Source organism: Gossypium raimondii, chromosome 1 (genome assembly GCF_025698545.1).
Source record: "Gossypium raimondii isolate GPD5lz chromosome 1, ASM2569854v1, whole genome shotgun sequence".
Lineage (NCBI taxonomy): Eukaryota > Viridiplantae > Streptophyta > Magnoliopsida > Malvales > Malvaceae > Gossypium > Gossypium raimondii.
In genome coordinates this window covers 40,788,245-40,860,333 of record NC_068565.1, presented here as the reverse complement: position 1 = coordinate 40,860,333, position 72,089 = coordinate 40,788,245, and the positions used below count along the sequence as shown (strand labels likewise).

General features: G+C 32.7%; 3 protein-coding genes and 1 long non-coding RNA gene across 4 annotated transcripts; 3 read left to right on the top strand and 1 right to left on the bottom strand.

Moving 5' to 3' along the window:
* Window positions 1-19,898: 19,898 nt before the first annotated feature.
* LOC105785842 (probable pectate lyase 5) lies at window positions 19,899-21,750 on the top strand. The gene is made up of 4 exons (XM_012612006.2): window positions 19,899-20,064; window positions 20,184-20,933; window positions 21,026-21,164; window positions 21,241-21,750. The coding sequence occupies exons 1-4, from the start codon at window positions 19,955-19,957 to the stop codon at window positions 21,460-21,462; spliced, it is 1,221 nt and encodes a 406-aa protein (XP_012467460.1). The 5' UTR covers window positions 19,899-19,954; the 3' UTR covers window positions 21,463-21,750.
* A 5,065-nt stretch (window positions 21,751-26,815) lies between these two features.
* Window positions 26,816-33,905, top strand: LOC105785843 (uncharacterized). The gene is made up of 4 exons (XR_001131225.2): window positions 26,816-27,044; window positions 27,123-27,826; window positions 27,937-28,059; window positions 33,222-33,905. It is a non-coding gene; the product is annotated as an uncharacterized LOC105785843 (long non-coding RNA).
* A 7,085-nt stretch (window positions 33,906-40,990) lies between these two features.
* On the top strand, window positions 40,991-42,253 carry LOC128034058 (uncharacterized). Its single transcript, XM_052622675.1, has 3 exons — window positions 40,991-41,235; window positions 41,296-41,552; window positions 42,114-42,253. The coding sequence occupies exons 1-3, from the start codon at window positions 40,991-40,993 to the stop codon at window positions 42,251-42,253; spliced, it is 642 nt and encodes a 213-aa protein (XP_052478635.1).
* A 7,345-nt stretch (window positions 42,254-49,598) lies between these two features.
* Window positions 49,599-54,072, bottom strand: LOC105785840 (T-complex protein 1 subunit epsilon). The gene is made up of 9 exons (XM_012612005.2): window positions 53,779-54,072; window positions 53,024-53,342; window positions 51,957-52,305; window positions 51,652-51,784; window positions 51,475-51,527; window positions 51,082-51,184; window positions 50,290-50,456; window positions 50,084-50,197; window positions 49,599-49,985 (listed from the first exon to the last, which is right to left on the bottom strand). The coding sequence occupies exons 1-9, from the start codon at window positions 53,975-53,977 to the stop codon at window positions 49,815-49,817; spliced, it is 1,608 nt and encodes a 535-aa protein (XP_012467459.1). The 5' UTR covers window positions 53,978-54,072; the 3' UTR covers window positions 49,599-49,814.
* Window positions 54,073-72,089: the final 18,017 nt, after the last annotated feature.

Below are 72,089 nucleotides of genomic sequence, written 5' to 3'. Positions count from 1 at the left end.
GAAATTTTTGCTTACTTTTAGGTAGTCTCCTTAGTGAAATCTACATGACAACGTCTACCTTGGGGTAGGTCCATTTCATGCCATCACAAGAGACCATTGATGGATGCCACAGGTATTGTTTAGGGACGTTCTCCCACTCAATATTTTAAAAACATGCAAGGTTTTTAATTTTCGATTTCAATCATGTATTATCAATATATGCATGAGAAGTACATGTGGCATTCTTTCCTAAACTATATGGCATTCTTATCTCATGTATACATCACATGCTATGGAAATTTTATAATATTCACATTCATTCATTCACAAGAGTCAATCAAACAATTTTGATTCTCCACAGTTTTTCTTTTAGGGAAAAACTGAAGAAGTGAATGTGACTCGTGCACCAGGTAGGATCCCAAGAAAGGGACGTAAGTCATATTTGACCACTTAATAATCAAGTCTTTCCTTGCCAAATCCAATCCTAAACATGCACCTTTCCATTTCCACACTTCTCGTAGAAATCGAATAAACTAAAGTAGTGAATAGAACAACACATGTATTTTCTCATTATCACACTTCTTATCTTTAATAGATCAATAGTGGATCATCTCATACATATATATCACAATTATATCATAAATAATTATTAAACAGATATATAAAGAGATGCGTAATAAAATAAAATTGTCAGTGAAGGTTTCCATGGTTCTATTTCTAGAAAATAAATGAAAAAAATTACATAGCTTTTCATCACAAGGCATTCCTTATGTCTTTGATCGCCATCGTTCCATCTTTTCCTCGTCATGGACTCCTTTTTGGAAAATTTACATATATGTCCTATGTCCGTTTTCAGCTCACAAGAATTCTATAAATAAAAAATAACTCTACATGGAGATTATAGCCCACAGTCTATTTTCTAATAACTACAACATTGGACGAAATAATAATTATATAGCAAAAATATATAATAATGCATTCATTCACATGCATTCCCCTAAACATGTGAATAATTACAAGAATACCACATCCTATCAAATATTAATCAAACAAGATGAAGAGAGAGATTTTATCTTGGTTTACACCATAAACATATCACAACCTAGATCTGATACCAATTTTTGGAAAAAAAAACCTAGTTTGAAAACAACTTTCTTCCATGGCGAAAAATTTAAAATTTTGAAAACTAACTCAATTTGTGATATTTATAACAATAAACCTTAACCGAATACACACCTGTGTTTTTTGATAAGCGAATCCTTAATGTTTTTTTACTCTCAACTAAATGATATTCTTCGCTATTCTCATACCACGAACTGCTTCGAATGTGGGCTCGAACCAATTGAAGCAAAACACAAAACTAGAAAAAGTTTTTTTTGGGTGAAAACAAAATTCCTCTCTTCTTATAAAGAAATCGGTAAAATTGTTATTCTAAAAAATATGTTTATCAGTTTTGAAATAAATTCTCTCTATTTTTTGACAGAATAAAAATCTCCACAAGTTGTGTTAATATCTCACCGGTGTCATCTATTTATAGAAAGAGAAAGTAGAACCCTTAAAGAGTTGGAGAGGTTTATTTTGAATAGAAAAACAACATCCTACTTAGAGTATGAGAGGGGTGAACGACTCACCCTTGTGTTTCTACTAAGGTTGTCACCCCCTTCTTGTTATATGAGGGGTTTTGAGTCTCTCTCACATCGGGTCCAATTACGAGTACTTCTTGGGCCTTTTTGACCAAGTACTCTATTATGTGATCCAACCTAATTTAGTTTTTCTATTTCCCAAAATAAACTTTAATATCTACACATTAAATCATTTTATCATCCAAATTTTACCTTAGTAAATTTTTTATAATTTTACCCTTGGTAAAATTTTGATGATTTTACCCCCAGTAAAATTTTGAGAAAATTATGATCGAATGGTTTATTTTGATTTTTGGGCTTCAAAATAGTTCAAAAACATTAACTCATCCATCCATCATTTATTAACTAATCCTATACAAGATTGCAAATTTTCATTTTCATTTTCATTTTCATTTTCATTTTCATTTCCATTTCCATTTTCGGAAATGTAACACCCCTTACCTGTGTTCGATGCCGGAACAGGGTACGATGCATTACCAGAATATAAACACATGCAATCGTACAAAACAAGACTTATATATATATACTTTTAAATTAAAACTTTTTGGTCAAGTCATGCAAGCTTGCACATCCATGAAATGCATCATCATGAACATATAACTTGATCAATATTAGCCAACATCAATGGCTTTATACAAAATAAATTATAAAATAGCATAGACGAACATTTTACGCCAAATCATTTATGACACATAACAAAATAACCAAGCCTTCTATACATGCCATAATTCAAAATATTGATTTCAAAATACCAAAAGAGTGTTGATAGTGTGGATGGATCTCCGACAATCTCCGTACCCCGAGCTAGCTTAGTGACAATATAAAACAAGGAAAAGAAAGGGGGTAAGCATATAGCTTAGTAAGTTAATATATAAATAACAAACAATTTATTAATATGCTTTTATGAATCTTCACAATATGTTCTCAAAATAATACAATCATCAAAGCACATAGTTCCAATATTTACTCAAGTTCGTATCTAGCTATTTACTCGCATCATAGTCACTAAATTATTTATATCTTGAGTTACAGAACTCCAAATTTAGTTCTTCAAATTTTCCCTAAAACTAGAATCACATATCTTCTTACCATAAAATTTTTAGAATTTTTGGTTTAGCCAATAAGTATAGTTTATTCTTTAAAACTTCCCATGTTCTGTTGTCTGACAGTTTCGACCTTTCTACACTAAAAATTAATTATCTTCCCGTAAAGAATTCAAATGATGTTCTTGTTTTTTAAATTGAAAATAGACTCATTCCGAATTTTAAACATATAAATTATAACCATAATTATTTCTTTACAATTTTAATAATTTTCCAAAGTTAGGATAGGGGTTCCAAAATCATTCGACTCTCTCTCACTAAAATTCAAATATCTCATAATATGAAATTCTTTTGCTTACATTGTTTCTTTTATATGAAAATAGACTCAATAAGATTTAATTTCATATCTTATTCAACTTCTAATTCAATTTCAACCTTTTTTAGTGATTTTTCAAAATCAAACAACTGTTGTTGTCCAAAACTGTTTTATTTCAAATTTCACTCTTTCATGAAACATCATAACATTATGCTCAACATTCAATAACATAATTCAACTTGAATGCATGATACAAGACTTTATCACTTCACTTACTCCTTTGAAACTTTACCACATTTCAATCACATACCAAACACATTGCTCATGAGTATACACATACATATACCTGCACTTATCACCACATAGTCACACATAATTTCACTTAGTCGATTTTCCCAATGAACACTTCGAAATAATAACAGATACACGGTGGTTTTGCACATAGCACCACCCATAATCAATGCTATCCGGTTCATATAGTATCCTACACTTAGTACTACACATGTGACCAATACTATCCGGTACATGTAGTAGCCTGCACATAGTACTACACACGTGACCAAAGCTATCCGGTACACATAGTAGCATGCACTTAGTACTACACATGTGACCATAACTATCTTATACTCATAGTAGCCTACACATAGTACTACACATGAGTTCTCATAACGTCCTTCCTATCATTTTCTATTCCAAAAGTTCAACCGGGAAATTTCTCACTTATTCTTACTTTGTCAATTTCATCCATAGTCAATCTCAATTCATAATTTAAATCAAATAATCATTCAATATACAACCACATCTCATGTAATATAACAAAATATTATAACATAATTAAAAATGATATATTATTTACATACAAACTTACCTCAGTGCAAGATATGAAGAATTTGAAATTTAGTCCACAACCTTTTCTTTTCCCCGATCAAGGTCATTTAACTCATTTAATACTCACATTATTCATTCTAGTCCAAAAATCGCACTATGGCAAAATTACATTTTTTCCCTTAAAGTTCCACATATTTACAATTTTTCCCCTAGGTTCGTAAAATGAAAAGCACTTATTTTTCTCGAATCCTAAGCCTAGCTGATTCATATTCCCTCTTATAGCAGCCCACATTTTTCACTAAATCACATTTTCCTACACATAATTTTACAACTTTTACAAATAGGTTCTTTTATGCAATTTCATCAAAAATCACTTAGTAAAAGTTGTTTATCACACCCCAAACTTTCATATTCTTCCATAAAGCATCAAAACACATGCATGTCATCCATGGGTAAATTTTTAAACACAAACCCTAATTCAAAATAATGGTAGAAATAGCTAAATCGAGTTACGAGGATCTCAAAAATGTAAAGAACATTAAAAACGAGGATAGGATGTACTTACAATCAAGCTTGAAAGTGGCCAAAACACTAGCTATGGAGAGCTTGAAAATTTCTGTTATGGTTGAAGAAAGATGAGCAAATTTTGGCTTTATTTTCCCTTTTTAAATCATTTAATTACCCAATGACCAAAATGCCCTTCATTAAAAACTATAGTATTTTATCCTTCCTTGGGTATTTTGTCCAAACTAAAGTATAATGGTCTAATTACTATCTAATGACCCCTCCACTTTAGAAACCCATTACAAACAAGTACCTTTATAAACTAGAACACACATTTTTCGCCTATTGTAATTTAGTCCTAATCATCAAATTGGACACCCAATTGATAAAATTTCATAGTGAAAATTTCACACAGTCATTCAATCACACAGTAATATTAAAACTTAATCTCAATAAATTTTTCTACTTCAAATTTGTGGTTTCAAAACCACTATTCCATTTAGCCGTAAATCAGGCTATTACAGGAAACCTACATTCATTTCCAAATGATTTCATTTATCCATTTTGAAGAATCCATAATCATTCCTAAAATTTTTACATTTCTCTTTCTCTATTCTTTCCGTTCATTTCTATTCAAATACGCAATTCATTTTTAGTTTCAACTAGCTAATGGAGGGACCGATTGGACATATGTAGTTGAGGCTCAAATGATTTATAATTAAGTTTTGGTTTTTCTCCTATTAATTATAAACTCATTTAGTCACAGAGTCATTCCACTATAGTATCGTGACTGAGCTCTCCTCAACAACATACCATTATGAAAGCAATTACTCAATGCTCGTCTAATGACCTTGTCATAAGTGTGTTACCCTCATAGGATATCCTTAATCTCTTTGGGATAATATCTATTCTCCCAATATGAACCTATTTTATCTCATGGTAACCATCACAAAGACGAATGACCCGTAGCCATTTTTACTTTTCTTCAACCATGTAATGCCAATGAGATGATATCATTTACACATGTTTTGGGCTATGAATTCCAATTTTGTGAATGGTGCTACATACTATAGAAGTCGTACACCCAACACACCAGCTTTCGATTCCTTATCTATTTTAACTCATGTCTTTTCGTACATCAAAGTGTACGAGTCACGCATACATAGTTCTCCATCCACTCGGGATTTAGGTATGTCACACTATGAACATTACAAGTTAATAAATCTATAAAAGGATTCAGGATCTATTCTGTTTGGATCATGTATGATGTACTATCAGTCCAATTAGTCACATCTATGTCTCTATTTTTTTAGAGTCATCTGCTCCGATGCCCAAGACAAGGCATCTCCCCAATTGGACTTGATAGACGACATAATAATATTTCAATCGGTTTGCTCATTTCTGATTAGACTAAATACATATTTAGTTTCATCTACTAATACAAGTTGTCTTTCAGTACTACAATCTGATAATGTAATACAGCTTACTATTAGTTAAACATTAGACAACCAATGAGCAACATTTGCTTCCATTTTGCTTTGCGTGCAAAAACCATGTGAGGATTATATACAAATTATTAATGTAATTCATGAATAATTTTATTAACCAATCTGTTCAAAAAATTTACAAGTATACTTAGATGAAAATACTACACTCAGGGCACCAAATCCAACAATAAGCTCTCCACTCGTATATAATGATTGGTTAATAAAACAAATTCATTTATATTTTTGAAAAATTCTAATATTTTTATCATGTTTTAAACTTGTAGTTTACATGTTTTGAATAGGTTTTAGGTCCATTTTGAACGTTTTACAATTGTAATTCATTTAGAATACGAACAAATTCATTTATATATTTTGTACAGTTGTCCTCATATGGGTTTTGCAAGAAAAGAAAAATGGAAGCAAATATTTCTAATTGGTTCTTTAATGTTTAACTGATATTAAGCGGTATTACATGGTCGGATTGTAATACGAAAAGATACATTATATTAGTAGACGAACCTAAACATGTTCTTAGTCTAATCTGAAATGAGCAAATCAATTGAAAGACTAATACGTCATCTATCAAGTCCAATTGGGGAGATACTTTGTCTTGGGCATCGGAGTAGATGAATCCCAAAAGATAAAGATATAGATGTGACAAGCTGGACTAATAGTACATCAGACTGGACCCAAGAAAGATAGATCTTGAATCCATTTATGGATTTATTCACTTGTGACTTTCATAGTGTGGCATACCCAAATCTTGAGTGGATGACGGAGTATGTATGTATGACTCATACACTTTTATGTAAGTAAAATCATGAGTTCGAATATATAAGGAACCGAAAGCTGGTGTGTTAGGTGTACGACTTCTGCAGTATATAGCGTCATGCACAACAATGGAATTCATAACCCGAGACATGCGTAAATGATATCCTCTCATTGGCATTACATGGTTGATGAAAAGTAAACGTGGCCAAGTGTCATTTGTCTTTGTGATGAATGACTTGATTACTATTTGATAAGAATTGACTTTTCATGAAGGAAAATGTAATGGTCATCATGAGATAAAATAAAATCATATTGGGAGAACGAATATTATCCTAAAGAGATTAAAGATATCATATGAAGGTAACACACTTATGACAAGGTCATTGGATGAGCACAGATCAAGTTGGTTTCTTAATGGTATGTTGTTGGGGAGAGCTTAGTAACGATACTATAGTGGAATGACTTCGTGACTAAATGAGTTTATAATTAATGGGTGAAAAGTTAGAATTTAATTATAAATCATTTGAGCCTCAATTTCATATGTTTAATCGGTCTCTCTGCTAGCTCGTTGAAACCATAAATGAATTGCATAATAAATCAAATAAATGGAAATGGATATAAATGATAAAGTTAGAGAAATGAGTTTCATTCAGAAATAAATGTGTTTTTCTCACTAAGTATGAAAAGGACACAAGAATTAACTTACGGTTTTTGAATTATTAATTAATTAACTAATTGAAGTTCAAAATGAGTTTAAATTAATTGGTCAATGTGAATCCAATTGAATGTAGAAAACTAAATATATTTTCTCATAGATTATTTTATGGTAAAATTGACATGATTTTAACGGAATTAGAATTAGGTTGAGAAATTTATTTATTTAAATTAATTGAGAAAATAATATTTACTTTGGAAAAAAAACATGTACTAGATTGGAATAAACTACAAAGTGTTAAGTTAAAGTCCAAGAAGCATTTATAATTGGAACCAGTACAGGAAAGGCCCAACTTCTGTTATATGGAATACATGGGACAAAAAATCTAGTATTCTTATCTAGGGTTGCTGCCCCTCTCCCTAAATAATAGGGAGTTGGAGAATTTTTATATCAAAATAATATTATTTGTATTCTACCACTTCAACTAGGATTTTACCAACTCTCGCTATAAATAGATGGCACTGGTATGCTTAAATTCACACCAACAGAAAAAGAAAAACACAAGTTTCTCTGAAATTTTCAATATTTTTATTCTGGCAGAAGGTAGTGGAAATTTATTTTCAGAATAAATTATATTTCCTAACAATTGCAATTCTACCGATTTCTATTTAAGAGTGTATACTTTCCCACTGAAAGTAAAGAAAATATTTCTAGTTCTGTGTTTGATTCGTTTTGTTCGAGCCCACACTCGAAGTAGTTCGTGGTACGAGAATAGTAGAGAATATCATTTGGTTAAAAGCCAAAAATGACAAAGATCTACCTTCTGAAAACACAGGTACAAATTTGGTTTATAGTTTATTACTATAAATATCACAAACCGAGTCATTTTCAAAATTTTAATTTTCCGCTATGCAAGAAAATCATTTCTGAACTGGATTTTTTCAATCAAAACCAACTCAAGACCTTAGGTACATGCCATTTTCTATAAACATAACAAAATCTATACAAACTTTGCTGAGTTGAGAGTTTAGTTCTGGATGCGACCAATCACCTTAAGACTTCGAGATCTACGTTACCGACGCATGGAAATAAAAAGACTGTCCATTGAGAAATAATGCTTAGTGGTGCTAACATGATTTAAATCAATAATTAACTAAAATCAAGGTAGAAAATACACATAATATGATAGTCAAATACTATCTAAGTCATAATTGAATTAAAAGTCACATGACATACATCAAAATTTGTGCTATTCAACATGCCACTTATCAATATTTAGTTATTATATCATACATCTCAATTAAATGAACCATGTAGCATATCACAAGGGTCATTGCACCTTTTCTTTCCATTCTCGAATCTATTAATTCGTTACGCAACCGAATTAACCCTCGGGGCTTGTAATACCCAATTCATATGACCTTTCACATGCCATCATTTATTGCTTAAAAATCAAGATACAATTATACAATTTCAATATCCAATGTCAATTGAAAAATACATGTTTTCATAATCCCTATTAACCAGACACAGGCTCAAGATAAATGCATGAATCATCTAACCATCACACCAATATGTCTGGCACCTAGTGCCTGAAGTATATAAATGTGCCTAGCACCTCATCAAAACATTCAAAGTATAATGTGCACTATGTTCCCCATTAGTATAACTGAAGTAAAATCTCGTACACAAATCTTATGGCATGCCAACTATACTAGACTGCTCGAGACCGTTAATAGGGTATCCAATGTTTCAAATGTATATACGGTTCACATATCATCATATATCCACAACTTAAAATCTAATTCATACTTACCTATTCATGAGACAAGTAAGGTAATTACCTTAAGCATAGCTAATTGCAACAATCCAAATACATAATTAGAATTTAAATCATGAAAGCACAAACCAGGATAGCTGCTAGTCTACAACCTTTGCCTTTTCTTTATCTCAAGATGGGCTGACATCTTCTTTATCTATGTATGATAATGCAACTATAGGATGGTATTCATTTCCACCAAATCACATGAAAAACGCATAAGCTAACATATTTTGCATTTTATTCATTTTAATTCCTATATCCAAAATGCCCCTATTTTTTATATTTAACATTGAATCAAAATCTAATTTCATATTCTTTCATTAGGGACCGTGTACTTTTAACAATAGCATATTTCTTAAATTTTTTTAATTTATTCAATTTAGTCCCTAATGTCATAAATCTACTATATAGCTTAGCTTAATTTCTAGTTAAATCTAATACTTTTCACTACTTTCTAACTTAGTCTTAACTTGATCTAAGTTCCTCATTCACAATTTCATCATAATCAAACTTAAACTCACCAAACCCTTCTAATGGTAACATGATAAACACTTGATAATTGAAGAATGTAAATCATGTGTATGATGAATTAAGCTTAGATGATCATGAAAACATAAAAGTTTTCAAAATAAAAACATGTTTACCTCATATCTATATATTGTGTTTTAATGGAGTAATATATCGGATCACCTTTGAACTTGTTTATGTTGCAATCTAATGAACTCTCATGTTTGACCTTAGAAGCTATGATTGTTTTATACATCATATTGAAATTGCATGGAAAAGAAAACATTATTAGCATTTAGGTCTCGAACTATTTTTTTTCATCAAGCATGTTCAAGAGTCGTTGTAGTTGTATGTTGTCCTTTTCTCTTTTTTCTTTTTTTCTTTTTTGCTTGAGGATAAGAAAAGATTTAAGTGTGGGGGAATTTCATCTTCCATAATTAATTATGGAAAATTAGGTTCTTTTCATTATTTAAGGAGCTCAAAATCAATCATTTTTCATGTTATCTGATTTGTTTTAAGAATCACTTATGATGTAGTTTAAATTAAATAAATTAAGCTTTTGATGATCTTTCGTGACCTATTAAGTCGATTTGAGCCTGAGATAGCTCTAACAAGTTAACTAAATGTACAAGAAACAACTGAAGCTAAGGAGTTAGTGGACTTGCTAGAATATTGCAACATTAAACACGAAAGTCGTGACATTGAAGTTTCTCCAACACTTAGATGAATTTTCAACCAATATCCACAGGGCAGACTCACTGGTCCCAAAATTGCGACATTAGAGGACCAAAGTCGCAACATTGGCTTACAAAGTCGTGACATTCATTCCCCAAATTCATAACATCCGAGACAGTAATCTAAAAATGGAAGTTGACACCAAAGTGAAACAATATCGCGACATTGAGGAGCAAAGTCATGACATTCAACCGCAATCTCAAAAGTTTGAGTAAACTGTCTGCAAAGTCACGACATTGGACCTAGAATGTCGTAACATTGAAGCTCAATGGTCTAAAATTCTACTAAGGATCTTTTCGTTCGTACAATCAAAATTACCTTGTAATTCAGAGTTTAGTCGATCCAATTAGGTCAAAGTGCTTTCAAACTATAAATAGAACATGTAAACATCATTAAAATGCTTTCTTAAGGTTTAGATTCATAGTTTCAATTAGATTTAAGATTTCCCAACATTGTTCTTGTTACTTTTTAGTTTCAGAGTTAATCTATTTTTAGTTTTTATTTTCATCTTTCCTTTTACTTTATTTCTCGCATTGGTTGCTCCAAATTGATAATAAACACATTTCACGGGCTAAAGTTGCAGTTCAGACGATCTCACTCCTTAGAGTGTTCAGAAATTTTGAGAACTCTTAACCCTTTTCTTTTTTATTTTGCATTATTATAATGTTGAATAAATCAATTAGGGAAATTCCATTTAGAATAGGCTGTAACTAAAACCATGGAGGATTGGTTAATCAAAATGGGTGTGGTTAGTTTAAAGTTAGGGTTCATAAATCAATTAATTAGGTTAGATTGAATGTGCTTAAACCCTAGAATTGACAATTTTAGAAAGTAATTTAGGTAGATGAGACCGAAAGGATATTCTACTTAGAACCGACTTTATCTAACTCGATTTAGTTCCATTAGGTCAAAAGATAAGTGGACTAGGTCAAGTAGTTAATTTAATTATAGGCCGAAAGGTATTAATTAGGTTAATTATTGGTTAATTGATAAAAATATCTAATTTTAGATTAGTCACAACCATGGACTTTAATCAATCTTCTACTTGTTAATCTTGATTGTTAATTTGGAAATTTTGTTATTTATACAATTTGGTCATTTTTACGTTTAAACCCCAATTTTAGTATTTAGCCGTAATATGACCAGTAGAATAACAGCTGCTTAGACTTAGTTTAGAATGTTAGTATTTACTGTTAGCTCAATTTAGACAAACCTCCCTTGGGTACAATCCTCAGAAGACTTTCGATATTTTGTTGTAAAATTATCTATATTACAATTTGACCTATACACTTGTAGACACTACATGTATTCATATATATTTAATTGCAATGTTCTAAGTTTCGGTACACACACGCAGGGGCGCGGTCAAAATATCAAAATAAAAATGAGAAATATGGAAACTAAAGAATAAGATCAAATAACTTTGAAGGTATTAGGTTGTGGATTTTTGCTCATTTTCCATAGACAACGCCAATTGTCAATGCCATTTTTGTTGAGCTTGGAGAATGGAGAGAGTAATTGATGGATTAGGTTCTATCGTCATTGAACTGGATTATATGGCATGTGAATTGTAAAAGAAGTGTGAGCTAAGAGGCTCCGGAGCTTGTTCTCTAGGATGCTCTTTGATGCTTAAGTCAGAATTTTGGTAGAAAGGAAGCAATATTGAAGATGATAATAGGGTAGAAATTTATGTAAGAAAGGTCATACTTGTGATGAGAATAAACTAATAGTTTATTTGTGGGCTACCCAAATGTTACATGTTGATTGCCCAAATCCACTATTTTAATGATTCTTAGTTGAGATGAAAATCTAGGTAGTTAAGAACTATTAAAATCTCTTTTTTTTCATGTGAGATTTTTCAATGGTGTAAAATCTTCTCTTATTATATAAGTAGTTGTATTCACAAAGACAATGGTAGAGATTAATGACTTCTTATATATTGAGTCATTTGTGACCTAGTTCAGATCTCCTTATTACAAGAATTTCATCAAATTTCTCATTTCTAGATCTAATATTCTTTACAATGATTTAGACAACCATTAACTCTTTATGTCCTTCAAGTTTTCTTCTCGATCAACTAAGAGAATATTTTTATCTTCCACTACTTTTAATCTTTGGTTTTCTTTCTTCAAATTAGTATTTTCATCTCTCAATGATTCATTAATTTTGTACACAATATCGTAGGTTTCTTATATGTCTTTGTAAGTTTCATGCAATTATACATTAGCATCATCATTCTCACTATCACTGTATTCTTCTTATTTTATCTTTAAGAATGTTACAAAGTTGAAAGTAATAGCTTTTGGTCTAACTGTAAAGGCAACGTTGTTACTTACAAGTTCTTCATCTTCTCCTTCTTCACTCTTAATAACCTAGTCACTCCAAGTAACATTAAATGACTTTTTCTTTCTCTTGAGAGTGTTTGAACTTTTTTTTAATGTGACCAAATTCTTTACATTTATTGCACTAGATTTCTTTCTTTTTCTCCAGGCTCATCTTTTGTAACAGTAAACTTTCTTTGCTCTTTCTAGTAGATCAACCATCATTTATATTCATGTTCTTCTTAAAGAACTTCATAAAAGTTTTTTTGAAGTTTTTCTGTGAGAAACACTAGTTGTTCTATTGAAGCAAATATTGGAAATTGTGTCGCCATAATGTTTTTAATAATGAATGCAACATTTTTTAAGCATCATTGAATTTTTCCTTTTTACTTTCTTTCATATTCATTGCAAAGGCTTGTAATGAGTTATTTAACTCACCACCCTCATTGTATTGATGTATTTGGCATCTTCTATGGATGTGAGTTTGATAATTAAGAGTTTTGGTAGGGATCTCAGTACTTTTCGATCCAACATGACCTCAAAATATCACTGGCCAAGAGCACAGGCTTCATTAGTGATGTCACATAATTTTTCATAAAATTCAAAAAAGGTTTTATCATCTAACATTCTAATATTTTCAAACCTAGATGAAGCATTTGTGGCTTTTACATTAACTCTTGGAGTCCTTCATGAGTTGATTCAAGGATTCTCTATCCTTCCATGGTTGAGACACATTTCAAAATTCGTCTAAATTCTTAAGGATCTTGTAATAGCCCGATTTTGGCCCTAATCAGAATAGTGGTTTCGGGACCACAAATTTGAGTTTGAAAAATATTTTTAATATTATTTTCTGTGTTAATCATGTGTGAATTTACATGTATGAAAGTTCGTGAATTAATTTTATTGTTTGTGTGTTTAATTTAATAAAAGGACTTAATCACGTAAAATGTGAAATTAACTAATTAATATGTAAAGTGCTAACTTGCTAATATCTTTATAATGTGAAGTCCTTAATAGGAAATTTGGCCATTTATTTAGATAGTGGACGACATTATGTTATAATATATATAGTTTTTATATTATTTATAAAGCTTATAATATAAATTATATTATATTATATTATATTATATTATATTATATTATATTATATTATATTATATTATATTATATTATATTATATTATATTATATTATATTATATTATATTATATTATATTATATTATAAAGTTATTATGATAATTATAATAATAAAAAAGAAGACAAACATTAAAGATGCCATTATCACTTATTCTTGACCGAAACTAAAAGAGAAAGAAAATAAGAAACAAGCTAGGTATTCGGCACTTTCAAGTCTTGATTAAGGTATGTATTTTGTTGGGTTTTTAATAATTTTTACGTTTTTGACATCATTGCTTTGAATACTTAAAAACCCATGTCTTAATTTTGTGAATTGTGGATGATTTTGAAATGTGTCATTAATGAATGTTTGAGTTTCATGATGTTAGTTGATAAAATATGAAATATAAGTGTTAGATTAACATGTTTTGTCTTTGAATTTTTGGTGAATTTGAGTAATTAGGGCTAAATTGAAAAAAAAATTTGAGGGACTAAAATGCGAAATAAATGAAATGCATGAACTTGTATGAATACAAGAAAGATTCGGCCTAACTATGCTGTTGTGAAATTTTGTGTATTTTGTGTTTTGTACAAATTGGACTAAATTGTAAAAGTATAAAATGTTAGGGGCAAAATTGTAATTTGCTCATTCATGTGTTTTTAGGCTAAATTGAATAGAATGGTGTTTAAATAAACTTAATTTGAATATTTTTAGATCAAGAATTAAAGAAATCGAATTTGGATCGGGGAAAGACAAAAGTCGTTGAGTAGCCGATTTAACAGTCAACGATATTCGAGGTAAGTCAATAAGCTATTAAATGCTGAACTAACTATGATATATGTATTTGTTATGCATTGAAATGAATTATTTGGAGTTATATAAGTTAGGGCCGAATGTAATATTGTGAATTGATTATATTCCGAGAATGATTTAATTTAGATGTGAATTATGTGAAAGACCGATTTTGTAAGTTCAGGCTTTATGCCTAGCAGGCTTTATGCCGGTGAATTATATCAGGCTTTAAGCCTAGCAGGCTCTATGCCGGTGAATTATATCAGACTTTATGTCTAGCAGGCTTTGTACCGGTGAAATGTATCGGGCTTTGTGCCTAGTAGGCTTTATGCCGGTGTTTTATACAAGGCTCTATGTTCTATAAATCTTATGTGAGCAATAGTAAAAGCAAATAAATGTGTTAAGAAAGCTAAATTATTCAGGTATGTGTTAGCCATTTGCTTAATTGGTGATAAGGTAAGTTGATTATTTTAAATTGATAATAGTTTCAAATGAAATATAGAGTATGAGTTAACCATTTGAGTATAAACATGTTTTGGCATAATGATTTATTGAATATTCGGCTTTGTTAAATATTTATGTGTATTTGCCAATATGGTTTGTTTATATGAAAATACAATGTGATCTTTATTCAAGTGTTATATGGTACAAAATATTAGGATATTTGGTTTATTTAACTTAATGATGGAATAAGTATTAATATATATATATGAATTTTTGCTTATGACTTACTAAGTTTTAATAGCTTAATGTGTGTTTGTATTTGTTTACCTCTGTTTTATAGATTTTAGAGTCGCGTTACGAGCTCAGGGATCGTCAGCGTAGTCTATCACACTATCGACCGTCTTTGGTATTTTATAAATTTGAATTTGAACCTATGGCATGTATAGTCTAGTTAATATGTTTAATTTTGGGATATGTGAATATCAGCCATGCGAAAATGGCTTACTCATTTTGGTTAAGCTTGGTTTTATGTTTTGATCTATTTGATATATATATATATGATGTTTAAGCTTATGTAAATTTCGGTTATATATATAGAAGTGTGATGTGTTTAGCATAATTGTTAATAGTTGTATAAATTAGTTATATTTAAGCCTATTTGTCATATATATGTTGTTAAATTTTGGTGTAAAAGTGTTTATTAAATTTGGTATGTATATGTCTGCCTATTTGTTGTATATATGTCATTAAATTTTGGTGTAAAAGTGTTTATTAAATTTGGTATGTATATGCTGCCTATTTGTTGTATATATGTTGTTAAATTTTGGTATAAAAGTATTATTAAATTTGGTATGTATATGTTGCCTATTTACTGTATGTATGTTTATTAAAATTTTGGTGTAAAAGTGCTATTAAATTTGGTATGTATATGCCTATTTGTCAGTATATATGTCATTAAATTTTGGTGTAAAAGTGTCATTAAATTTTATATGTATATGTTGCCTATTTACTGTATATATGTTGTTAAATTTTGGTGTAAAAGTGTCATTAAATTTGGCATGTATATGCTACCCATTTGTTGTATATAAGAGTATTTGTCCAAACAAGGTAGATTACCTATATTATAATATGTAGTATAGTTAATAAATTGAAATGAAATAAATGTGTACAAATAAATGTTTGGATACATACTTGATTTATGATATATAATCTTATAGGTTTGAAATGTTTTAAGAATTTGAATTATATCAAATTTTGATTAGGTAAATGATAATTATATGGTTGAATTTTGAAACATAGTTGGTATATGTACTTTGATTAATGATGCATGTTTGATTTTAATTGATTATGTGCTTAAATATATATATATATATATATTTATGGGAGGAAATTTTGTGGTTGAGTTAGTATAAAAAAAAATCGAGTTGGGTTTTGATTGGTAATGCCTCGTAACTCTAATCCGGCGACGGACACGAGTCGAGTTGTTACAGATCTACTTTAATAAATACTGCAATTGAGCTCTTTGGACTTAAAGTTTCATCAAGTATAAAAGATTGTGAGCCATTTTTATTGGTTCTAGTGGGGTTCCTAGCATATTAGGTATGAATTCCAAACTTTCTCGTCAATGGTCTTAATGAAAGCTTCCATACAAGCTTTGTAGTAAGTGTAGTTTGATCCATCTAATATGGATGGTTGCATGATAGAGCTCCCTTAATTTGTAATATCCATGCCTATCAACCAAACACAAGACCACACCAAGTATATTCGGTGATAAGCTCTAAAACCATTTGAAAACTTCTTATTGTACTAATCTCACTTGAAATGTCGTTTCAACTGTTACAACAATCCTTGAAATAATTTATAACAAGTAGAAACTAAAATGCACCAAAGATATTTATGCAATTCGGTGAACCATTTATTTATGTGGGATAGTCATAACACAAGCACTAATTACAACCCAAGCAATCTAAGCATTTTTAAAGTCACAGTCTTGCACACTATTAATGAATTCTCACAACAATCTAACCTTTTCTACTAAAGATTATAAACAACTCTAAAAAATTGAAAAATAAGCTTTCAAATGCACCAATAAAAAGTTCATAATTGAATTGGAATGTCCTCTCTCAACTCATATGATTCATAAGAGGACAATACTTCCTTATATAGACTTTGATTTTGCTAGAGTACTTTAACAAAATTATTCTCCTTGAAACCGAGATTAGATTACTAAATGGTCATCCCAAACTCTATGATTAGTCCCCTAATCATCTCAATCAAAGAAAAAGTATGAAACCCACAAATCTTAAACTCCATATTACCTAGCTTCCTATTGCATAAAAATCCTATTCATGTTACCACTAAAATAAAGAATAAAAAAGTCAACCAACAAAGTAAAAGTCAAAATTGCCAACTTATACATTGTACCGTTGATGTTACTCATGATGTTATTTGTAATATCACAACAATTGTACATTATAGATCTAACGTAAATAATTTATAGGATTACTCAGAGTAAAACTACTTGGATCGTACTTTCTTAATCACAATCGATATTATTGCACTAGTATATGAATGTCGCTTTTGAAATGTATATATCTCAACAATTAAAATGTAAGATGTTATTTTAAAAATTACGAGTTTAAAATATGAATGGAAGACATTATTATCTTCACCCATGTTTGGTAATATATAAACATAAATAATTTTAAATAAGCAAATATTAATGACGAAGGCAATGGAGTGTAAATTGGTCTTATCCATATAACAATATTGCAGAAGGGTGGGATAATCCGTCGCGCTAGCTAATCATTTGTTCACATGACCTACGGAATTAGCAAAAATAAATTGTAGCTTATGAAGAAAGAAAACTGAAAAAAAAAAGCGTGAAATGTAGTGTGAGAATTAGATGTGACAATTTATATATATATATATATACAAGTGGATTAAAATGTTAATAGGAGTAGTTTGATTTGTGTAGTCACCAACTCAACGTAGGTGACCCCCCTAAGCATTGTTTAACTTAAACATAGAGAAAGAGAAAGATGCGGCACCATCAACGGCAATGGACAAATCTGAAAATTAAAAAAAGGGGTCCAGATGAGGAATGAATTTTAAGGGAACAAAGATCACATGGGGATTGGGAGTTTTTTTTAAGACAAGAAAGGTCACATGGGAGAGCGTGGGTTGGCCCGAGAGAAATGGGAAACCTGTTTCACGGTCCGTACGGACTTATCCATGTGCCCATTCAACCTCCAAAGTCCAATGCCCAAACTAACAATTTGGTAATAATCAAAACAATTATAATTGACGGAGCATATTTCTAACATGTACATATAATTCTTCCTACCGTTATCTGTTAACCAACCACCTCCAACAAAGCGCCGACACCTCAATTCACATTATTAATACTCCATTTTTTTTATAGAATTTTGTTTATCAATATTTTTAAATTTATCACATTAATTACTATTTATGAGTTTAATATAAATTTATATAAAGCGCTGGACGCAGTTGAAAATTAATTTTATATAAATTACTATTTATTTAATATACTTGAATTAATGGTCTCTTTTAATTTATCACATAAAAAAACTTAAAAACAAAACAACCTCTTAACATTAATCTACCAATTCTTTGATAATATATATCATTCATTTACCGATCTGCAATTAAATTTAGAGCCGCAATATATAATTATGACAACCTGACAAGCAGCATTTTGTTAAAACGAAGAGAAAAGTCTGCGAAATGAATATATATTTATATATGGATGTCTGCAGTCTTAGGTCTAAAATTTCAGGGTAAGAATTTGGAGTTGCCATAATTCAAACTCTACAATATCAAAGGTTTTAAATGCAAAATATAACTTAGTACTAGTATTTGAAACACTAATATTTTTACAAGTAGTTGAGGTGAAATTTAATTAGTAAAATAAGAATAAATTAATAAAAATACAAATATTAATGATTAAATTTGATATTATATTTAAAATATATAATACGATACCATTAATTGAGAGAGCGTCGGTGATTTTAAAATGAATTGCTAATTTAATTTCATTCTTTTGAGGAAGATATTAGAATTAAATCCAATTTCAAAGTCCCACCAAAAAATGTCACTCAAATAGTCTAAAACGTTTAATCCGATAATTTTTTTAATTATTTTTATTATCTAAAGATGATTTTATTTTAAGAGGTTATGAGTATAAACCTAATTATAACTACAATGAATCCATCCTAAGAACTATAACCAAATTAATAATCAAATATATGGAAATCTAAACAGATACCTACCAAATTTAAAAATGATTGCAAGTATTATATAAATTACGTAAACATTTGTTCATTAATTTGGCTAAACCAATGTAACCATCTTCAATGAAAATTAGTACAACTAATGTACCTTTTAACTTCAATTTTAAGAATTGATTGTTGCCAAAAACAGTTAATTGAAATCTATGGTTTTATAAGAGCGAGAGTGATTTGCATTTATAACAACTATGACAAATATATATATTATAAAAATAAAAATAAAAAGCTAGAAAGTCAGATTCAGTAGCTCATGTGGCATTTTTCTAATTTAAAAAATGATAACTCTTCATTTAATTTTTCTTTTCTTTTAACTTTTGAACTTGCATCATTTTAAAAATAATAAAAATATTAACGTTTGCTAACTTTGCTACTGTGGTATACATGTGACAATCAATATATACACTATGTTAACAATTAATTAATTTTTAATATTAAAAAATTATTTTTAATTTTTAAAAATTAAATTTTTAAATATTAGTGTTTTTCATCTATTTTAAATGATTCCATGAATTAAATAAACAAGGAAAATATTTTTTTAGTGAAATTGGAAAACCAACCTATGCTGATGGCCTTTATAAATATCTCTCATGTTTCTCCGTTTCCCAGAATTTTCCTGTCCTTTCACTTTCTCTCTAAATTCACTTACTTTCTTAAACAGAATAAAAAATAAAAGGACTCAAATGGCAATCCCATTGTCCCTCTTTCTACTGGTATTTTCTTTCTTGGCTCCCTCCATTTTCTCGGCCTCTCCAGTTCAAGACCCTGAGCAAGTTGTTCGACAAGTCAATGAGTACGTACTTTTTCCATCTCCCATTGATCTTTCGTCAATGGCGATTTATTTATAAAGCTGGAGATTTAACTGTTAAAGATTATTCTTTAACTTCTCCATATTTCTTTTAATATATGCAGAAGCATAAGGAATGCTACGGCAGCTAGGAGGAAGCTGGGATTTCTCTCATGTGGAACCGGGAACCCCATTGACGACTGCTGGCGGTGCGACCCTAATTGGGCAAAGAACCGTAAGAGGCTAGCCGACTGTGGCATTGGATTCGGTAAGCGTGCCATTGGTGGCCGGAACGGAAAATTTTATGTTGTGACGGACCCCAGTGACCGTGATCCAGTGAATCCCAAACCCGGTACTCTTAGGCATGCAGTTATCCAAGATAAACCTTTGTGGATCATATTTGCTCGTGACATGGTGATCAAACTGAAGGCTGAATTGCTGATGAACTCGTTCAAGACGATCGACGGCCGAGGTGTCAGCGTCCACATCGCCGGTGGGCCATGCATTACTATACAGTACGCGACCAACATTATAATTCATGGGATTAACATACATGATTGCAAGAGGGGAGGGAATCTTTACGTGAGGGATTCTCCTACGCATTATGGGTGGAGGACTACATCGGACGGTGACGGGGTATCGATATTTGGGAGCAGCCACGTTTGGGTGGACCATTGCTCCTTGTCTAATTGCAATGACGGGCTTATCGATGCCATCCACGGATCCACCGCCATCACCATTTCTAACAATTACATGACACATCATGATAAAGTCATGCTCCTAGGTCACAGTGACTCTTACACCCAAGACAAGAACATGCAAGTCACCATTGCCTTCAACCATTTTGGAGAAGGGCTTGTGCAGAGAATGCCTAGGTAAATACATATATAATACTTTATTTTTTTATCTCAATAACCAAATCCAGAATCATAAAAATGACTGTTTTTCATTTTCCACTTGTAAGCAGATGCAGGCATGGATATTTTCACGTGGTGAACAATGATTACACGCATTGGATAATGTATGCAATCGGTGGCAGTGCAAATCCGACGATCAACAGCCAGGGGAACAGATTTCTTGCACCAGATAAAATGAATAACAAAGAGGTAAAATAATTATCAACCTATCCCTTAATTTGAAGCCTTATATAAGGTCTTAAACAAAATAAAAGAAAATTTGCAGGTGACTAAACGAGAGAATACGCCGCGGAAAAAATGGAAGAAATGGAATTGGAGGTCAAGAGGGGATTTGATGTTAAATGGAGCATTCTTCACACCTTCCGGCACCGGAGCCTTGTCGAGTTATGCGAAGGCGTCGAGCCTGAGTGCAAGACCGTCTTCGCTTGTCAGCTCAGTCACAGCAGGGGCGGGTGCACTGGTTTGCAGGAAGGGCAGACGTTGCTAGGAATATTGAGGCATGGAAGACTAAATCAATAGATTTATGTTTATGTATATTAATTGGTAAGTTACATATATATATTCACTCTGGATCATGTATACCAACTTCAAGCTTTAAGATCAGCCTGTTTCTGTGAAAGCTTATCAGTTAGCAGGAAGAAGAGCAGATAAAAGTGTTTGATAAATTCAATGAAATGAATCGTCACTTTTCCATTAGTAGGAAATAGAGTGTCTATAAATTGTATCCGATATGATTTTATAAAAAAATATAAATATAATTAAAGCATAGTATAAATCCACGGATTGTTAGTTTTAGGTGTTACTTGATTTTTTTTCCCATCAGTGAATCGAGCTTGATGCAAGGTGAAAAAAGCTGTTTTTTCCTTAGACATAAATAATAAAATTAACTTCTAATCTTTATTCATTTTTCACTTCGAAATTGAAGAAAATGTTAACTAGATCGTTGAAATTATAATAAAGTAGCACCTTACATGATAATTTATTTGTATTTCATGAAAAGTTAAAATAAAAATCATCAAATTTTAAAAGAAAATTATTCACATCCACGATAAAGTACATATTAATTGTCACACAAACTGTCACATCAATATTGTTAAAATTCTAACAATGTAATAATTTTTTTGTTTAAAAAATACAATAGGACTAAATCTTAAATGTTAAATAATTCTAACATTTATCATTCTTGAGTTTTTTACCTAAATAATGTAAAATAATTAAATAAATATTGAAATATGATAAAAGGCAGTAATATTTACGAATATAGACAGGAGCTACAGTAAAAAATTAATGCAGCCTGACCAATTGGTGGCACCCCTCTCCCCAGCCACCGGCCACATCAGATTTTAAATTTTTTTTATGGGTGTCGCCTGATCAATCAGCGGCACCGGACTGAAATGTGATGACCTAAAATATTTAGGGACCTAATATATAAATTTTTTATTTTGATTGAAAAGCTTTAAGGTGACGTCTGACAGTTTGACGACACCAAACTTTAAAAGGGTAAATTGGTTAATAACCCCTTCTTATTTATTTTCTTTTATTTCCCTTCAACACCAAAAATAGAGAGGCCTATTATCAATTAATCCAAAAAATTCTACTAAAAGTATTTTTGTAAAAAGTCGATTTCAACTGAAAATAAATTTCATTTATTTTTGAAAAAATTCAAATTATTTTATTGAATATTTTTTCAAAAATAATTTTACAAAAAATTTATTTGAAAAATAATTTTGAAAAATAAATAAAATTTATTTCCAATTGGAATCCGCTTTTTTACAAAAATACTTTTAGTAAAAAATATTTTGGAGTAATTAGTAATAGGTCTCTCTATTTTTTGTGTTAAAGAAAAATAAAAAGAAATAATAAATAAGAAGGGTTTATGAAGCAATTTATCTTATTTAAAATTTGGTGCCCCAGTCTCTCGGGCGACACTAGGGGTGAGCATTCGATCGAATCGAATCGAATCGAATCAAAAATTTTCGAGTTAATCGAGTTTTCGAATCTCATTTTATCATCCTAACTTTATTTGAAGTTTTCTCGAATCGAGTCGAGTGAGATGGAATTCGAATCGAATCGAATCGAATATATTTGTTCGAGTTAAATTTTTAAAAAATAATTTTGGGTCCTTATAACCGTTGTCACCCATCGTAATAAAATTTGTCTACCTTAATCAAATTTTTTATTAACTTTCATCACCTCATAATTTATTTATTAATTTTTTATATACTGATTAGTTTATTTGCTTGCTTAGTTGTTTCAATTATCTTCAGATTCTTGTCACTATGTATTTTGGAATTAAAAAATATATTAAATGTAAAAATATGATTTTTTAATAAAAGTTATTTCAAAAATAAAATGTGAAATTGATACCAATATAAAATTTAACATGAATATTTTATGGCATAATTAATAATTCAATTTTAATATAAATATTCAATATGACTAAACAATTCAATAATATAAATAATATAAAATGTGAAATTTAATTTAATAATATAAATAGTAAATATAAATAAAATTATTACTATTTATGTTTAGTGATTTTTGGATAATTTTGATTTTTTATTTGAGAGTAAAGAGTGAGAAGTAAAAGTTTAGGGGGAAAATAAAAAGTTTTGGGGAATAAAAGTTTGAGGAAAAGTAAATAGGGGGAGTAAAATTTTGGAGGGAAAATATTAAAAAAATTGGAGGGGGGAGGGTTTGGGGTAGATGGGAGGTGGGAGATGGGATGGAAAGGGAATAAAAGTTTTAGGGAAAAAGTGGGAAGGAGTAAAAATTTTGAGAGAAAATAAAAGGTTTTGAGGGTTTTTGGGAGTAAAATTTTGAGAAAAAGTAAATGGGAGAGTAAAATTTTGGTGGGAAATGGATTTTGGGTAGATTGGGGGGTTGGGAGGGGAGTAAAAGTTCTAGGGGGAAAGTGGGAAGAAGTAAAAGTTTTGAGGGAAAAGTAAAAAGGTTTGGGAGTTTAGGGTAAAACTGTCAAATATTATAGTTTGATATTCAAATTATTCGAATTATTTGAGTTATTCGAATTCGAAAACTTAACTCGATTCGAACTTGAAATTCGAAAAAAAATTTCGAGTTGATTCGAATAACTTGATTAACTCGAATAACTCGATTCGTTTAACTCGAAATTCGAATTCTTTTTCAATTTTTTCAAGTCGAATCGAGTTTTGCTCACCCCTAGGCGACACCCTTAAAGCTTTTCAATCAAAATGACAAACTTGCATACCAGATCCCTAAATTTTAGGTCCTCACATTTCAATCCGATGCCGCCGATTGACCAGGCAACACCCATAGAAAATTATCATTTTTTAAAACCTGATATGACTAGTGGCTGGTGAGAGGGGTGCCACTAATTGGTCAGGCGGCACCGATTTTTTACTGTAGCTCCTACCTAGATTCTTAAATATTATTGACTTTATCCCATTCTAGTATTTATTTAATTATTTTATATTATTTAAGTAAAAACCAATTATACTTCCATTAATTTTAGACTTTTCCTTTTCCTCATCTATTTTTTTACGGTTTTTGTTATACTCAATGAAAAATTCCGTTTGTAACTTCCAATAACGAACATTAAAATGTATTAAAATATTATTTAAAATATTTATTTTGAATATTATTTGCAATAAGAAAAAAATTTAGCCATCATTTAGATTAAACTAATTTTAATAGCACATGCGTTGCAAGTGATTTTCGTGTTTAATTTTTAAATAAAATATTTTTAAATATTGTAATTAAATTTTAATATGTTATTTGAATTGTTAAATATAATTAAAATGAGTTAACTTATTTAATAATTCAAATATAATAAAAGAAATTTTCAAATATCATATTAAAATAATGACATTTTGTAGATCAATATTTTTTAATAATATTAAAAAATTCAAATTGTATTAACATATTTGTATTATTTTCAACCTACCATATAATTTTACTCCATGTAATCATCATTGAAATAATAACAAATAAATGTTATTAAAATATCTATACTATTTATTGAGTTGGTGACATCTTCAAGCGAACCACCAACTCGGTTAAAGAAATTATGAAAATATTTTTGTAATTAAAATAAGTTATATAATTCAAGGGTGATTTAGTTTTCCATTTAAAACCCAATAAAAATATGCATATGGGAACCAATTGCAATAGTAAAATCTTTACTTTAAATCACTCAACTAAAACTTTATTTTAATATTTTTATGCATTTCAATATTTATTATGCATATTTTATTACCTCCATCAAATATGTATTTGATTGAGTATCAAAAGTTAACTTGACATCGACTTAACATTAATGACAACATCATGATAACCAATTTTAATATAATTTTTTCATTCTAACATCATATGTATTTCATGTGTTATTATCAATTAGTTATAAATCATATATTTTATTATTTATTGTATATTATTTTTAAACACACATTTATGTTCTTAATTTGTGATTTCTACTTGCATAAGTGTGTCATAGGATTTCTAGTATTAATTATTTTAATAATTCAAATATAATGATAATAAAAATTCCTATTATTAAAACATTTGTACAAACAATAAAAATAATATATTGTAAAATAAACTATTTACTATTTACTACTTACTATTTATTTGTATTTGTATTTTTTCCATTTTCATTTTTAATAGTCAATAAATTGACTATAACAATTTGTAAACAATATATATGAAAAGGAGTCATTTACACTTATGTAAAACTAAAGTAGTTTTATACTCTTTCATATATTTTTATTCGATTAAATTTTAACAATCCAATTGTTGAATTTTTACATGTAATATTACTTGTCATGCATGTAAATTTTTGAACCAATTCAATATCTGTACCAAATCAATCTAAAAATTATTTATATTAATTCTTATTAAACGGTTCAAAGTTTTCTTATATAAAATAAATAGTTAGAAAAATTTAATTTACGTCAAATTTGACATTCATGATCTATATAAATTGAATAAAATGTATGACGGTTGGATCCTTAAAATATTAATTATACAAAAATATACGAAAGGATATAAAACTAACAAGTGTAAATAAATCCCCAAAGATTAATTAATATGTAGCAAAAATAATATCAAGTAAAATTAAAAATATATATTTAGAAGAAACTTTTTTAAATGATTATAATTATAAAAAAATACATCAACTTTTACTTTAATTGTAATTATTTTAAATAACTTTTTAAGTAATAAATGTAAATTAAATTATAAGTATTTTTAAATACCAATTTAGTAATAAGATAGAAATAAACAGATTCAAAATTTTTTAAACTCGTACTTTTATATATTATAGATATATAATACATATCCATCATGTTGATATCATTTTTAATGGTTACAATTGTACCATTAAAAGTATTACATGTTCATATTGATAATACTTTCAATATTGGGCAAACTATAAAAATAGTTCATTATGTTTGATGGGAACTATCATTAATAATATCAATTTATAAAATTTTGATCAGTGTATCGTTACCAATATTAGGAGTGTGACGGAAATCACACTTGGCAAGGAGTCAATTGTTTTTTTTTCTAATAACCATCGGGCAATCCGCCCATAAATGCAGTTCCTACCAAAAGCAAAAAAACAAGACCATCAATCGCATCCGATCTTCGACCAAGGTAGGACCCAAAACAACCGCTGTGGAAAGTGACCAGATGTATATCGCAGCTACTATAAACATACCTAAAATCATCCACTAACAAGCCCTCGCCTTCTATCCCGATCTACCTCCTCTTGAATCGACAACGGTCCATCCTCTACCCAACATTCGTCTCACTTCCGGAGGAACCCTTCCCGAGCCAACAGGTGCGCAACTGTGTCCCCCCCCCCCCCCCCCGGTTTAATATAATAGAATTTAAAATGCTCAAAACCTAATAACATTTGTCGAGCATCCCTAATATATCCACTGATTTTCAATCTGTCAATCCCGGCATGTTTGAGTTTGGAGATGACCATTGCTGAATCCCCTTCTAGCTCCACCCGTCGAAGCCCTAGATCCCTGGCAAATTGAACAGCATGCACACAGGCCAATGCCTCCGCAACCGCCGCATCAGGTATATGCTTTTTCCAAAAATAGGTCGATCCTAGCATATAACCCTCTGAGTCCCTAACAAGCACTTATGTACTTGCAGAATGGAGATGACCATAGAATCCAGCATCAAAGTTTACTCGAACCCACGTGTCAATTGGAGGCTTCTAAACCAACAAGTCAGTAGTCTCCGAATATACGCGCTCCTTCAACAAAGAATCCATCTCTCTGGCATAACCCAGCACAAAGATAAGTAAATCCTAACTAGATTGATAGATTCCCTCATGAATGATTCCAAATAGCCCAAATGGTGATGATGGATAATTGAGTTTGCTTCTCATCCTTCCCAAACAGTTGTCCTATCCATGCAATGGGTACATCAACTAAATCATCTGAAAGAGTCCAATTAAAACCCCCAATTGTTGTCAAATTTCTATTACTCCAGGACAGTCTTTGCACGCATGAAGATTTGTTTCTAGACCAATACCGCACCGCGGGTGCATTTTCTATCCACCCCACTCTTGCGTTGAAATAGATTAGATTTTGTGGGGATGTAATTGTTAATAAATCGCTAGCATGTAATTTTCATATTTTCAGGCACATGAGCCTCCCATAATTTTCTGTAAATAATTCTTGTATCCTGCCCAATGTTGTTGTATTTGTCTCCTCCGTCCTTGGGAAACCCCGCAGCAGCAATCTGTACCTACTGCAGACAGTATACTCCCCAGACCCTTCCGGATACCATTTCCACCGATCGTTCAAGTCATGAGAAGCTAATGGGATACTCAAGATTTTATCCACCTCTTGGTCAGTAAAAGATGCCCTAATCAACTCCTCATTCCACTGCTTTTGGCTACCATCAATTAGGTCAATTACCTTATCAATCCTACTAACACGGTCTTATTGAATCTTGCAAGGTTGATTCCCAGGAAGCCATACATCTTCCAATATTGATATCGAATGCCCATTTCCAACATGTCAACCACAACTCATCTGTAAAAGGCCCTTTGCAGCCCAAATACTCCACCAAACCAAAGAAGGTTGACTCCCTAACTTTGACTCCATGAAACTTTTATTAGGGTAGTACTTAGTTTGAGAACACGCGCAGCTAAAGAACTAGGATTATTCATTAGGCGCCACCCTTGTTTGGCTAACAACACGATATTAACCTTCGACAAACTATGGAACCCCATATTTCCCACCTTCTTTAAATCACACAATCCATCCCACGAGCACCAATGTATCCCTTTCTGCGAATTTGATTTCCCCCACCAATAACGAGACATTAAAGCTTCCAAATCTTTGTAAAAAGTACTAGGGAGTAAAAAATAGGACATAATATAATTCGGAATGGCTTGAAGAATCAATTTAATAAAAACGACCTTACCACCCTACGAAAGACGCTGATTGTACCACCCTCCAATCCACTCAAGAAAGTGCTCCTTAAGACTACAAAATGCCCTTTTTCCGTTACTACCCACAACCACTAGCAAGCACAGATAAACCCACGATTCATGGTACTACAAACCCTCAAAATATCCTCAATATCTCGACGCATTCCTTGGATCACATTCGAACTAAAGTAAACTAGAGATTTTCCAAAATTGATCTATTGGCCCAAACATTGTTCATACTCTCAGGATTTCCACCACATTTCCAACCCCTTCAATTGAAGCCTCTCCAAATACCAAACTATCATCCGCAAACAATAAATGAGATACTCGAGGCCTTGAATGACTTGCTTTTACTCCTTTCAAGAGTCCATCGTGAGCCAATTTCAACAGAGAAGTGAAGCCCTCATTGCATGAAAAAAAAAAAAGAACAGACTTAAGGGGTCACCTTGACGCAACCTCGGGTTGGCACGATATTCCACCTAGCTTCTCATCCACAACTACCGAATATTTGACCGAGCGAACACATCACATGACAAGGTTAACCTAATTCACGTCAAATCCAATTTTGAGTATAACCTCCTAGATTAAATGCCATTCCACCTTGTCATAAGCTTTGTTCATATCCAACTTCAGAGCAAAACTACCTTTAATCCCCCAACGCTTCTTCCTAAAAGAATGAAACAACTCAAAGACCACAAACGTATTATCTATAATCAACCAGGTAGGTACTGAGGCACTTTGTGTCTCGTCAATACAATGAGTCATAACCCTTTGTAGTTTATTAACAATCATTTTAGATATAATCTTAAATAACACATTTCAAAGACTAATAGAGCGAAAATGAGTCGTGTTCTGTGGGCTACAATTCTTGGGAATAAGAACAATATTTGTATCATTAATGTCATCAAATAAAGCACCGTTACTAAGCACATGCAAACAATAATCACTAACATCCTTGCCCATAATATTCCTAAATTGTTGATAGAATAAAGTAGGCGTACCATCTCTCCTTGATGGCTTAGTGGGTGGCATACTACAAAAAGCTAGCAAGACCTTCCCCGTAAAATTAGTACAGAGATAGCTATTCATATCCGTAGAGATAGAACTCGGAATGCCTGATAACAAATAGTCCATATCCCCTGTCCCTTGGTTGTAAACAAATCCCTGAAATAATGGCAAGCCACTTTCTCAAATTCATCAGCCCCCTAACCATTCGTCCATCAACATATATGATCTGATCCACAACCTTAACAAGCGTCGATGGGAATCCAACTTATGGAAAAACATTGTGTTGTGGTCACCATATTGCAGCCAATTAGCCCGTGCTCTCTGCTCCCAATACCTCTCCTTGTCAATCTCAAGATTAAGGTTCATTTTGGCTAAAACCATTTCCTCCAGCACCTCATCGTCAGGCTCCCCCTAACCAAAATGCTAAGCTGATCCTATAGCCTATCAATTTCAATTTCAATTTCATTGTCACATCCAATTTCAATTGGTCTCTTACTCGTTTAGCCCAAGTTAGTAAACCATCTCTCAACAATCAAATACGATTAGGAACAACACTTATCGAACACTCTTAGGGGTACTTAATTTCTGCTTCACACGATTCTTCCAACAACCAAGAAGCTTCAAATCTAAAACATTTTTTCCTTCGACCCTGAAGCACAACTGTAACATCCGTTTCCAAAAGTAACGAGCAGTGGTCAGAGATAGAGTGAAAGCAACGCGTAAGTCTATAATTTGGGAATAATTCCTTCCAAGCCAAGCATGCAACCCCTCTATCGATGCGCTCACGGATATTATTCTCAAGAAGCTTACCTCTTTCCCAGATATACCATTGTCCAACATATCCCAGATCAATCAAATCAGTATCATCAAGCGTTGCTCTAAAATCATCCATATTTCTTTCAGGCCTTATTCGATCACCCTGTTTCTCGTAGGAAAAAACAATCTCATTAAAATCACCCATGAGAACCCAATGGTAATCAGCTTCGACAAATAATTACCGCAAAAATTCCCAAGACTAAAAATAACTACCCTTAATTGGTGACCCATAAAACTAAGTAAACCACCACTGATAACCATCAAGATCCTCTTCTACCAGAACATCAATATGATTTATAGAATAACTACATAATTGTATTTTACAATCCTCCTTCCAACAAAGGGACAAGCCGCCCCTCGACCCCTCACTACCTACCTCAATCCCACAAGGAAACCCAACATTTCTACGCACCCTCTCCATCCGAGTTTTCTGTAGCTTCATCTCAATGAAAAAAGCCTTACTGGGGCATAAATTCTTTAACACATGTCAAAGGCGACGCACTGATCGAGGGTTCCCCAACCCTCGGACATTCTAGCTTAAAATTTTCATGACACCCAGCTGCTTTGCCCCTAAAGCCAGCTGATGTTCCAAAAGAGTGAACAACAGATTGTTCATCAACAATGTCCTTCGAATCTATATGCACAAAAATAGGATTGGTCACAGAAATACATGACCACTTTTTCCCTTCCCTAATAGCTAACGGTGAATCCTCTTCAACTAGACTCATATTCGAATTTACATTCTCTGCACCCTCAGAATCATAATGCTTCTAACCACCTAAATTCAACCCCAAAGTAATACCCACATTATTTGTTAGGGTACTATTTTGGAAAATGCTTTGAATATCATGTCCCCCAATCGAACTTCTGCATGAAAGCCTTCGCGCTTCATCCATTTTGAAGACTTCACCTTCTTACATAAGCCAACAACTCTTTCCTACCATTGCCCTTCACGACGCTGCCTTAATAGGTAAGTCCCATTCCAGAGGTAACTCCCTACGTCTGTGAACTATATGCACCAAGCAAAAACCTTCAAAGTGGCTCAATCTCCCACAAAGGAAGCAAAAAACAAACAATCTTTCATACTAAAACCAATCATATATGCTGCTTTGAGAGGATAAAATAATCTTATTACACCTTTTCAGAGGATCACGAATATCAACTTGAACACTAACCCTCATATAAACCCGAAAACCCCTACCCATTGCTTTCATGTCATATTCCAAGAAAGTCCCAATAAAGTTCTCAAACTGTCTACCCATCACCTCCGATATCAAACCAAAAGGAAAATTGTGGATCTGAACCCAAAAATCCACAAAGATCAACGGAACTACCATCGGATCTTCCCCCTTCCTTAGACTATGAAATACCAATAAATGCCCATTGAAAGTTCAAGGACTTCCCTCAAGAAATCTATCAAAGTTGATCTCATAATAAAATTTAAACATAAAATGTTTCTCACTTAAATCAGATATCGTCACTCCATGCGGGTGCCAAAGATTCGCAAGAATGGACTTCATCGCCTGAAATTGAATGACATTAGTAGTTAGAAAAATGCCCACCATACAGAACTCGTCCTCCCCCTTCTCCTCCCTGTCCAATGCCATATTCCATCATTCTTTCTCACCCCTTTCCAATGGCAAATTTGCCAACACTCGTTCCATTTCAGTGTGAGTGTCGCCACCACCTTCCATCCAAATATCCGAACAAAATGCAACAAAACCCATAGAAAAAATAAGAAAAAAGTGTGCCACGAAAGCAGGCAAAAAAACGAGCCAAATAGTAGATGATATGAGTATTTTGTTATATTATTATTTATCTTTTAAGAGTCAATTGTTAAATGCTTATGTGAATGTTATGTATTTAATTTTTAAGACTTTTATGTAGGCCCCCTTGCTTATTTCTTTATTTATATTCTTTATTTATATTTCTCTCTTATTTTTCTCTCCTACATATTTTGCCCTTTCAATTTCTTTTATTTTTTCATTCTTATTTTTTCATTTATTTTTCGTCTTTTTTTTATACTTTTTCTTCTAACAAATCCCTAGTGTCATGAGTCGCATATCTAAGCCGGTGATGAATGCACATAGAATAACTCATGGAGGTAAACTAATTAAATGGGGCTTATTTGACCTACTTAGACTAGCTCAATTCGTGGAATATATGAAGAAACCTACCTACTTAAAATTAGAGTTACCATGGTGAATATTTTAAATCCTAAGGAATAATATTGTATAAAGTTTAAATTTCTTAAGACTCCCATATTGTAAATAACCTTTAATCTTAACCATCGATGTAATTTAAACTATACCGTTGGATTTGGAGGAGCTCAACTGTACATAGAGGTCTTCTCACTCATTTGTAATCATCCAATTATATACCATTTAAAGTTATTAAATATATTTGAAAGCATTTACTCAAACTCTCTGTGTGCTTAATTTTCTTGTGGCTTTTCTATTTGATTCGAGTTCTTTTGTCTTTGAGTTGCTTCCGCTTTATTTCAGTGCCTTACAGAAATTCCATTGTGAATTCTTATTTTCAAAAGTAAGGTTGACTTAGGTGGATTTAAAATAAAGAAATCACTTAAGGTCATGCGGTTTGCCAAGTTTAAGTTCTAGCCCTGTGACAATTGGTATCCGAGTCGATGTTTGAAGGCGTCGGTTGAAATGATGAAAAGAGTAGATAAACAAAATGTCCCAATGGAGAATTGTGGGAGGGGCAAGAATTAAGGAACTTGAGGGAGAGCTTGCTATGTGCAGAGCTACCATAGGAAAAAAGATGTTGCCTCTAATTCCTAAGCATTATAAAATGGATCTCCCTAAGCCGAAAAAGTTTAAAGCGACGAGGTCCGCGAGGGATATGGATAATTTTCTCTAAGGGATGAAACAATACTTTCGTGCAATAGATATTAAGAATGATGCCACTAAGGTAAATACTGCTACAATTTATTTTACTGATGTCACTCTGTTATGGTGGCATTGTAGGTTCACAGATGAGAAATGGGGTGAAACTGCAATTGAAACTTGGGAGGAGTTTCAAAAGGAGTTGAAAAATCAGTTTTACCCATAGTACACTAAGGAGGAGGCTTGGACTAAGTTGTATTGGCTTAAGGAACACGACACTGCTCAAAAGTATGCCAAAAACTTAAATGAATTTATGCTTCAAATCTCTGACCTAAGTGAGAAAGAAGCATTCCACCAGTTTAAGCATGGGTTGAAGCCTTGGGCAAAACAGGAGTTGTGCTGACAAAGGCATCACCAAACTTACCATGTCCATGGCTGAGGCAGAGTCTTTTTCGAGCTTGGTCCAAGGAAAAACAAGTTCGAGTTTTCCAAGCCCAAAGAGACGGGCAATGATGGGGAAGACCATGAGGAAGAACAAGATCAAAATGAAAACGGTGAAAATGGTAAAAACAATGGTAATGAAAAAGCACATAATGAAAGCCTAACAACAAATCGAGGGGCAGGTAAATTATGTTGTTAATGGGAAACCACATAATGGTGGTAATGGTGCTAATTACAGTATTTAGAATAATTTAATTTAACGTTTTTCATACAGATGATTAATTTTGAATGCCCACATGAAGAAACATGCATTCTATAGATTTTAAGCAAATTTTTACGATGATTGCAACAAAGCATAAAGTAGGAAAATTATCTTATGAACTGCCTATACTCTCTATTTTTTACAACTTTTTTGAACGATTTTACAACTTCCATGTATCTTATTGAAAAGTATTTTTATTTCTTTTGTTTTAACTTTAAATTAAAATTATGAGAAAAAATATATAGACCGAGGAAAATTCATATTAAGCATTTAGTTTATAATATTTATTTAATAAATTTTATTTATTTCCTTCATTATACGATTACAAACAATATCTCTCAAAAACTACAACCAGAATAAATCTAGAGTGGGACATGGCTTCAACCATTCGTTCAAATCGTTGGCACAATTTAAGCATTATAAAAGTAAGAAGACCATAACATATCAAATTAAAATTAAAGTACAAAGGCTTAATCCTAAATTTTAGCATATAGGACCAAGATATGGCAAATTTAATCACTTATTCTAAGGGTAGTTTGTTTGGTGGAAAATGTTTTTCGGAAAACATTTTTCTTAATTTCCGGTGTTTGTTTTGTGGAAAATGAATTCCTATAGGAAAACATTTTCCAAACACGGGTAAAATCAGAAGCAAAATTTCGAAAATTATCTTACCAATTTCTAATCCGTAAGACATTTTCCCTTTTTTTTTAAGCAGTGGTTCTCCCTTATCCTCCGCCTCATCATCTTCGTTTCTCACCTCACCTCACCATCTCCGTCCGTCATCTCTATCGGTCGACCGTCGGTCTTACCTCTGTATTTTGAAGAAACCTTAAAAAATTAGCAGCCACATTCAAAAAAAGAAGGCCCAGAAGCAGTGGTTCTCCTTCATCCCTCGCCTCCTCATCTTCGTTCGTCACCTCACCTCACCATCTCTGTCCGTCATCTCTACCGGTCGACCGTCGGCCTTACCACAGTCGAGAAAAGAAGACCCAGAAGATTTCTCTCTCTGTCATCAACATGTATTTTTTTCTTACTTGTTATTCTTTTAAAAATCCAAAGTGTTTGTTGAAGCTTCCATTGTTGAAGATTCTCAAAGTGTTTGTACTGAAATTGTTCGTATAATTTATTTATTTTTCTCAATTGTATGTGGGTTTACAAAAATTTTTTATGGTGTTCAACTGTTACTTTTGAACTGCGAGATTTTTAATTATTCAAACTAGAGTGTTTGAGATTTTTAATTCTTTATGGTTTCATGACATTGATTGAGAATGTGAACTGGAGGACCGATGAACCGTCACAGGGTGGTAATGAATATGTGGATGAGGTTCTAATATATTTGGAGACTCTGGTTTCTACTGCACAATAGATTTTGCCACCTCAAGTTCTTAAAAGAGTTCTACAAGATGTTCTTTCTCACATATCAGAGAAGATTGTTGATACTTTACTTGGGGATTTTGTTAAGAGGTTTAATGTAAATGCTATTATAGGGCTTGATGTAGATATTCGCTTGTTAGAATCTTTTGTAGATAACCTGGCTCCTCTGTTTTCTGAAGGGGATACAAATCAGTTGCAAAATGCACTTGCAGAGTCAAGGCAGTTGATCAATTTGCTTTTGAGCAGTCTTTCAGAGAATTTTCTGAATCCGGTAATTAGAGAGGAGTTACAATGCCCTGGACTACAGGAAAGTTATGACAACCTCAGAGAAGTTAAGGGATCCTTCAGATCGGCTATTTGGTACCTTTGGGAGCAGGGGTGCCAAGCAGAATTCAAAGAAGAAATCTTTAGATGCATTGATAAAAAGACTCCGGGATGTGAGCTAATTTGGCCTGGAGGAGGTGTATTTATGTCTATGTTCTTTCGTCTGTTGCCTTTGTTGATTGCAATTGCTGATATTTCTAGTATATTGCTAGTTCATTTGCTTCATAGATATCAGATGGTTGTCTGCCTTTTTACCTGGTTGTATTAAATCAATAGATGTCAGTTGAAAATTTTGCTTGCATGTATCATTCATTGATTTTACTATCAGTTCTATGAATTTTTTTGGGCCATAAGTGATTTTTTCTTACCAGTTGCGTGAGCACGTTTCGCCATATTTCAAAATAAAAAACTGGGTTCTTTGCTTGTATTTTTTCATCTCTAATGGATGGCAGCCTATAGTTTTGGGGTAATGCTTGATCTAGTAGTAGCTTTCAAAGAACATAGCTGATTGTATGCATATGGTTATGTATTTGTTGAATGCATACATATATACATATTTATGTCTGTAAATGTGTGCATTGGGATAAATTTTATAGGAGTTAGCTTTGTGTTACAATTTAGATTGGTTGGCTAAGGAATTGGTTATACTTGAGAGCGGCTGAATTTTGATAATGATGCTATCTGTGTTGTTTGTAAGACAACAAAAAAATTGTTTTTATTCTGAGCGTAATTGAATAGAAAGGCTAGATAGATTGATTAAATGTGGCTGCAGGAGAAAAAAGAAAACCAGAAGAGGGAAGGCAGCATGAATATAAAAGCACCACCTGAAATATGATAGTTGTAAAGCTTATTGGCTTCATTTGTAATGTAGCAATAAAAAAAAAGTGTGGAGGGACATGGAATGAATCTTCAATCATTGCACAATGTAATACCCTAATTTTGCCCGGCCCAAATCAAATAAATAAACAAAAATATATAAAAAAATAAAAATAAAAAACAAAATTATTAAAAGTCCATCAGTCTAGCAAACCCAAAATACAAGCTAAGTCCATTTACAGATAGCCTAATAACCCAAACACTAAACCCAATTAGCCTAAGCCCAATAACCCTAGCCCAGACTCAATGCAAGCAAAAGTCGGAAGTAAACAATGTGAACACATACAGTAAATCAATTACAGTGAATCATCCAAGGAAGATGGTTGCTAATCAACAAGGCTCGTCAAAATAAGAGTCAAGAATGAGACAAAATACTGAGAAGCCCCAGTTTACTCCTATTCCAATGACATATAAAGAGCTGTATCAGAATTTATTTAATGCACATGTTGTTGCTCCTCGTTACTTGAATCCTCTACAAACCCCGTATCCAAAATGGTATGACACGAACGCACAATGTGACTATCATGTGGGAATTTCAGGGCACTCAATAGAAAATTATACCGCTTTCAATAATGTAGTAGAATGACTTATTAAATTGGGTGTTGTCAAATTTGATGACTCACCCAGCATAGAAGGTCCATTGCCCAATCATGATGATAAGGGAGTGAATATGTTAAGCGAAGGTACAGGGGAAGAGGTCAAGACTGACATTGCTGAAGTAAAAACTCCATTGAAAAGGGTCTGGAAGGAAATAGCAAAAAGAGGGTTAGTTATTTCAGGTTTTGAGGAAGGGTATGAGATGAGAAATTATTGTGAATTCCACCATAAAATAGGGCACGAAATCCAAGAATGTGAAGGATTCAGGGCTTTGGTTCAAAGCATGATGGATAGCAAGGAGATGAGGTTTTATGAAGATGCGGAAGAAAGGAGGAGCATATGCGCGATAGAGTCAGAAACAGGGACTCCAAAAATAAATCATCCTGTGGTCATTATCTCACGCCCTAAAAGTAATGAGGCTAAGGTTCAGGTAACACCATAAATTGTAATCACGAAACCGTCAAGTTTCACATATAAGTATGACAAAATGGTCCCTTGGAGTTACGGATGCAATGTGACAATGCCAGGAAAAGAAGTTGAGGGCAATATGGTAAAAGAATATCCGGAAAGGGGTTCTTATACACGTAATAGGAAACGTTATGACACTCAAGCAGAATTGCCAAGAGAAATGACTCTGATGGTAGAACAGAGGAAAGGGAAGGCGGCGGAATCTGAGCCATTGGTTAATGAACCAATAAAAGAAGAAGAAGCAAAGGGATTCTTGAAGTTCTTGAAACATAGCGAATACAGTATCGTGGAGCAACTGCATAAACAACCAGCCCGTATTTCAGTATTAGCTTCGCTCTTAAGCTCAGAAGTACATCGAAATGCACCGATGAAGGTACTAAATGAAACATATGTGGCCAATGACATTTCAATCAATAAGTTGGATCGGTTGATCAATAATATAAGTGCTGACAATTTTATTTTCTTCAATGATGATGAAATACCGTCTGGAGGTAGGGGTCTACTAAAGCTCTACACATTACTACCCGATGTCGGGGGGACACATTACCGGAGGTTTTGATCGATAATGGATCCGCACTGAACGTATTGCCTTTGTCCACTCTTAATCGACTACCGGTGGACAGTTTACATATGAAAGCCTGCCAGAATATAGTAAGGGCATTTGATGGAACGGAAAGAGGGGTTATAGGAAGAATTGAAATACCATTAAGGATTGGCCCAACTACTTATGAGGTGGACTTTCTAGTAATGGATATTAAGCCTTCCTACAACTGTTTATTGGGAAGACCGTGGATACATTCGGCAGGGGCAGTACCTTCATCATTACATCAGAAGGTGAAGCTAATATCAGAGGGCCGATTGGTAACAATAAGTGCAGAGGAGGATATCATTGCGATGGTAACAGGTGATACACCTTATGTAGAGACCAATGATGAGGCAGTGGAATATTCTTTCTTGTCTTTGGAATTTGTGAACACAACGTTTATCGCTAAAGGAAACAGAATTCTGGTACCAAAGATATCTAAGACTACTGTTATGGGTCTACAGTTGATAGTAGGAAGAGGAGCTTCGCCAGGGAAAGGATTGGGAAAATACCTTCAAGGAAGGATTGAAGCACCCATGCTGAAGGGAAATTTTGATCGCTTTGGCCTGGGTTACAAGCCAAATATGAAACAAAAGAGGAAAGAAGTAGAGAAAAGATAGGAGAGAAGAAGGGCAAGTTTGAGCGGAGAGGAAATCAAGTGGGGGCCTTTGACCTTTCCCCACATATCTAAATCCTTTGTGTCGGGTGGGTTTATTTACCCTGAGCAAGGGGTGTCCAGAAGGGAAAACATTGAAGAAATGTTGGAAAATGTTCACATCAATGCTATAGAGACAATGGAAAGAAGGACCTTGCTGGAGATTTGCCCTTATGAACCTGGGAGTGAGCTATACAATTGGACCGCGGAAGAAATACCTGTAGTATTTAGAGCTTATTCAGAGTAATGTTCAAAACATTATTGTTGTTTTTAGCCTAAGAATGATAAGAAATCCTTTGTGAAATAAGCTTAAGTCTGAATATCTTTATCCTAATAAAATACATCTTTGTATTCATTTTGAGCAATTATTCTTTTATTCTTTCCAGGCAAGTAAATATTTTTCATTTGATTGATTGTCTTCCAATTTATTTTTTTTCATTGTATTTATAACCTGATTGTACAAATAATTGTTCATAAATTTATATATTTTTGTATATTCTTTGGTGTATCCCCATAGGTCCTCAAATATCAAGGACATGAGTGATGTTGTTTCAAACACGGAGTCTCTTTTTGGGCAAGACATGTGTTTGGAAGGATCTCATGACTTTGAAAATGACGAAGACTGTGGTGTATCTCCGAACTTGTTGAGAATGGTGGAACAAGAAGATAAACAAATCCTACCTCAAAAGGAATCATTAGAAATTGTGAGCCTAGAAGAAGGAAAAGAGGTGAAAATCGAAACTGATATCACCGCAAAGACAAAACATGACCTCATTGAGTTACTCCGAGAGTTCAAAGATGTTTTCGCATGGTCATACCAGGATATGCCAGGGCTAAATACTAGCATTGTGGTACATCGTTTACCTATAAAAGAATATTGTAAACCAGTTCAGCAGAAGCTCAGAAGAATGAGATCTGATATTGTGTTGAAAATAAAAGAGGAGGTCAAAAAGCAGTTCGATGCTGGATTCTTACAAGAGGTCAAGTATTCAGAATGGGTAGCAAAGATCGTCCCTGTTCCTAAAAAGAATGGAAAGGTATGAATGTGCGTGGATTATAGGAACTTGAATAAGGCTAGTCCAAAAGACAATTTTCCGTTGCCGCACATTGACACTTTGGTAGATAACACAACTGGCTACTCATTATTTTCTTTCATGGACGACTTTTCTGGATACAATCAAATAAAGATGCATCCTGAAGATATGAGGAAAATCACATTCATTACCCTATGGGGAACATTTTGTTATAAAGTAATGCTCTTTGGATTGAAGAATGCAGGAGCAATGTATCTATGTTGAGATACGATTGCAAAATCTAGAACTGAAGAAGATCATCTCCGAGTCTTGAGGAAATTATTCTTAAGATTGAGAAAATTTCAGCTCAAGCTCAACCCAGCAAAATGCATATTTGGAGCCAGATCAGGAAAGTTGTTGGGCTTCATAGTCAGTAGGAAGGGGATTGAGATTGACCCGGATAAAGTTAAAGCAATATGAGATCTGCCTCCTCCAAACACTCAAAAAGAGGTCCGAGGTTTCCTAGGAAGGTTGAACTACATTGCCCGGTTCATTTCACAATTGACTGAGAAATGCGATCCAGTATTTCGCCTTCTAAAGAAACATAATCCGGGAGAATGGGATGAGGAATGTCAGAAAGCTTTTGACAAGATAAAGTAATACTTGGCTAATGCTCCAATACTATCACCGCCTAGTCTAGATAGGCCATTGATATTGTATCTAACGGTGTTTGACAATTCCATGGGAGCGTGTTGGGCCAACATGACGAAACAGGAAAGAAAGAAAGAGCAATATACTATCTCAGCAAGAAATTCACTGATTGTGAAATGAGGTACTCGTCCATTGAAAAGTTGTGTTGTGCTTTAATTTGGACAACTCGAAGACTAAGGCAATACATGTTGTATCATACGACTTGGCTGATTTCAAAGTTGGATCATTTAAAGTACATGATGGAATCAACTGCTTTAAATAAGAGAATGGCTAGATGGCAAATTCTGCTCTCTGAATTTGACATAGTATATATAAGTCAGAAGGCTATAAAAGGAAGCGCAATAGCTGGTTTTTAGCCAACAGAGCCTTGGAAGACTATGAGCCTTTGAACTTTGATTTTCCAAATGAGGACTTAATGTATGTGGCAAACACTGAAGAAAACCCTCGAATAGACCACATCTGGAAGTTAAATTTCGATGGAGCTTCAAATGCTATAGGTAATGGAATTGGGGCAGTCTTGGTATCCCCAAGTGGAGATCATTATCCTGTCACTAGCAAGTTGGACTTCGATTGCACAAATAATATGGCAGAATATGAGCATGTATTATGGGTATTCGTGCGGCCATTGAACGTAAAATCAAAGTGCTAAAAGTGTATGGAGATTCCGCATTGGTGATATACCAACTCAAAGGAGAATGGGAAACCAGAGACCCTAAGTTGATCAGTTATAAAGAGCTGGTTCTTGAATTGATTGACGAGTTTGATGACATCACTTTCTGTTATCTCCCACGATATGAAAACCAGATGGCTGACGTACTGGCTACTCTAGCCTCGATAATTAATGTGAACAAGTTAGAAATCATGAAGCATATTCAGATGAGCATATGTTAAGTTCCGGCTCATTGCTACAGTATTGAAGATGAGGGAAAAGCTGATCACCCTTGGTATCAAAGTATACTACAGTATGTGAAGAATCAAAAATACCCTGATCAAGCGACAGAAAATGACAAGAGAACACTCAGAAGAATAGCCATTGAGTATGTCTTAGATGGGGAAGTGTTGTACAAAAGAGGGAAAGATCAAGTGCTGTTAAGATGTGTAGATGCCATGGAGGCTAGAAAGATCCTAGAAGAAGTCCATGAGGGCATTTGCGGAACCCATGCAAATGGTTTTACAATAGCCAGACAGATCATGAGATTTGGATACTATTGGTCTACTATGGAAGGGGATTGCATTAGCTATGCCAAGAAGTGTCATAAATGTCAAATTTATGGAGATAAGATACATGTAGCTCCATCACCTCTGCACGTTATGACTGTTCCGTGGCCGTTCTCCATGTGGGCCATGGATGTTATTGGGCCAATATCACCGAAGGCTTCGAATGGGCATCGTTTCATCTTTGTGGTCATTGATTACTTTACCAAATGGGTGGAAGCTGCTTCATATGCAAATGTCACGAAATCGGCGGTTAGTAGATTCTTGAAAAAGGAGATCATTTGTCGATATGGAATGCTTGAAAGAATCATATCCGATAATGCGTTGAATTTGAATAATAACACAATAGCGGAGGTTTGTAGTCAATTCAAAATCTGTCACCATAACTCGTCGCCATATCGCCTAAAAATGAATGGTGCAGTGGAGGCGGCCAATAAGAACATTAAGAGAATTGTGGGGAAAATGACTGAAACCTACAAGGATTGGCATGAAAAGCTATCATTTGCTCTCTTAGCTTACCGAACATCTGTTAAGAGCTCTACTAGGGCAACACCCTTTTCTCTAGTTTATGGGATGGAAGCCGTTTTACCCATTGAAGTGGAGATTCCTTCTCTTCGGATATTAGCTGAATTGAAATTGGATGAAGCAGAATAGGTTCAGTCTCGATACGACCAGTTAAACTTAATCGAAGGGAAAAGGTTAAAAGCCATCCAACATGGTCATATGTATCAAAAACGGATGATACGAGCCTATAACAAAAAAGGTTCGTCCCAGAGAATTCCACGAAGGGGATCTGGTGTTGAAGAAAATTCTTCCTATACAAAAGGACTTTAGAGGGAAATGGATGTCAAATTGGGAGGGTCCTTATGTCGTAAAGAAGGTCTTTTCTGGTGGAGCTTTGATTCTAAGTGAGATGGATGAAAAAAACTTGCCAAATCCTGTAAACTCAAATTCAGTCAAGAAATACTTCACTTGAAGGAAAGAGACCAAAGTGAAAACCCGCAAAGGGCGCTTTGATTCCTAAAAAAAAAAAAGTAGAGAGACCAAGGTGAAAACCCGCAAAGGGCGCCTTGAGATCAAAGGGAATTTGAGTGGAAAACCTGAAAAGGGCGGCTCAAATATTGATCAGAATGGGATATGAGGTGATCAGAGCAGTTCAAATTTTGATCAGATTGAGGTATGTAAAGATCTTGCTATACCTGAATCAACAGAAAAGGGTATGCGACATCTTGGAGCATTGACAAAGTACTGTAGATCTCCTAAATACATGTCAAACTTAGAAGAGTCTTCAGAAAGTTCGTACAGAGAAGTTCAAGCTGCGATATCTGGGGCATCTAGTTTTTATACTATTCATATTTGCTTCCTTGGAATACTTCATTCTTTTTCAAGATACAAGTTAATTCCTTTTTTATTCTCAATATCCTTGATATTTTATTCATTGCAAGTTATGCTCTCAAATCAAGTCTATTTCTATCCATTGTTGTGTTCTCTTTGCAAGCAAGTTGCATTAGAATAAAAGATTAATGGACTAATAAAATTTTCACAAAGTAAGTTCTGCATATTACTCGAAAAAGTTTCTAAATAATACAGTAACCTGAAACAGAACTTTTGTTTAGAACGAACCAAGTTTAAAGGTCAGAAATCTAAGAAGGAAAAGTCTGAATCAAAACAATCCTTTTGGATTTTGTTGACAAAATATTGATTGAACAAAATAATCATGAGTTTGTAAGAAGAGATCTCTTTGGTAGAAAATTATTCATGCATAAATTTTGGATGTCGCACTTTAAGAGTGGTATAAAGACCAAAGAATTACACGTTTGGCATCTTTAAATGGCGATGGGAAAGGATTGAGAAAAGACCAGATCTCCTCATTTTGTAGTTACATCTTGAGGATGAAGATACAACTTTTTGCGACCCAGAGGATTGAACTTGTAGGTTTACAGTAGGGGCAATTTAATTAAATGTTTCATTGAAGACACCGGCCAAGAAGGAACGTGTTGAAGCATGGCCGTGACAAAGCCTTAGTAACTTCGAGTAATCAACCTAAATGGGATCATTCTCGGAAAAATAAAATTTTGCATTCATGCAAACACCATTCACACATGTCTAGTTAGGAGCATTTGATTCATTTTGATCATGCCATCCTAATCATTAGGCATAATTAGGTTCATTATACAGGTCATGTTCCCCAGAGAACAGATCAGAGAAATTATAGATCTTGTCTCCCTAAGCAATAGCGGAGCAGATCGAAGACGGCGAATCTTATCTTCAAGAGTAAGGAAGCAAATTTAAGCCACAAGTCCTATATCCCTGGTCAACAATGGAATAGACCGAAGAATTACAGATCTTATCTCCCTGAGATTACAACGGAGCAGATTGAAGCCGGTAATCCTATTTCCCTGAGATTACAGTGGAACGGATTAAAATAATGGATCTTATTTCTCTGAAGTTACAGTAGAGTAGATCGCATCAGGTCTTATCTCCCTGAGATTACAGTGGAATAGACCGAAGAATTACAAGTCTTATCTCCTTTAGATTACAGTGGAATAGACCGAAGAATTCCTAATTGGAAATGGTGAATCTTATCTCCCTGATGTTACAGCGGAGCAGATTGAAGCCAGTAATCCTATTTCCCTGAGATTACAGTGGAACGGATTAAAATAAAGGATCTTATCTATCTGAAGTTACAGTAGAGTAGATCACATCAGGTCTTATCTCCCTAAGATTACAATGGAATAGACCGAAGAAATTACAGACCTTATCTCCCAAGCGGTGTAGAGAAGCAGATTAAAGTCACAACGGTGGATCCTACTTCCCCAACATTGCAGTTAGAAAGATTGAAGCTGCAATAGTAAATCTTACTGCCCAGTCGGTGCAGTGGAACAGATTGAAGCTACAACAACGAATCTTACTTCCCCGACATTGCAGTTAAACAGATTAAAGTTTCGAGTTACAAATCCTATCTCTCTGATATTGCAGTGGAGTGGATCGAAGCACCAATTCCTATACCTCTAAAAATGCACCAATTCCAACACGACCGGTCAAAATTGGCCATTTTTAGAGTCTTTGCTCCATTCCCGTTACACAACAACGAGCAAAGAGGGGTAGCTGTAATACCTTAATTTTGCCCGACCCAAATCAAATAAATAAACAAAAAATATATAAAAAAATAAAAATAAAAAACAAAATTATTAAAAGTCCATTAGTCCAGCAAACCCAAAATACAAGCTAAGTCCATTTACAGATAGCCCAATAACCCAAACACTAAACCCAATTAGCCTAAGCCCAATAACCCTAGCCCAGACTCAATGCAAGCAAAAGTCGGAAGCCCTAGTGGTTGGTGCGCCGCTCCTGCCTTCAGCACGCGTCGAGCCTCCACGCCACTCACACCCCAGTTGGCCTCCGTACGTGCCACGCCCACTGCTCCGTACGGCCGTACCTGTACACAAGCAGACAAGCAAAAAACAAACAACAAACAGCAGCAATGAGAAAAAAGAAACAATGAGAAAAAAGAAACAAAAAAGATATTTGTTGTATTTTTATTTTCATTTTTATCTTCGGCTATAAAGCCATTTTCCAAATTTTGTAAACATTACGCACAATTAACACACAAAAAGAATCAAAAAGCAATAGAAGAGTTCTTTGGAAGGTGATTTTTCAAAGTTTTCTTTCTTTTTTCTTTTTGATTCTGTTCTTTTTCGATTGATATTACTTTCTTTTCCCTTCTTATCAAACATATAGATATATAAGAATAGGTATAAATTAAAAAGGAAATTACCTTTAACAGCGTCGTTGGATCTTCGCTCCCTCCGTCGCCGTCGGTGTCTGGGCGGAGATTAATCGGTGTTTGGATAGCCGAGTTTTGAATGGAGAGCGGCTAGGGTTTCATTGGCTGTAAAATGGCTGAAATGTGTTTACTTTTTTATTTATAAGAGCCATGTAAAACGACATCGTTTGAGGCTTGTTTCAATACCTTCAAAACGGTGTCGTATAAGCCATACCCGATGATCCGACCCGAACACGGCCAAATCCGCGTGTTTTGGTCTAGGAGGGAATATTTGCGCCACTAGTCCTCCTGATTTGTTTCATTGATTTAATTCGGTTTTTTGTTTATTTTCAAAATTTGCCCCACATTTTCGATATTACTTCATTTTGGTCCATTTGCAGCGCAGCGTTTGAGTGGGCAAGGAATATTTCCTATTTTAGTCCCTATGTTATTCGCGCTTTGTAATTTGGACTTTTCCTTTTGTTTATTTCAGATTTACCCCTAAATTTCTGCTTTAATTCCAAATCAGCCCATTGTTTTATTAATTAGTTTAATATCAATTTATTATTATTATTTGGTATTTTTTATTATTGTTATATTTGGACATTTTCAGTTACTTATTGTTTTACATATATATTACTTTATTATGCACTATTATTTTTAAATTCTTTTATTTTATTATTATCATACATTATTATTTTAACTTTGTGATGAATTATTTGTTATATAATATATTTTTAATAACTTTTATTTTATAATATACTTTTAAAAGCCATTTTATATATTTCATCTTTAAAGATTTATATGATAATATCCCTATTTAATATTTTTTTATGTATACAACGATATTAAATTATTCTTATTATACATATGTATGTACATAAAATACTATTGATTTCAAATTATTTATTTTTAACTATATTTTGGTTCATTTCAAACTTTCATGTATATATATATTATTTTAAACTTATTTTAATATATAATTTCCTTCTTTCATGTTACCTTTTGTTATTTAAAAAACTTGTTACATTTTATTTAATTTGCTTGTTATTTTTTTAAGATTAACCTTTTAATTCATCTTGCTTGCTAATATGGATGTTAGTATATGCTTAGTGTAGGGTATAAATTTGTTGCTCTTACATATATGATATTGTTTATTAGTATATATCGAATCTTTGTTATTCATTAATGCATGCTTTAGTTTACAAATTATCATATCGCGTTGTACATCATTATTCAATCGTTTTTTATTTATTCAAAAGATTACAAATGTTAAAGTTATTTCATAAAAAAATTTTCAAAATGACGCAATACTCGAAATTTGGAATCCTCGAGAGAATTGAGCCCTAACGTATTGGGTTCCGATTTTCCTCGTTGAATCTAAATAATCAAAAATTTTCTTTAATCAAAGCACATAAGCCAAAAACTCATTTTCGGGAATTCGATACGTCTTGTCCTAATCTATTGGATGTGACACGTCGTTTTCTCGAATGAAGATTTTAAACAATAATAAGGGCGATATTCAATGCTCGAAATTTTGAGAAATTGTGTCTTCACGTATTGGATTTCGATTTTTCATCTGACTTAAAGCAATTGAATATCTTTTTTTTTAAACTTCACCACACAAGCTTTGAAAATCAAAAGACAAACTTATTCTCGAGGACTAAAATGTCGTGCCCTAATGCATTGGGTGTGTCATTTTATTACTCTGAGACGAGGAGGTCTTTGGTATTAGCCTCGATTTATCTAAGCATCTTTTATAAAATTAGCATTAATAAAAATGAAGGATCGTATTTTAAAATCTTTTCAAATTCTCGACACTAAGACATTAAACAATCAATTCGGTACCAATTTTGGGCGTTACGATGGTGCTGACCCTTCCTTGTACGTAACCGACTCCCGAACCTATTTTCTCAAAAATTCGTAGACCTAAAATCGTTTTCAAAGTGATCCGATCACACCTCTTTAAAAGATCGGAGGCGACTCCAATTCTCATTTTTTAAAATCGACAACAAATTTTTTTTTTGTTTTTTAAAAAATGGTTTCGACACACAACATACTTATAGTAATCATATATTGTATTAAGAACTGTAATGTATGCTACCTCGACTCTTGTTTTACCGTAAATTACATGTTTCAGCATATATTTGGAATAGGTATGGGGATATAGTCTTTCAAATATATGAAAAATATTGAGCATGACTATGTAAAAACAATTTAAAATATAAAATTTTATTTATAAACAAAATCATTGTAATATATGTAAAAACAATTTAAAATATAAAAATTTATTAATATGTACATAAATTTATTAATATATGTAAAACAACTTTTTCGCAAAATATTTTACACAGATTCATTCAAACACCAAAAAATATTTTCAGCAAATCATTTTTCAGAAAAGTAAATCATTTTTCAGAAATCATTTTCCGAAAAACATTTTACTGGCAAACAATCAGACCCTAATTGTTAGGCCCTAATTGTTAGGCAACTGGTACCAGATTTGCATTTGCAATTAGGAGTGAGCATTCGATCGAATCGAATCGAAAATTTTCGAGTTAATCGAGTTTTTGAATCTCATTTTATCATCCTAGCTTTATTTGAAATTTTCTCGAATCGAGTCGAGTGAGATGAAATTCGAATCGAATCGAATATATTTGTTCGAGTTAAATTTTAAAAAACAATTTTGGGTCCTTGTAACCATTGTTACCCATCGTAATAAAATTCGTCCACCTTAATCAAATTTTTTATTAACTTTCATCACTTCATAATTTATTTATTAATTTTTTATATACAGGTTAGCTTCTTTGCTTGCTTAATTGTTTCAATTATTTTCAGATTCTTGTCACTATGTATTTTAGAATTAAAAATATATTAAATGTAAAAATATAATTTTTAATAAAAGTTACTTTAAAAATAAAATGTAAAATTGATACCAATATAAAATTTTAACACGAATATTTTATGGCATAATTAATAATTCAATTTTAATATAAATATTCAATATAACTAAACAATTCAATAATATAAATAATATAAAATGTGAAATTTAATTTAATAATATAAATAATAGATATAAATAAAATTATTACTATTTATGTTTAGTGATTTTTTTGGATAATTTTAATTTTTATTTAAGAGTAAAGGGTGAGAAGTAAAAGTTTAGGAGAAAAATAAAAAGTTTTGGAGAATAAAAGTTTGAGGAAAAGTAAATAGGGGGAGTAAAATTTTTGAAGAAAAATATTTTAAAAAAATTGAAGGGAGGAGGGTTTGAGATAGATGGGAGGTGGGATGAGAAGGGAATAAAAGTTTTAGGGAAAAAGTGAGAGGGAGTAAAATTTTAGGGGGAAAATAAAAAATTTTGAGAGTTTTTGGAAGTAAAATTTTGAGAAAAAATAAATGGAAGAGTAAAATTTTGGTGGGAAATAGATTTTGGATAGATTGAAGGGTTGGAAGGGGAGGAGAGTAAAAGTTTTTGGGGGAAAATAGGAAGGAGTAAAAGTTTTGAGGAAAAAGTAAAAAGGTTTGGGAATTTGAGGTAAAAATATAAAATATTATAGTTTGATATTCGAATTATTCGAATTATTCAAGTTATTCGAATTCGAAAACTCAACTCGATTCTAACTCGAAATTCGAAAGAAAAAAAATTCGAGTTGATTCGAATAACTCGATTAACTCGATTCGTTTAACTCGAAATTCGAATTTTTTTCGATTTTTTCAAGTCGAATCGAGTTTTGCTCACCTCGCAGCATTAAAGACGAGAAAGAAACAAAGTACATGAACAATTAGAACCCCATTGATTTTAAATGACAAGCTTCGGGTTATCAAGCAAACTACCTACAACGAATTAAATATTCCCTTTAGCAACAGCTTCCTAACATCTTAGCAACGTAAATTTGGTCTCACTCATCCACGAAAAAATTGAAACTTACTATTTCATGTAATAATCCTTAAACAATGATACTCAGAAATACAGGAAGCTAGCTAATATTAAAGAAATGCGTCAACCAGACAATAGCAACCGAGCAAGCACGCAATGCATGCTGCTCAGTAATGGCACCAATGCTTAAGACACAACATGACCCTGAAAAAACAAATAGATGTATATATGTATATTTGAATATACGCATATGCATGCACATATATATAACTGATCTGACATCTAGCCTTTTTTTTTAGATTTCTTTTTTGCTTCTGGATAAAATGGAGATTCAGAAAAGAAAATGCATTGAATGATTGAAAGTAGAAACTAAAGATTAAAAAAAACATAAACAACCGTTGTCAATACGAAGGGTTTATCATTCTATTTCCAACCAACAAAGAGCTTGGCAGTTGAAAAATACATAAGCAAAACATGTTCCTCACAAGTGAACAATTGTTCTGGAGTGAACCATACAAAACAATCAAAACACGGTAACCTTCAGAGTGAAGCAGTACAGAAATTATACCTCAGTAGTCCGATGGAGAAATGACATCATCAATTTTCAAAATCATCTTTACAACTTGCGTTGCCAGTAAGATCTGTTGCTGCTTCCCGATCAGTGTTTCAAAGACGTCTTGCTCCCGCATATCATTAGTCCCAACATCATTGCAGTCTATTCCATAGTGTGGATTATTGTCCTGCAGACAGATATAAGGAAATGAAATTAATGATAATACTCCATTCTGTCGGGATTGCAGAAGACCGAAGTTATCATTATACAAATTATAGTAATTACCTTAATTTGCTGAGATTTCACTGCTGATAGTGTCTCAATGGGTTGGAGTCCGCTATTCTCAGCCAGGGCCATGGGGACTGAGTCTAAAGCATCAGCAAATGCCCGGATTGCATACTACAGATAAAACCAAAAATTTGATATTATATAATTGCTCCAACAGAAAAGCATGCTATGTTATTCAGATGATTATATATGCTTCTTCTTACCTGCTCAACTCCTGGATATTTATCTGCAGCTGCCTCCACAGCAATTGAGCAAGAAATCTCGGCTGAGCCACCACCATAGACAATAGAATTGTTGCGAATGAGATTCCTGGCCACACACAATGCATCATGGATACTCCGCTTTGTCTCTTCTATCATCATCTTGTTTCCTAATGAATGATCATCAACCACAAAGGAAAGCTTTTATGAGATATATACGACTGATCCATCTCAATTCAGCTTGCATTACACCCTGGAATATTCTACCCTTTAATTTAGACTCTACAGCATTATAAAGTTGAGAGCAACTCTATGTTATAATAAGCACATGTAAATGGTCAGCCAGTTACATTGACCAGGAATAATGATGTCCAAACAGCAGCAGATAAATTGGATTACCAAGAAAAAGGAAGCAAGAAATCTCTTGGTGTGTCAAAATGTCATGTAAGTTTTATTCTTACATTACTCTTCAACCAGGTCATGTTCCTATTTGTTTATTTGGTTTTAAGTTCATCAGTAAAAAAGGCCATGCTCTAAAACTGTCCAAGAAAATATTTTGGTACTAGATACTATCTCCAAGAATAAACCACCGAGTCATTACCATTGAGAGACTGGGTGGCATACTTTATAAACTATTTAGGAATGGGAAATTAAAAACAGAACTAATTCACTTAATTCACCAAGCATGTAGGCTTAAACCTAACCAAAATACAAAATCAAATTTTGACTGCACAAAGATGACTTGTTATTATCAATAGAACAAAAACCAAATAGAAGGGGAGAGAGAGAATCTACCTCCACGAATAAATATGGTTACAGCCCTGGAATTTGCACAATGTTCAATGTACAACATTTTATCTTTTGTGGTGCCAAAAGACTTCTCTCTGACCAAACCAGCCTAAAAAAATAAAATAACATATAAGTGTTTCCTATAAGATCTAGATACAAAGCCTGGGAATTAAGCTGAGATTTTAAAATGTAAATACTTCAGCAAACATATATTGCTAGTCCAAATTAGCAATTCTTTAGTTCTTACTTAAACTAAAAGTCATCAATTGTTAAAGCATCTCACTTTAGCTTCAGCAGTTGTCCTCTATCTAATGCATAAAAAACATCTTACTAGAGAGGAATTTATCCAGCACATATTTCTAAGCAATGTGATATACAAAACAATGGAGTAAATCATACCCTTCCCAACTTTTCTGGGGTCAACTCCTGGAACCTTGGTACAATCCTTCCACCTATGAAGATAAATATAATTAGATCGCTGATACAATTGCACACTACATCAGCCGCTAAATCTTTATCTATCAAGAATTCGGCTGACATGTCCTTAAATGAAAATAAGCCATAATCAAAACAAACCCGTAGCTATTGCTATGAGCTCCAACTCCACACCACCAACCCATCTGACAGCAGGCAAGTTCCGGTGCATTAATAAATGATTTGCCTCATCATCAAACCCCCATTGACAGATAACCAAGGTGGCACCAACATCCTGCAACAACATTACTATCAGAACAAGTTCTCTACCTCAGAATTGCAACAATAAGACACCCGCTTCCCCATCTCCCCAAAGAGAATAATCTAAAGAAAGAAAGAATGTGAAAGATGAAAGATAAACCTAAATTGAGAAAGACACTCCACAGAACATAAGTCAGCAGCCATACCTTGCACTTCTGAACCATGTCATCAAAATACTTTTGCTCTTGCAGACGCAAAGTTTGAAACTTCTCCACCGTATCAATGTCTACCTTATGTTTGGTCTTTGGCTTAGGGGGCTCAAATGGGCAAGTTAATATGGCAATTTTTGCATCTTCAATTTGCTTTGGCATCTGTGGATGACTCATGTCCTTATCAACAGTGATTCCATATATTAGCTCAGTATCCTCCAATTTTCCCCCAACTTTCCCCTCAACCTTAATCATATCTAAATTGACATCTTTCCTCTCTAGATCAGCAACAGAAAGAACTGCTTTAACAGAAATCTCAGCCAAATGGCGCTTGCATCGGTTCACACTGCAAAACAACAAATCCTCTTCTCAATACTACCAAGTTTATGAACTGCTAGATGACAGAAAGAGCTAATTTAATTGAATGAAGTGCCACATAATTCAGTTGGTTCAATGGTCCTTCACAAATACCCTACCACAACCAAAACAACCCTGAACATTTCTGATTTGCAAACACAATAAATCAACACAGATTTTATTTGAGGATGAGTAAGCCCAAATGATTACTGATCAAGATTAACCAATATCCTAGCAAGGTAAGGTGTTAAACAAACATTAGACACGGTGTTCTTGCCATACAAAACGATGCTACCACCTGGCATCTGTTTAACAGTTCCATGACATAATTTGCTAAAGAGAATATTAATGGTACCTTGTACTGAACAAAGTATCATCTTAAGAAAAATCTTTATTCAATTGCAGACTACAATACAAGAAGAAAAACTAAACAAATCGATTACATTTAACATCATACTAACAACACAATGCATCCATAATTATGTAATCTGATTTGGAAAATCCTAGTGGGGGAGACAGGATATTGCAAATAGAAAAAATATAGGATAGGATAATAGCATATACATATTAATTAACCTTCAGACAGAAAAGCACCATCTTGAAACAAATTAGACATGATCATGCATTATGGCAATCCGAACATTGCTAAGGGCAACAGAAAATGTAGAGTACAGAAATGGTCAGGAAAAAGAGCTAGGAAATTTTACATTTTTGAGGACAAAGTGGTCATGCATGTTTGAACCAAAGGCTCTATATTTGATGCTCCAAAATCAAACTTCTGAGATATGTGCTCCAAATGCTCAACGGCGATTCTTGAAGCCATTTCATACCCCTCTGCAATTCGTATGGGATGAATCCCACGTTCTAATAACCGCTCTGCCTGCTCTAGAAGTGCTCCAGCCATGACAACAACACCAGTTGTTCCATCACCAATTTCGTAATCCTGACTCCGAGATAGTTCAACCATCAACTTAGCAATTTGGTTGTCAACATCCATCTGCTCCAATATTGTTGCCCCGTCATTTGCTGAAAAACATCCATGAAAAAGAAAAAAAAAAACACATCAGGGAACTTTGAACAGGATATAGCATAGGACTTCACCAATAAATATGAAATACTTAACTTTACACATTTACCCCAGAAATATAAAGTTCACGAAACTCTCACCGGAAACATTAAGCTTATAACTTTATGTTAGCAAAGTGTTATCTATACCAAAGCATCCAGTTCAAAAACTAAGTAAGTTCAATAAAGTAACTACAAGCGCTTAAAATTACCAATAAAGCATACATTCCTCTTCTCAAGTAGCTTACTTTAACTAACGTCTCATTTGGAAGCTCAAACTCAAACAGATCCATAACCGAAAAATCGTTTTAAGACCTAATCGAGTAACGAGAAGCCTAATGATCAAGCATAAATTTAGCGGGGGGGGGGATAAAGAAAGAGGTGGAAAGGAGTTAACTGATGGTAACATCGCCATCGGGGCTTTGGAGAATCTTATCCATGCCCTTGGGTCCGAGAGAGGTTCGGAGGATCCGGGCAACGGCTTTGCCAGCGGAAATGTTGGCTTTTTGGGCATCGATCCCTCTCAGCCTGGTTTTCTGGTCTTGCTCTTTGAGTATAATGAAGGGTCTCCCGTACTCATCGAAAGCCAACGCCATTTCCTCAAAGCTTTAGTTGCTGCTGCTTCTTTGAAGAGTTGAGGGTGAGAAAGAGAGCAAAATGTAGGCTTGCTTTTCGGCTTTTCCGTATTTTGAAAACCCCTAACTATCTTTTTAGAAATTTAATTTGGGCTTTCTTTGGTTGGGCTTAGCTCTAATTTGTCACATCGGGTTATCTCACATTTCCCGCAAGTCTAATTATAATATTTATATATTATTATAAAACACGGGTTAACATTAATATTTAAATTGGTATTCAAGATAGGAAAGTAGTAAAGAAATTAAAATATATTATGAAAGTATGATTGATTAAGAAAATTCTTGCTTTAATAAATTTATATTAATAGAAGGTTTTTAAATCAAATTAAATAATTTAATCTTTTATCAAATACGCAGATAATATTGAGAATAATTTGCATTTTGTTTAGTTATAGGGATTAAATTGAAATCAATGAAGGACCCAATTATCAATTAATCCTTTTAAGAATTTAGAGAGCAAATTGGAGATGTTAGATAAATTTAAAAAATTAATTAAACATTAAAAATTTAAGTATTGAATTTAAATTATAAAATATATTTGATATATTTCTTAAAATTAAGTATAGAATATGATTATGAGTTTAATGAATTTAAATTTAAATTTTAAAAATAAAGTATTTAAATAATAATACTAAAAGAAATTAAATAAAATAGTAAACATACTTAAAAATTTAAATCACTGAAAATATTAAGTTTTAGTTTATTTAATTTTTTTCTATAGGTTATAAAAAATACTAAGTCTGATGTCCAAGTAAAGGGAAAAAACCAAAGCTAAAACTAAAAATGCCAAAAAAAAATAATGTGAGGTTAGATTTATTTTATTTTTAGATTAATATAATTAGCTTAAATTATATTATTATAACTAGATCTTTAATTTAGTTAAGATAGTTAGTTTCCTGCGATTTACAGATTTAATTTAATTAATATAAAAATATATTTTTTATATAGAATAAATTTATACATGGTATAAATTTGAAATTAAAAATAATAATTGGTAACTAATATTTTAAGAAATAAAATTACATTTTTATTTTTGATTGCAAATAGTTTAATTTTTAACATTATTATTAAAAATTTTAAATTTGTTTGTTTGTAACATACTTTATTACATATATGTCACTTATTAAATAATAATTTTAATTATTTCATATTTTCAAGTTTTGTAAAAATTTGTAGAGTATTAAACTTTAAATATATATAAATTAATATTTTATAAATATTTTTATATTATTTTTATTTAAAAGTTTATTTGGATTGATGTCATTCACCAACGAGCTATAATACAAATTTTATAAAGTATTTAATATTGATTCCAAAGGAACAATAATTTTATCTTCATTCCTAAACTATAGCTTAATCTCCTAATTGCTTAAATTTCTAATGCAAATTTTATTAATTTAAAGAATAAAACTTTATTATTTCCTTTTTTAATATTTAGTCTTATATATTGTTTATTTGCAATGGTGTATAATTTATTTCATTACATTTATTATTAATTTTAAACTATTTTCTATATGCATGTTAAAAAGGTTTTACTTGTTTATTTCATTTCATTTATTAATAATGAAACCCTTATTAAAATTTAAATTATTGTATTATGCAAGTTTAATTACCGAAATAAAGGGATTTGACTCATTAATTGGTGACTACTTGTCACAAATATAAATATGTCACATAAGAAAATTACACTTTTTAGGTAATGTATATGAGTGAGAAATTAAATTAATAGGTTAGATAATAATATAAATTTTAATTGAGATAAATAGGAGTTTAAATTGAATTAGGTAATTAGAGTTTAATTTATGACTTTAATTAATAGGTTAAATAATAATTTAGATTTTAATTAAGATAATTAGGAGTTTAAATTAAATTAGGAGAATTAGGGTTTTAATTTATTTAAAATACTTAATAATTTAGATGATAATTTAGATTTTAATTAAGATAATTAGGAGTTTAAGGTTTCTCAAGTTGCAGACTGACTGTTGGTTGGGCTACCTGAACCAATCATGGGTTTCTCGAGTCGAATTTGACCTACCTGGGTTGAGATTTTATGCCCTTAGGGAAGTATTATTATTATGCTTGTAAATTTTCGAATAAATTGGGTTATATATAATTCTATAATTAAATTATTATTTTTATATAATTATCATTAATGGTTTTTGCACAAAAAACAAAATGAACAGAGCAAATATTGGCTCATTAATTACTAATATTTAACTAATACTAAGTTACATCATAAGGGTGAATTTTGATGTGGAAAGACAACTTATATTAGTAGGTAATCTAAAATGCTCATAGTATAACGACTCAAAATGAGCATTTAATTCAAAGGACTATTATATTGTCTATTAAGTCCAATTAAGAAGATACGTTGTCTTGGGTTCCAGAACGAATGACTTCTAGAAAAATAGAGACATAGGAGTGATTCTCTAGATTGGCAATGCATTGAAAATGATCCAAGTTAAATTTATCCTAGATTTATTTATGGATTTATTCACTTGTGACATTTATAGTGGAGTTAATCATGAGTAAATGACTGACTATGTGTATGTAAATCATATACTTTGATATATTGAAAACCTATGCTCAATTGTTATCAAAGCCTAAAGTTGGTATGCTGGGTATATGACTTATGTATGACATGACTTCTTTTACAATAGTGAAATTCATACTCAATTAAAGAGTAAATAGTATCCTCTCATTGACATTACATGGGTTATAAAAAAGAATGTGGTCATGGGACAATCAACATGGATGAATTATTGTTATTACTATTTGTAGTGATAATATTTTTCATTGTGGAAGATGCAGTGCTTACCACAAGATAAAATAAGATCATATTGAGAGAATAATTTTAACCCAAAAAGATTAAGGATATCCTATGAGAGTAACACACTAATGACAAGGTCATTGGACAAAGCATAAATCTAAGTTATTTTTGTAATGGCATATTATAACGATCTAGATTCTAGTGGTGTCAAAAAATGCAATTTCAGAACATTGTTTTCGTAAACTAAGTCCGTAAATATTAAATAGAGATATTTATGGAGTTAGTATATATATATATATTGCAACACCCCTAACCTGTATCCGTCACCGAAATAGGGTTACAGAGTATTACCGGAGTTTACAGTACAAACAAATAGAATTTCGAACATTTCATAACATATCAAAATTCATATCAAAAACCAATCAAAATCATACATATTGTCCCTTATACGAGCTCTCGAGGCCCAAAATACACATTAGAAACAAATCAGGACTAAATCAGGAACTTAGAGAATTTTTCAGAAAATATTAAAATTTTTCAAAGCTGCAGGGGTCACACTGCCAAGAGACACGCCCATATCTTAGGCCGTGTGGGCATTCGAAATGAGGACACACGTCCGTGTCCCAGCCCGTGTCCGTGCCCGTGTAACTCTATGACTTGGTCACACGGCCAAGCCACACGTCTGTGTGCTAGGCCGTGTACCCTTCGAAGTAACCTCACACTCCCATATGCCAGGCCGTGTAACAACCTGACTTGTAACCTTTTTGAAAGCTACAGGGGACACACGACCGTGCCACCTGGCCGTGTGTCACACACGACTGAGACACACACCCGTGTCTCTGCCCGTGTGGACGAAAATAGGCTATTTTACAAGTCATTTTTCTCACCCAATTTGGCATCAACCTACATTCAACTTTGTGCACATAAACAAGCCATATTAAGGCATCTAACACAAGCATAATCAAGCCTTATACAAATGGTATGATCACATACAACCAATATGCCCTTAGGCACCTCAAATGACAATTATAAACATGTTTAACCATGTATTTAATATAACCAAATGTTCAACTAACTTATATGCATACTTGCATCAATACATATCTTGTAGACCACTTTACCAAAACATACTAATTGATGTTAAACATGCCCTTCAATTTCTCACATAATTAGACATATATGCCTTACATAACAAGGTACAAATTCACAACCAATTCAACAACTCACAAAGCACTTATACAAAATGCACATATAACTATCATTTGACCTTCTATCATTCAACCATCAATTAAACCACACATCAACCAAATTAAGGCCACATATATACATACCAAAATATACCAAAACACAAGCTAAAATCAAATGGCTATAATCTCAACTAAATATATAGCCAACATTAGCCAAAATAACTTGTACATGCCATTATAACCAAAATTAAACCAACCGTAAGCACCAAAAGAGCCGATGGATAGTATGATATAGCTCTGACAAGCTTCCAACCTAAACGAGCTTCCGATTCACTATAAAATACAGAAAATATATAGAGTAAGCATTTAAGCTTTGTAAGTTCGTATAACATAGAATTTAACTTACCATTTATTCACAAATAAGGTAAGTAATCAAAGCATATCCCAACATATATTGGCCAAATACCCAAGCACATATACATTCAACAATTTTAGTCATGTAAACACATATAAAAATCAAGTCATGGATGAGCTCAACAGTTAATCAAATTCCTTACACACGTATCATCCATTTCATATACCTATATATCACGCAATACCATTTTTCATGTAATTCATACTTATGCCTGTAATAGTTTGTATTGAACTCATAACATATCGTATCAGAACATTGCCCGTTGAACCATTTAGAATATTGTTAGATACTCGAGATAGCTCACACATAGTGTACTAAATTGTAATCTGTTAATTCTTGTACATGTATACTCATACGAGCTATGAATCAGTATGCTCTCACGAGCTGTAGACCGGTAAGCTCATACGAGCTGAGAACCTGTAAGCTTTTACGAGCTGCAAATCGGTAAGCTCATACGAGCTGTGGTGTGTCCGCAACACATGCAAGACCTCAACCAAATCGGTAACCCTAATGACATGTTATTTGTATCCTATGAATTTATAAGGTTCAAACAAGACTCGGTAATCATCGTACGTCATCAGATATGCAATTGGTATTTATACATGGCAATTATACAAATTACACACATATAATTCAATTAAAACATATAAATACTCAATTTAATTACACGAACTTACCTCGACGAGTATACGTAGATATGAAGGCGATTAATCTGAGATTTTCTCTTTGCCTCAATCTAACTCCGTACGAGGTTTGATTGGATCTATACGGATAAATTTAATTCAATGCAATATATTTCACATTCAATTTAGTCCAACACAAATTTTTGGAAAAATTACCATTTTGCCCCTATACTTTTAAATTTCTTTGAAATTTAGTCCCTAGGCTCGGAAAATGAAATTCAAGCAATTTAACCCTTACCCAAGCCTAGCTGATTTTTACACATGCTTATAGCAGCCCACATTTTTCACAAATTCACAAATTTACCATGAATTTATCACATTTTTCAATTTAATCCATATTTGACAATTTTACTAATAATTCCTTTACAAAAGTTGTTTATCTAACAACAACCATTCATTTTCTATCATCAAACTTCAAAACTCAAGCATGCGCATTAATGGTAAATTCTAACAGTTTAACAATTTTACAAATTAGTCCCTGAGCTAGCTAGATTAAGTTACAACGATCCCGGAAACATAGAAATCATTAAAAACGGATTAAAAATCACTCACTAATTGAGCTTGCAAGCTTGGCTGAACCTAGCTATGGTTTCTCCAAGTTAAAATCGGTTGAAGAAGAAGCTAAAAGATGATAACTTGTTTTGGTTTTATTTATTTTAGAATTAATTACATTTTTTTACTAATTTAACCTTTAATAACTTTAAAAATTACACAAATGCCAAGCCAACATCTTCCACTAACTCATTTATGGTATAATTACCATATAAGGACCTCCACTTTAATGTTCTATAGCTATTTAACACCTTTAGCTATTAGAACACAACTTTTGCACTTTATGCGATTTAGTCCTTTTATCAAATTAAGCATGTAAACGGTAAAATTTCTTAACGAAATTTTTATAAGGTATTTCTATCATGCTATAGGCCATAAAATAATAATAAAATATTTTTTTTACTTACAGATTTGTGGTTCCAAAATCATTGTTCTAATTTCACTAAAAACGAGTTGTTACATATATTGAAATTCAGTTAAGTAATTTATCTGAAAATGTGGTTAATTAAGGCCTAAAGACTAAATTGTACAAGTTTAATCGATATAGAATTTTAATTAGGAAAAGGCTTGAGGACTTAGTTAACAATGATCCAAATAATTTTAATCGATATGTGTTTAGTTGTGGCATTCTCTACTCAGATTTTGTGTTCGGGTCGGATAGGGAGTGTTACAATAACAATTATATTGGTTTCTATAAGAGAGAGAGTTCTACTTTCCTACCGAAAGTAAGAAAATTATTTCTTGTTTTTCTTTTGATTTGAAATTGTTCAAACCCACACTGGAAGTGATTTGTGGTACGAGAATAACAGAGAAGGTCGTTCGGTTGAAAGTCAGGAACATCAAGCATTCATCTCGCTCAAAGCACAAGTATTATTTATAGAAAAATTTTATTGCTATAAATGTCACAAACCAACTTGGTTTTCAAAATTTTTATTTTTCCACTATGCAAGAAAATAATTTTCGAACCTAATTTTTTCCAACACTATATTCTTTAAAAATTAACTAGCTAGACTTCTTTATGCTTCCTTAAGCATTGTAAATGATACACAGTAATATACAAGTCTTCCTAAATGGTAATCACCATAACATAAGTGCCCAACATAGAGTAATGAACTTATTTCTAGTTGGTTGAATCTTGAAGCAAATTCAAGAATGAGTAAACTTATGTCTCTGCATAAGTGTCTAATTATTTATAAAACTTGTATGTGTAAAACACTCATCAATAATAATAAAAAAGGTGAAGTAGAAAAATCCTAGTGTACTTACTAAGCTCTTTAAGCTTAGCACGTTAGTTATTTTAAACAAGTAGGTAAAGGATCTTGTTTGAAAAGCTTGAAGCTTTGTTCAGGAGCATCGCATCACCATCCAAAAGTTAAGCTTCTATATTAGTTATTTTGGTTAATATTGGCATGTACATAAATACTTAGGTTAATTTGAGAATTTGTAAATATTTTGACTTATAAAATCAAGTTCCATTTGAATAATGTTTAGACATTTTGTGTAGCCTTTGATTTATAAATTGATTGAAACTTGTTTGGGGCTTGATTTTGCGCTAATATGAGTTTTGAAAATGTTCTAAATTGATTTGAAACTTATTGGCACCATTTGATGTTGTTTGAGGATGCTTTTAAGTGTTTTTGGTCTAAATTTCAACTTCAATGGCGCTAAGTCGAGTACCTTTGTCAAAGGTTTTGCACCCCGAATCAACAAATTGCTCCCCAGAATAGTATAGGGACCTATGTTTGAACCCCCAAGGCTTTATGTAAAACTGAGCGTCGATAATGGCAATATAGAATGACTGCAAAGCAATAAGAAAGAAAAATAAAACACACTGATTTTACGTGGAAAACTTTTTGGAAAAAAACCACGGGCAGAGGAGAAGAAACTTCACTAATGTTGAAAATCGAATGATACAGAGTTTCAGCTACATTTATTTAGAATTTAAAAAACCTTATTCTAATCAATGTAAAATAGAAGAAGTGTAGTTCTATACAGATTCTACTTATACCGAATGTTCCACACCACGGGGGCCTCGGCCTTAAGCCCTCCACAGATCCCCTAGTTTTAGCACTGTATTATTTCTTAAACAATGATTCAATTCACACAACTCTAACACCTTAGGTACCGATACTTTGGGTCCTAACAGTGCTATTGCACTGTTTTGTGGAAAATGAGCCCTCCAAGGCTCGTATATGGTTCTAGACACCTCCGAACAACATTAAATTGATTCAAAATGATTTTTACAAGATACTAAAACTTAAAATTGATTGTATGTATTTTATATGGTTTTATAAAAATGTTTTCTAAATTAATTTCTTAAATAACTTCGAGAATTTTGACATGAAAGTGGTTCGGTGACATCTTCCATTCGTACCAATCATCGCAACGGATGAGAAGTGTTATAATAGTAGTTCTCATCCACATAGACCTCCTCTAGATCCAACAACAACTCCCCCTCTTCCTTCTCATGTAACAATAGCATTTGGAACTCCCATCCATATCAACAACAACTAGGCAGAAAGAAAGAATCTAGAGGTAAGATAAATTTGCATAAGATCAAATGTAACGCCCCAAAAATTTGAATGTTTGATAGCTAAATTCTATTATAATTAAGTCTCTATATTTTGTGGTTAAGTGCTTTGTTTAGATGGTTGAGATCAGGGGTTCAAGTCTTCCTTTTTAAATTTTTACTGTTATTTTGGTTTAAACCCTATCCTTGAACTCTCGAGTTAAGTTTATTTATGTGTTAACTTGTGTCAATGATGAGCCTAGTGGTTCAATGGTTAAGAATCTGTATACTCTCTGGTCTTGTGTTCGAATCCCTGTGTAGGTAATAAGGAATATATATATATTTTATGCTATTTACAGTTAATTTTATTTTAAATTAACAAATGTTTTTTAAATTTCCCAAAACTACCCGTTCCCTAAAACGTCTTCTTCTTCTTTACTTATTTTATTTTTTTCCTTTCTTTTCTTTTTTCCTTTTTGCTCTTTTGCTTCAATTGTGTTTCACGTTTCGCTGGTTATATCAATTGTGGTTGAATCCGTTCGTTTCTGTGCTCTAAGTTTGTTTGTGCCATCAATTGTTCACTCAGATTAAGTAAGTGTTTATATTTTGTTGTTTTTGCTTGAGTACAATAATTGTCAAGGTTTTGGTCTTTTCGCTGAAATGAATTTCTAACTTGCATAAGTTCTTGTTAGACGAAGTTCTTCAGAGTAGGGTTCTTCTAGAGTCGTAGAATTCGTGTAATTGCGGTGTTCCGCGAGGGTAAGTACTTAATTTCGACTTGGGGTTTCTGTTGAATTTTTTCAACGTAGTTTGGATATTTGAAGTTAATTAACATTTTGATTTAGTTAATTCATCTAAATTGGTTAATTGATCATCGTTTTAGGTTCTAGAATCATCTGTACTACTTCTACATCAAATCCATAATAGGTGTGTAACGAAAACCCGAAGTCTTGCGAATGACAGAGGCCGGAAACTATGGCTGTCGATGCTACACGACTGTGTGGTAAGCCGTGTAACTCACTGTTTTGAAGTTAGAGTCACACGGGCCAAGGACACGGGCGTGTGTCCAGGCCTTGTAACTTACTGTTCTAGAATTAGAGTCACACGAGCTAGGGGTGTGCAAAATTCGGGTAAAACCAAAAAAAATTGGTTAACCGACTGAATTCGGTTAATCGGTCAGTTAACCGAATTTTTTCGGTCAGGGGTCGGTTAATTATTTTTTAATTTTTCGGTTAACGGTTAATTCGGTTCGAAACCGGTCGGTTAACCGAATTTTTTCTGTTTAACCGAAAAGTTTAATAAATAAAATTATAATATATAAATAGGTCCACTATTCACCTAAACCCAATTCAAACCCAAGTATTCAACCCAACCCAATTACCCAACCCAACCCAATCATAAAAATTACAAATAATTTAATAAATAAAAATAAAATTCTAAAACTAAAACGAAAACTAAAACTAAAACTAAAGTCTAAAAATCTAAAAATAATTTAATTATGTAGTGATTTAATTCGGGTAATTCGGTTAATTCGGGTAATTCGGTTAATTTTTAACCAAAAATAAAAAAATATATAATTTTCGGTTAATTCGGTTAACCGACTGAATTAACCAAAAAAATTTCAGTTCGGTTAATTTTTTTGAAAAAATTTCGGTTCGATTAACGGTTAAAAATTTTGAAAGATCGGTTAATTCGGTTAATGTTATTTCGGGTCGGTTAACCGAATGAACACCCCTAACACGAGCTAGGGACACGGGTGTGTGTCTAGGCCATGTAACTTACTGTTTTAGAATTAGAAACATGGGCCAAAGACACGGGAGTGTGTCTAGGCCGTGTGGGATGTATTTTGGGCCTTGAGCCACACTGGCATGTGTTGGGTCGTGTGCTAGATCATGTAACTCACTATTTTGGGCCACACGGGCATGTGTTAGACCATGTGATAGGCCATGTGTGTCACATGAGCATGTGGACCATACGGGCCAACCACCCAAGCCGCGTGAATCCATACGGGCGTGTGGGCAAAAAATCAAGATTTTTTCTAGGGCTGTAATCGTCGTTCGACTCGAACATAGGCCTATTGTAGGGTCCATATGATCTAAATTAGACAATGTAATCATCATCTGACTATTTGTTATTGAATAATATGTTATTTCATGTAAATACTTGATATGAAATCTGATAAGTAAGTGTGATAGCATAACATGAACATGATTTGAATTTGTACTATTGTATACGCATATCTGATATCTATTAAATCTGCATTTGCATTAGGTTGGGATTGTGAAAATGAGGAGATATGGGCAGTTTAATAATCTGTCGAAATTGGTGGCTAAGCACAAACATATATTTGACTTTGACGATTTATCGCATTCTGATCTGATAGCTAGACTGCAATTATTTTGAAATGTGACACATAGTCACTGTGCGGTGTGTAGGGATGGATGGGTACTTGATACCTTATATGGTGTGTAGGGATGGGGAAATTGTGTGTAACAGTTAGGAGTAAGAATCTGTATCTGAATCTGAAATGTTCTGTAACTGTATTTGATGTTTTCTGCTTTTGTATCTAAATCCGAGAATTTACTAGTTAATGAAAACCAAAATCACATTTGTTATGTTACTGGTTAATCGTAAATGTAAACTACACACTGAGTTGTAAACTCATTTAGTCAGTTTGTTGGTTTACAGGTAACCCACAGGTTTAGGCGTGTCGGCGTGGCAGGAGCTCGGTCATCTCTCTTTTAGTTATCTATTGTTTAATCTAAACTTATATTATCGTGTGCTTTCATTTTGGATGACTGGTTATAAGTTTGGATTTTCACGTTTGGTTTAACTATTTAAATGATTTTCGACTGTTAAACTTTGAATGGTTAAAGATTGGATTTTTCTGAAATTATTTGATGTAGCTCTCCAGACTTGGTCTTAACATCTAGGCCGAGTATGAGATGTTACATCAAATTTTATATTATATTATTATACTTTTTATTTTATAGATAATTTTAAAATATATGTTTTAAAATTTTTACATATCCTTATGTATCATCTAATATAAATAATAGTTTATACTTTAATCAATGGATTATCAAACCAAAATCAAATATAAAATAGGAGAAAAATTTATCTTTCCAACACAACAAAAAATAGTTAATAATATTTACATTTTTATTATTTTATCAACAATATTTTATATTATTTTGTTTCTTTCACTAACATACTAGGTATATCGTAGAACTAATATTTATATAATATCTTTGATTAAATTTAGTGAAATTAAGTCAAGTAATATCAATTTATTGAAAATTGACTAAATAATATTTTTATAAAACTTAATTAATATAAGAAGGAATTTATGTCTTTTAAGTTGCCACACAATTGTTAAAACACACATAGTAAATATGGCATGATCTAATTTATACTATTATTAAAAATTTAATTAAGTGTTATGGAATAACTAAACACCAATCCAATTAAAAAATCCAACTTTAATATATAATATTAAATGAATTTAAGGATACTTATACTTGTGTAATTTATTGTAGAATTTAATTCTAAAATGGCATCAAATAAATTTTTTTTAAAATACTCACAAAAAAAAAACTACCCACTTGAAAAAATATATCTAAAAAAAAAACAATGGGCTATGAAACCAAAATTAAATATAAAATATGAAAAAAGGGGGCGAAAATCCAACCCAATTATGGATAAATCCTGATAAGATCCGTTCCAAATTTAGGATAACCAAACCAATTTTTATCCTCACTCAACGAAAGCCCGTGCATTACGCGCTCAAACACACCTCCGTTTAGAATTTCTAACCCTATATATACCACACGCACTCCCTCTCTTCCTCACTGTGTAGTGTAGTGCTTCTCTATTGTTTAATACAACAGCCTTAGAGATCAACTGCATTTCTCCGTCCCCCAGTCTTTTCCTTTCTAATAAACTCAATGGCCCGCCAAATTGTTGTTCTTGCTTTGGTCACCATGGCCCTCTTTGCCTTGGTTTCCACTGCTGCTGCGGCCCCCGCCCCCGCACCCGGTGGCAGCCCCTCAGGTTCACCTGGAGATGCTAGCTCCCCTCCTTCTCAGGCCAGTGCTCCTAGTCCCAGCAGCGGTGCCGCTCTTGAGATCTCGGCTATTGTTGGAGTTGGAGCAGCCGCCGTTGCTGGCTACTTTATGTTCTAAATACGATATGCAGCAGCGACTTTACTAGTTTTGATATCATCACAAACGCTGTCTTATTAATTATGTTGAGATTTGCATAATTTCTTTACGAATAAAGAAAAGGAATGGATTGGTGCATCTTAACAAGTGTTCTCTTTATGTTTTGTTTGCTTTTAATTTTTCCAATGCCAAACCATTATATTATCACAATCTCATAAATGTATACCAACAACTTAAGAAACAAACATAAATATTAAAATAATAAATTTATTTCAAATATATATATAAAAATAATAAAATTTAGATAACATGACTAAATACTAGATTTTATCTAAACTTGATATATTAAATAATAATGATTTATTCTTAAATTTGATAATAATTTAAGGTACAAAATTTGAACATGTTAAATATGGATAGCTCCAGTTGGTGTAGTTATAAAGGGATAGTCCCTTTATTGTAGAAACATGAAAAATAGAACCTCACCTTTTGTCAAGTTAAAAGAAACACAAAAAAGTTTAAGATTTTATTTTATTTTTCTTAAGCATTCCATCATTGAGAAGTGGAGTTAATGTTGTGGTTCGTGAATAATCTCTTTTCATGATTTTGTTTTTAATGGATGTATAAAATTGAAGTTATGTGACATACGCCCAAAAAAAAATTGAAGTTATGTGACGATTCGGTATATATGTTTTTAGTATCTTTTTATTTGTAGTATATTACATTGATATCTAAATCAATTTTCGGTTCAGCTACTGATCTTGAACATGCTTGACTTTTGTTTCTGTCTAATGTTACAAATGGTTGTAATTCTTTCCTTTATGGTTCTTCATGGTATATATTTGTTGTTGCTTTGTATGTATGTATCGTCGTTCCTAATACTGCCATTCTCCATGGTCATTATATTATAACCATGACCATATGCATTATTATGTTCTATTTCGTATATAGTATATTGAAAGGCACTGCTATTTGTTTTTGAGTGACGTCTACACCGGAAAAGCTTTAATTGCACTGATTTGTTTTTAGTTAAGACATACAATGCAAAAGCAAGACATTTTTGTTGTCTTTATTATTGTTATCTATTCTTTAAACAGTGACCGAATGCTTTCTTACCATTTTCTTTTTATATATTGATGTAAGGATCGAAAAGACAGAGGTTGTCATGGTATTAATCGGTCGATCCTCTTTAGGAAGGGACGGAAAGCCGATGGCGGAGATGGGAGAGTATGGTGAAAAGGAGGCTTTCCATGGAGAAAGTAATGAGAAAAAGACGGAAAAGAGTGGAAGCCTCTCTTGTTGATGTTTCCTTCTCTCCTTTTTATCCATACGCTAGGTAATGATAGCTTAGTGTATGTAGGATGTCGTAGGGTTATTGGGGATGTGACCGGTGGACCTTTTGATGAGACTTGATAATATTGTACAATAATATGTTATATGTATAACAATTGTCTTCCAAATTGAGGGAGAAGTTATAAAGAGACATTTTTGCATTGTATGCTGCACTTCTCTTTTTACCAATCTCATACTGACAAGGAGTTGTAAGATCGTTCGTTTATGAGCGAGGCGCTAGTTGATATACATGGTTTGTTCAAAAATTAAAATATAAATATGAGTATATTTCTAGTACATGAGTAAAGGGTAAGTGAGGAGTGTCAATTATTAAATTACACATGTTTGTTATTGTTAAAAGTGTATGAATATACTTATCGAGCAATATCCACTTTAGAGTGTCTGTAACAACTCGTTTTCAGTGAAATCGGAATAGTAGTTTTGGGACAACAAATCCAATGAGTAAATTATTATTTTATTATTATTTTAATTTCTATAAAATGTTAGTAAGGTCGTATAAAAATTTCGTTAAGAAATTTTAACGTTTGCATGCTTAATTATGTAAAAAGGACTAAATCGTAAAAGGTGTAAAAATAGAGTTCTATTAGTTAAAGGTATCAATTAGCTATGAAATTTTACAATAACGGATTTATATGGTAATTATACCATTATTATTATTATTGGACAAAGATGGACATAATAATAAGTGATTTTGATGTTATAAGTCAAGGTTAAAATAGCAATTTAATAAATAAAATTAATCAAAATAAAAGTAAAAGATGGTATCATCCATAGTTGTCTTATCCACCAAAATTTTAGGGTTAGAAAACACCATTATAAAGCTTTGAAGTTTTGGCAATGTCTAGCTCTTGCATGATAGTGTTTTGACGTTAGTTTTTAATGATTTTTATGTTTTTGGGATCGTTTGTAGCTTAATTTAGCTAGCCTAGGGATTAAATTACAAAACTGCTAAAGATTTATTTAGATCAAGATAAATCTTAACCGAATCTAAATCGAGGAAAGGCGAAAATCACAGATTAGCTCGATCATATTTCTACGCTCTAATCGTCAAGATAAGTTCATAGTATTTTAATATGTAATTGAATTTCTACTTGTATTCCACATTATAACTATGTAAAGAGATGTTTATAGTTAATTATTCCCTGAATTGCACATATGTGCCATGTTTGTACTTCGGTACCCCTGATTGCACATACTTGCCCCTGTTTGTACTTCGGTACCCCTGAATTGCACATACATTCCCTTGTTTACACTCTGGTAACTTTGAATCGAGTAATGTATGAGTTGTATTCAATTGTTGTTAGGTTAAATGATATACTATGTCCTTACTAAGCTCTATAAGCTTATTCGTTCTTGTGGATTGTTTTGTAGATCATTGTTGTTGACATTTGGACGGATCAAATTTTCGGCTCACACTATCCATCGATGTTGGTAGTTCTTGTGTCCCTTAGGGTAGTGGCATGTGGCTATTTGGGTTGTTTTGGTACCATATGACAATATACTAAACTAAGTTGTTAAGTACTTTATCAAGATTGTAAATAGGTATGTTTTTGGTACAATTAAAATGGTATGAAAGTGAACACTTGTGGTTTGTTTTGGTTTATGAATGAATTAAGTTGCTATGCTAGGAATGTATCAATGTTATTAAGTTTTAGGTGTTAATGATGGATATAATTGCGGTGTCTAGGAAAGACACATTGGTTGGTTGTTTTTAGAACATTAAGATGATATTGAACTAGACATGTTTGTTTTAAATGTGGTAATGCATAAGTTTAGGTAAGTTTGTATGTTTTTTTAGGTGCCTTATATGACATATTGGTTGAATACTTTTAGACTAGTGAATTGTTCATTTCATGTTTGTTTCGGTCATGTTATGAGGCCTTAATTATGTGTACAAAATGCTTTTAGGTCATGTTTGAGTTGGTGATGGAAATGGCTTGATTTTGGCCAATTTCATGTCCATACGGCCTGAGATACGGGCGTGTGACTCAGTCGTGTGTGACACACGGCCATGTGACATAGTCGTGTGTCCCCTGTAGGTTTTATGGTTTACAAGTCAGGCAGTTACGCGGCCTAACACATGGCCCGACACACGAGCGTGTGTGGCCATTTTGAAAGTTACATGACCTGGCTTCGAAAGTTACATGGGCACGAACACAGACTGGGACAGGCCATGTGTCCCTATTTTAAAAGTTACATGGCTTGGCCACACAGCCTTGTGACCCCTGCAGTTTAAATTTTCTAACTTTTCCTTAAACCTTCCAAATGTTTCTAATTTGGTCCTAAATTATTTCTATTGCATTTCTAGGGCCTTGAGGGCTCGATTAAGGGACAATATGCATGTAAATGAATAATTTATGCTATGTTTATATTAATGAATGAAATGTATGTTTTTATGTTATGGTTATACAGTAATACTTCGTAACACTATTCCGGCGACGGATACGGGTTAGGGGTAGGGGTGTTCATTCGGTTAACCAACCGGTTAACCGACCCGAAATAACATTAACCGAATTAACCGATCTTTCAAAATCTTTAACCGTTAACCGTACCGAAATTTTTTTCAAAAAAATTAACCGAACCGAAATTTTTTCGGTTAATTCGGTCGGTTAACCGAATTAACCGAAAATTATATGTTTTTTTTATTTTTGGTTAAAAATTAACCGAATTAACCGAATTACCCGAATTAACCGAATTACCCGAATTAACCAAATTGAATCACTACATAATTAAATTATTTTTAGACTTTTAGACTTTAGTTTTAGTCTTAGTTTTAAAATTTTATTTTTATTTATTAAATTATTTTTAATTTAATTTTATGATTGGGTTGGGTTGGGTTGGGTTGAATACTTGGGTTTAGATTGGGTTTAGGTGAATAGTGGGCCTATTTATATATTATAATTTTATTTATTAATTTTTTGGCTAACCGAATAGGTTTGAACCAAATTAACTGTTAACCTAAAAATCAAAAATAATTAATCGATTTCGATCGAAAAAATTGGTTATCGACCGATTAATCAATTCGATTGGTTAACCAATTTTTCTTGTTTTACCTGATTTTGCACACCCCTAGTTAGGGGTGTTACAGTGTTGAAGTGGTTCTTCTATTAAACTTATCAAACAGTTTCCTCTTTGAGGTGTCAGCTTTAGATTATATTGAATTTTGGCTAAATGTTTTAAGAGGCTAGAAGTGTTTCTTCTATTAAACTTAGCAAGTAGTTTTCTCTTTGGGGTGTCGGCTTTTGAAAATATTAAATTTTGCCTAAGTGCATTAAAATGCTAGAAGCGATTCTTCTATTAAACTTATCGAGCAACTTCCTATTTGGGGTGTTTGTTTTGTAACTTTGTAAAATTTAGCTAAGTGCCTTAAGAGGCTAGAAGCGATTCTTTTATTGAACTTAGCGAGCAATTTCCTCTTGAGGTGTCTGCTTTATAACTTTGTTCAATTTAGCTAAGTACCTTAAAAGGCTAGAAACGATTCTTCTAGTAAACTTAACGAGCATTTTCCTCTCGAGGTGTCAGCTTTATAACTTTGTAAGGCTAAAAAGCCAAGATGTTGAGCCTGAAAAGGCAATGGTGAGTCTAACAAATGTTAAGTTTTATAACAATATATTTATACCTTTTTGTCTATATATACCTAAGAGGGCAAAAAATTGTCCACACTTTTGCTAAGGAGGTATTCATGGTACAACGTTTGTCCTTATGAAACTTGAAAAGAATGCATGAATAATTTTTACCATAATATGTTTACCTTCTCATCAATTTATGCCTGAAAAGGCAAAGGCATTCACAGATTTATTAGCCATGCACATTTGGCGTGACATGTAACAACCCTCACCCGGTCCGGTGGTCGGACCCGCGCAATAGGATGCTACAACTAAATACCATACAATTACAACAGATTATAATTTTAAAATATCAATTAAATATCAAACAAATCATAATTAATTAAATTAATATGTGTTTCAATCAGTTGCGAGTTAACATTGAGCTTATGGAAGGTTAAAACTAAGCAAACAATCATTTTGGATCAATTTGAAACAAATTTAAAAAGATAAGAAAAATATGAAAATAGGGGACACACGGCTGTGTCCCGAGGTCGTGTGGAAGGGTTGAGGATGTGTGGATGGGTCACATGGCAGTGTGAGTAAACCGTGTAACAACTTGATGCCATGTAAAATTGGGGTCACACAACCGTGTCGCCAGGCCATGTGACAGAGTTCAACTCATGTGGCTCAAGAACATGGTCGTGTGGCCAGATTGTGTACAATTTGAATATAGGGTCACACGACCATGTAACTTCCTGAAACCATGTGGACAAACCTGCACCAAATTTAGATAGGCCACACGGCCGTGTGGGGTGGCCGTGTGGGACACAAGGCCGTGTGGTAGACCATGTCCTAGGCCGTGTGCACCTAAAATAACTTCAAACTCAAGCCAT

Coding starts and splice junctions, on each gene's coding strand:
- LOC105785842 (XM_012612006.2), top strand. CDS start 19,955: ATGGCAATCCCATTGTCCCTCTTTCTACTGGTATTTTCTTTCTTGGCT. Junction 20,934..21,025: donor CTTGTGCAGAGAATGCCTAG/GTAAATACATAT, acceptor ACTTGTAAGCAG/ATGCAGGCATGGATATTTTC. Junction 21,165..21,240: donor ATAAAATGAATAACAAAGAG/GTAAAATAATTA, acceptor GAAAATTTGCAG/GTGACTAAACGAGAGAATAC.
- LOC128034058 (XM_052622675.1), top strand. CDS start 40,991: ATGGGTATTCGTGCGGCCATTGAACGTAAAATCAAAGTGCTAAAAGTG. Junction 41,236..41,295: donor TCGATAATTAATGTGAACAA/GTTAGAAATCAT, acceptor TCATTGCTACAG/TATTGAAGATGAGGGAAAAG. Junction 41,553..42,113: donor TTGCGGAACCCATGCAAATG/GTTTTACAATAG, acceptor TTGCTCTCTTAG/CTTACCGAACATCTGTTAAG.
- LOC105785840 (XM_012612005.2), bottom strand. CDS start 53,977: ATGGCGTTGGCTTTCGATGAGTACGGGAGACCCTTCATTATACTCAAA. Junction 51,785..51,956: donor ACATGGTTCAGAAGTGCAAG/GTATGGCTGCTG, acceptor ATGTTGTTGCAG/GATGTTGGTGCCACCTTGGT. Junction 51,185..51,474: donor CCCCAGAAAAGTTGGGAAGG/GTATGATTTACT, acceptor TTATTTTTTTAG/GCTGGTTTGGTCAGAGAGAA.